This window comes from Crocuta crocuta, unplaced genomic scaffold (assembly GCF_008692635.1).
Source record: "Crocuta crocuta isolate KB4526 unplaced genomic scaffold, BGI_CrCroc_1.0 scaffold655, whole genome shotgun sequence".
In the NCBI taxonomy this organism is placed as follows: domain Eukaryota; kingdom Metazoa; phylum Chordata; class Mammalia; order Carnivora; family Hyaenidae; genus Crocuta; species Crocuta crocuta.
The window spans coordinates 653,459-725,075 of record NW_027528348.1 but is presented as its reverse complement, the minus strand read 5'-3'; the positions used below and the strand labels follow the sequence as shown (position 1 = coordinate 725,075).

Here is a 71,617-nt window from a genome sequence, read left to right as displayed (position 1 = left end):
TGCATGGGTACATGAACCAATCAGTACATGAAGAGGAAAATCTAAGTTTTAATAGACCCTTACGGTTCATTTCAGTTTACATACATATTTCTATTGCAGAGGAGTATGATAATGGTGATAGTAAAATGTTTTAAGGTATAGAAATCTATTACTATAAAATTCTTGAGGAAGTGAAGTAGATTTGAGGAAAGTTGAGTTGAAGAGGGGAAAAAAGCATGGCATAAAATTCCAAGTTGTTGAAACAAAGCTTATTTGTATAATTAGGTGATGTGTTAGACCATTACAGTATTTAGATTTCATTGGATATATTTAAGAGTGACTGATAGTTTAAAAACTCAGTATTATAATAATAATACAAATAAATAAAAACTCAGTATTTATAATATACTGGAAATAATATACTTTTGCAACTTATTATGAAAAAACTTACAGACTTGAATGAGTGAGGGAGTCCGTTAAAAAAAGAAAGGGTGCCCAGATGGCTCAGTTGGTTGAGCGTCCAGCTTCAGCTCAGGTCATGATCTGACTGTATGTGAGTTCGAGCCCCGGGTCAGTCTCTGTGCTGACAACTCAGAGCCTGGAGCCTGCTTCAGATTCTGTGTCTTCCTCTCTCTCTGCCTTTCTCCAGCTTGCACTCTATCTCTCTCTCTCAAAAATAAATAAATGTTAAAAACAAATTAAGGGGCGCCTGGGTCGCTTAGTCGGTTAAGCGTCTGACTTTCGCTTAGGTCATATCTCGCGGTTCGTGGGTTTGAGCCCCGCATCGGGCTCTGTGCTGACTGCCAGCTCAGGGCCTGGAGCCTGTTTCAGTCTGTGATGCCCTCTCTCTCTGACCCTCCCCTGCTCACGCTGTCTCTCTCTCTCTCTCTCTCCTAGAAATAAATAAAAACATTAAAAAAAATTTAAAAAAAATAAAATAAAATAAAATAAAGAAGAAGAAATTGTGAAGTATGTGAGCAAAGATAGGGAATCTCATTTGTTTGGATGCTGTGGCACAGAGGGCCCTACGTGGACTAGAACCCTCAAGGGGTCAAGGGTGGCCTCACAGACACAGTGACCTCTGGTCTGTCCGTAAAGCCTGTAATATGTTTGCCAAATGAGGTGAGAGATGCCGTCAAGTCAAAACGAAGACTCCAGAGGGGAGAAGTAACTGGGGGTTAGAGATGTGGGATTGAGAGTTAAAGTTAGGGTGCATATGTTGGGGTTGTTCAGGTGAATTAAAGAATTAGGAGTGCAGTTTGTTTTATAGTGAAATGAGGCCGAATGCATATTCTTGAGGGTGGAGGGGTTGGGTGTGAAGAGTCAAGAGATTGGAGCTGGAACAAAATATTAAAATCAAGAACAAACTGATAGGGGTGCCTGCATGGCTCAGTCAGTTAAACGTCTGACTCTTAATTTCAGCTCAGGTCATGATCTCACAGTTGTGAGATTGAGCATCAGGCTATGTGCTGATAGGGTGGAGCATGCTTAGAATTCTCTCTCCCTCTCTCTCCCTCTGCTCTGCCCTGGCTCTTGCTGTCTCCCAAAATAAATAAATAAACATTAAAAATTTTTAAAAAAAGAACAAACTGATGGTTACCAGAGGGGTAAACAGGTGATGGAGATTAAAGAGAGCACTTGTTGAAATGAGCACTGGGTGATGTATGGAACTATTGAATCACTGTATCATATAACTGAAACTAACATTACACTGTATGTTAGTGTAACTGGAAAACTTAAGTAAAAACTAAAAAAAAAGAACAATAAAATAAAAATCATGGAGATTGATGTTAGAGGTGGAAGGGACTTTCGCCATTACCTACATCAATTTTCTCTTTTTACAAAGCAGTTCTTTGGCCCCCATTTCTTTAAGGGTGAAGATTTCTTCTTAACAGAATTCTCAGAATGCTTGGTCATACGTTAGAGGAGTACAATGAGGAAGTGATTTAAGGAAGAGGAAGTAGGTAGCGGTGTCACGTTGCTGTGTCATTACAGTGTGACAATTAACTGGAAATTGTTTTTTAGGTAATTTAACCTGAAAGTATCTTCAAAATAGAATTTCTGTTTTGATGGTGATCACTTTGCCATTTTCACTCCCGACTCGCGTATTTTTCTTCTCTCACCTGTGGGTCAGTCTAACCATTGCTAATAATCCTGTGTTGTATATCATTTTATAAGATTTTGTTTTTCACCTGTTAACCTCAGTCTCACAGGTTGGCACCCCACCCATCCACATGAACACATAAGGCAGGGCCTTTCTGTTTTGTGAACTTCAGCGAGTCGCCATTACTCTAGAATTTTTTTGTAGCTTCTAGTTTTGTGATGACCTTAAAAGGCCTTTCATTACTGAGGTTGAGAATACTGTATCTCAGAGCTAAGTAGGAACTGTGAGATTATATTTCAAAATTCATCCTGTAACCTTTGCCCTTTCTTCTCCCCAGGTGTTTGGGTTTCTGGCAAGCTTTATGTTCCTGTCCGACTTTGCCAGTATGTTCTGGGAGAAACAGCAGGAGTCCCAGACGAGAAAACCTGAGGCTACCAGGAGGACAGAGGCCCTCACTGAACCACTTAATGCATAAGGACCTAGGGAATAGGTGTGACATAAGGTATCAAGTGCGTCATGCCTGAACCCTGGCAGAAGCTCTTGTAGAATTTGTGTAATTATTAAACCACTTCTTTGGGGAGCAAGGAGAAGGGTGGGAAGGCACTTTTATTAATAGTGGATTCTGTGTCAGTCGCCACAAATTAGGCCAGAGAATTTTTTCGTTCAAAAAAATTTTTTTTAAATAACGGTAAAAACTTCCGTCAAATGAAATGGTTTTGTTTTTGTTTTGGAGGACAGTTGTTTCTTTAAATCACATAGCTCAACTGATGATATTTTATTCTCTCATCATTACTAGGCCTAGCTTTCAAATTAGGCTGTAGAGCCAGCATGATTAAATTCATCCATTTAGAAATTGTTTTGTTTTCAAATGTATTTGCTTAGTAGGAGGGCTTTTTTTTTTTTTGATGACCAGATAAAATTAATGTATATTTAAGAGATCACTATTTAAAATATTGGTCTAGAATATAATACCCAAGCTTTACTGTATCTCACTCAGCCTTAAAATTATATTGTAACATTTTAGGATAATTGTTATTAACTCTTTCTGAGACCTTTTCCAGCCTAATAGTAACTATATGGGAGGCGTTGTTATTTTATACGTATAGAAGAAACATCACGAACGCTATGTTTATACTGCACTTTGTTGTCAATAAGCGAGAAAAAAGGATTTTTATATAACACAGAAAAATGGAAGAAACTCTCATGGCTAAGTAAGGACCAAAGATAAAAAAAGATACACTTCTTGCACAATACAGTGATTATTAAAAACGGGCTTCAACCGCTTACCACTGTCTGAAAAGTTTTACGTTCATACTAGGAGCTAGAAATTGGTCCGTTTCCCTCTTGGTATATTGCTGTTTCTACTGAAGTTAATTCAGCTCTGAAGGTCCTTTTCAGTGTTTTCTTTGAAGCCTACCCTCTTTTTAAAACCCCAGCCTTTGATTTTATTATTTATTTGAGCTTCTCCCTTTTCTCTTTATCCACATGATCCATCCACTGCTTCATAATCTGGCAGCACTGAGCCCCTGACTCCGACTCTCACGCGATAGCCCTTGTCTTTAGTCCCAGCTCTGGGGCCTTTGAACATAGAGTGTGTAGCAGGATCGTGGGGGTTCTTGTTCCCACATTGGCGATTACTCTGACTTCTCTTTGGGGGAGACCTTCTTAACAAAGAGAGTATCTAGCAAATCCTGCCCAGGTTAACACCAGGGATGGTGTGAGTGGGGCAGTGAAGCCATTCTCTATTCCAGGCATTCCACTTCAGACCAGTTCTGATAGTTTGGAAGAATGGTCTCTTGCTGGCAGGCTGTCTCCGAGCCAGCCAGCCAGGGCACTTGGGGTAGGTCCTTTCTGACCAAGTGGTTCGCAGAATAGACTTTTCTTGGCTTCCTCTTAGATTTTTGACCCAGGACTCTGGTGTTAAGTCAATGAGCCCATGCGTCAGGTACTTCAGGGCTTTGGTGGAAGTCTTCCAGGTGAGGTGGGCTGGGTTTTCTATCTGAAAGAGTGGAGTCATGTTTCCAGTGAGACCATCTAATGCCCCTATCCTTTTTTTCTCATTTGTGTGTGTGGATGTGGCAAATGTGGTTGTCAGAATTCATCATTAGGGCCTGACACAGCTCTCTTGCTCTCTTACTGACTCAGGACTGTATCCATTTGTACCCAAGTTTGGATGGTAGTGCCCATGGTGCTACCCACTTGGGGGATAACAAACCAGATCACAGATGCTGTGTTTACTGGGTGTACCATCCACGAGAGGAGAACTAGCCTGAGTCTTGGGTCTGAGAATAAAGAGTGGTTAGAAGATAACTAGCTTATGGTTGGCAAGTTCTGGAATTTCACATATAAGTGTACCACTGTCATTTTAAGTAACATCTGGACCCAGCTGGGTTTCACAGCAAACCTATTTGGGCTACCTCAGGGTCCCTGCGTGTACATGGGCTTAGTTGAGTCTGGTGGATGTGTCCCAGTGGCCTACTACATACAGCAAGCATGTTGGCATCGAGCCTCAGTGCTGCCTGGTCTGAGGCTGGGCTTCCTTCCATCTGGTTTATTGGTGCAGAAGTGGGCCTCTTAGCTGCTACTTAATCCTTCCCTTTGCAGAGAATGACCTTTGGGTCATTCTAGAACTTCTCTTCATACTGTTTTCTATGGGACTCATGACTGATTGGCCTCCGTCTTCTGTTGTCAAAGGAATTTGAGTAAAAAGACCATGTGGTGAATAAAAAGCTCAAGGAAAACTTGGGACCAAAACCCCTTTTATGTCCAAAAAAGGGCAAACTCAGTAAACTGAGATTTCTCATCATTTTTTATTAGTAGCGGTGTTAGATTTAATCTGTTATATTTTATACAAATAAACTGTTTAAAATGGTTCTTAAAGATTTTAAGGGAAAATGTACACAGTATAAGAATTTTATAACCGCTGTACTTAAATTATGTTCTGCTTGGGGATTGGGAAATGTATTTTTACATTGTTTATAGCCAATTGCTTTTGTATTTATCAATTTAAATCCTGTGGGGTCTTTTTTTTTTTTTTGTCTCTCTCAATGTCAAATTTTATAGTTTTCTTTTTAAATAAATCCACTTTATTGTCTACGCCTTCGTAGCTGTTTCATTATTACAGAAGCCTGATGTTGAAGATGAACATTTTCTCCAGAGTTGTATCAGTTGGGCTGGACAGGCTTGGTAAGTACATGGGACACTGGACTGTGGGTGCCCAGGCGGGAGGCCCGGGCAGAAGGTTGGGACACACAGTGGAACAGTACTTTGGGGGACCATGTCCGAAGAGTTACAGAGGAGTGTCACAGACGAAACACCTTTAAATACTTACATATGGACTCCCCGACACATTTCTCATTGTGGCTGAATAATGCTAAACACCACACAGGCACATTCTCTTCCAGACTGTTTGGTGGCTGAGAACGTGTGAAGCAAAACTGGGGTGGTGGTGGTGAAGTTGCAACTATTTGTGCTGTTTGCAGAATTCCTGCCTCCAGCCTGGATGAGAATAACAAGACCTTTCTAGTCATCGGGAACTCGCTGGAATTCGTACATTCCTCAGAGTTTTTTGTCTTGTTTTGATAAAGAGCATTGTGATGGGGCACCTGGCCAGCTCCTTCAGAAGAACGTACGAGTCTTGATCTCAGTGTTGTGAGTTCAAGCCCCATGTCGAGTGGAGAGATTACGTAAACAAATTAAAAAAGGGGGGAGGGTGTCTCAATGTGCAGTCAACTGCAAGGAGCAGAAAACCTAAGTAAATGGGTCTTAAACTGTAAGGAAAATTTACTTCATAAGAAGCCCAGGTCAGGCAGTTCTGTTGCTGGTCCAAGTTCAGTGGCTCAGCGGTATTATCCAGGACCAGACTCTTCTCCATGCTCTTCCGCCCACCCACCCACCTTCTGCTGTGAGGTTTTACCCTCAGGATTGACCCCTTCTGGGATAGCAAGACCGAGGCAACATCTCCAGCCGTCGTCCGCTCACGCAATGTCCTAGGCCCAAAGAGAAGAGAGTGCGTGGTGTTCCTTCCCGCAGAAGGTCCTCGGTGGATTTCACCTACTTGTCTTAATAGAGGACTTTAAGTGCCCATTTCTAGACTATTTACCGACATGGAGAATAGCATTACTGAAATTGGCCTAAAAGAATCCAGATGCCTCTCCGTAGGTGGTGAATCCCCTTTGAAGCAGATAGTCTTCCGTTACCTGAACAGATTGGTTCTGATAGCAAGAGTGGGGCCATGGGCTTGGGGTTCAGCAGTGTCTGTCATAAGCATGTTAAGCCCCAGCTAGGGCAAATAAAATGCCCAGGTTAAGAAATGTTTGTAGGCCCGAATACCCCAAAACGATGTAAAATAGAAAACTACCAGTTTTGATATTTAGACTAAATTATAATTGTACAAGTAATATGTGCCATAGAAAATTGGTTTACTAAAAGGTGGGAGATACTGTTTTTTTCCTGAGACCTTCATATCTGCTACTTTTAATTTTTGAGAACTGTCGAGTACTGGATGTACAGAAGATAATGCCCATTTTAGACACCACCCAGCTTTAATAGAGCATAATTTTTTTTCATAGTTCATTCAAAGGCCCTTGTTTAAAAACGAAAGTGAAGGGCGCCTGGGTGGCGACTGACTTCAGCTCAATCATGATCTCACAGTTCGTGGGTTTGAGCCCCGCGTCGGGCTCTGTGCTGACAGCTAGTTCAGAATCTGGAGCCTGTTTCGTATTCTGTGTCTCCCTCTCTCTCTGACCCTCCCCTGCTCACGCTGTCTCTCTCTTTCTCAGAAGTAAATAAAAAAACATAAAAAAAAAAAGCAAGTGAAATTTCATTTTTGAAGCACCACCACTTGGAACCTTACCCTATTTTATACTTTTCTAAAGGCAAACATGATCTTGAATGTGGTAAGGCAAACACGATCTTGAATGTGGTATCTTTCTTTCTTGTTTTTATTGTCTGTACTAAATCTAGAGATGTATCCATAGGCAATGTCTGACATGGTGTTTATGCTAGATTGATCCTTTCCTAGATTGCCTTTTTCAGTCAGTAGTATTTTGCAATTTATCTGATATATACAGTTCTAGTTCATTTATTTTAACTACTGTTTGGCATCCCATTGTACAGATATGCCACAATTTATCTTTGTTGACAGAAGAATTTTAAAGTGGTTTGTTTTTCACTGTTTGAACCAGTGTTACAGTGAACAGGACATATTTGAACATCTCACACACAGGTGCAAGAGCTCTGTGTAGGGTGTTTTACTTAGAGATTGTTACATTGCAGGGTGTGTGCAACTCAGGCATGGCTAAATTATTTCCGAACGGTTCTCCAAAGTAGAGACTTCCGGTCAGCAGTGTATAGGGGGTGCTTTGTTTCCTTATTCTTGTCTTACTCTCAGTATTAGTTTGGCTTAAGAGTTTTGCCAATCGGGGGCAGAAATGGTCTCTCATGTTATCTTACACTCCCCTTATTACTGGTGAGCCTGATCGTCTTCTCATTTGGTTGTTGACCTTGTAGCTTCCCCACATCAATGAATTGTTCCTTTACATCCTTTGGCTTTTCTCTCACCCTGAAGTGGTTTTTTTGTTTTGTTTTGTTTTGTTTTAACTCACTTGAGAGTTCTTGACATATTACGTATGGGTGTTAATCCTTTGTTAGTAATGTACCTTGGAAGTTATTTTCTCTGAAGAGTCTCTAATTTATATTTTATTTTTATTTTTATTTTTATTTTTTTTTTAAATTTTTTAAATGTTTTTTTATTTATTTCTAGGAGAGAGAGAGAGAGACAGCGTGAGCAGGGGAGGGTCAGAGAGAGAGGGAGTCACAGACTGAAAAAGGCTCCAGGCTCTGAGCTGGCAGTCAGCACAGAGCCCGACGTGGGGCTCGAACCCACGAACCGCGAGATCATGACCTAAGCGAAAGTCGGACGCTTAACCGACTAAGCCACCCAGGCGCCCCTCTAATTTATATTTTAACTTTGCTTCTTGATACTTTGTCTCTTGGCTTATCGATTCTTGTTCCCTGAAGGTCAGAGATGTTTCCCACTGCTTCCTAAAATGTTTAAAGATTTGCATTTCACATGTAGTACTTGAACGTACCCTGACTTCTGTATGTGGTGTGAGCATTCCATGCCATCTGGTTTATCATTTAGCATGTGACTCTTGGCTCCTCTGATAGACAACACTGCCTTTGTCATTTACCAAGTTGATGTGTATGCTTGGGTCTGGGGCTGGCTTCCTGAGGCTATTTTTCTATACCTATGCTAATACTAGTCTTGATAAAGTCTTAATATCTGAAGGCACGTTCAAAATTGTTGTATTCTTGACACCTTTTTATTTGAAAGGTTGTGTGTGTGTGCGTGTGTGCGTGTGCGTGCGCGCGCATGCATGTGCACGCATGCCAGGGAGAAGGTGAGAGGGAGAGAGAATCTTTTTTTTCTAATGTTCTATTTACTTTGGAGAGACAAAGAGTGTGAGCAGGGGAAGGGCAGAGAGAGAGACACAGAATCTGAAGCAGGCTACAGGCTCTGAGGGGTCACCACAGAACCCAGTGCAGGACTTGAACTCACAAACCACAAGATCACGACCTGAGCTGAAGTCTGACGCTTAACGAACTGAGCCACCCAGGCGCCCCTATTTTAAAGACTTTTTAAGAAAAGTTGTAGGTTTGCAGTAAAATAGATTACTTTACTTTTTACTATAAAGATTTTTACTATAAAATTTTAAGATTAATTTGGCAAGTTCCATAAAAAGCCTTCGTTCATTTTTTCTTGGAATTGCATTGACTATAGGATTAATATGGGGGAAAATGATTTATAATTGAACTTCACATTCATGAACCTCAAATCTCCATTGATCGGGGTCTTTTTTTTTTAATTCTTTTTTAATGTTTCATTTATTTCTGAGCATGCGAGAGAGCGTGAGCAGGGGAGCGTCAGAGAGAGAGGGAGACGCAGAATCTGAAACAGGCTTCAGGCTCTTGAACTAGCTGTCAGCACAGAGCCCGACGCGGGGCTCAAACCCATGAACCGTGAGATCATTATCTGAGCCGAAGTCAGACCGATTGAGCCACCTAGGTGCCCTGATTTGGGTCTTTCATTGTTTTTCAGTAAAGTTTGTGGCATGAACCGTGAGATCATTATCTGAGCCGAAGTCAGACCGATTGAGCCACCTAGGTGCCCTGATTTGGGTCTTTTATTGTTTTTCAGTAAAGTTTGTGGTTTTCTTCATAAAGGTCATGCAAATCTTTTGTCAGATTTGTCCTAGACACTGTTTTTGCATGTGTCCAGAATGAGATCTTTATTTTATTATTTTTAACGCTTTTTTTTCCCTTTTTTAAATTAGTTTATTTTTTATAATTTACATCCAGGTTAGCATAGAGTGCAACAAGATTTCGGGAGTAGATTCCTCAGTGCTCCTCACCCATTTAGCCCAACCCCCCTCCCACAACCCCTCCAGCAACCCTCTGTTCTCCATATTGAAGAGTCTCTTATGTTTTCTCCCCCTCCCTGTTTTTATATTACTTTTGCTCCCCTTCCCTTATGTCCATCTGTTTTGTATCTTAAAGTCCTCATATGAGTGAAGTCCCATGATACTGTCTTTCTCTGATTTCACTTAGCATAATACCCTCTAGTTCCACATTGTTGCAAATGGTGGGATCTTTATTTTTAAAGACGATGTTTTCTGATTAGAAAACTGAAAGATAGCTCTGAAAGCTTGCCTACATTGAGGTCAGTCTTTTCCCGTTTTTTCAAAGTTCTCCTGTGGGTGATGCCGCCGCGCACCTCACCAGGCAGTGCATACCTGCTAGCCCTCCCCCATGGACTGTGCCGACTGGTCCAGATGCCAGTACCTGACCCCCCACCGTAAAGGTTCCTGTCAGCCTTTTAGGTAAAAGTTTCCATCCCTTGCCCTTTCTCTACATCTGTTATCAGAGTTTACAAAATGGTGACTGTCATTCGTGCCACTTTCATCAGCTAAAATCCTTCAGTAATATGCTCACATTTTTAGCATGCATATTTGATTTTAGAAAAACGAGGGTCATCAGTACTCCTGCCCGGCTCCTGAATGACACTGAGACCTGAGGATTAATGGCCATCAGTTCTTCCCACCTACTGCATTGTTATTGCCTAGCAGTTTTTACTTGATCTTAACACCTCCCTCACCTTCCACACGTTTGTCTAAGTGCTTTTCTTTAGATGTGGTTGCTTCACATCACCATGCATGCAACATAAATATTGTGTCTGTAATTAATTAAATAGCTATGTATTTCTGGGGGGCGGGGTGCACCCAGTGTGTGGTAGGTCTTCACCTGTTCTGTTCTGGGTGGCCCAAACACCTGACCACATGGCTAGGCCATCAATGGCATCGCATGAGCTGCTGTACAGATATTGTTGACTAAATCTTGGGGTGGTGCACGTGGCCAGAAGTCTCACGTGTTCAGCCTACTGCATGGGGTATCCACTGCTGTGGGCCCTGACCCGTTGACCATCCCTGGATGGCTACAGCATCGTAGAAGACCTGGTTGCCTTGGAGGGGGTGGGGGCGGGGGGCTCTTTCATCATTGAGTCTTGTGATCCGCAAGTTCTTCATTAAACCAGCAGTTCATTAGGGAAAGCGCTGTTTCTGTTTAGTGGGCGGATGACCACCTGTTAAGATGGTTACAGGCTCAGGGGCTGGGTTTGGCCCTTAATCGGAAGATCTATTTTCTTCTCACAATAGGACTTTCTGGAACTTGTCCCACCTATGGAATCTAGTTCAGAATTGCAAGATGAGTATGTCAGATCGGAAACTTTCATTTGGAGCTCAGTAATGCTAGTGAGAGGAAGTTCTCAAGCCAAAAGGTCAGAGGTGGAGGAGTTTTCACTGTGAAAGGTGCCAGTCAACTGCCATCGGACACCTGTGGTTCCTTAAAGTCTGAAGGAGATGGAGGCTCCAGGGTGAGGCATCTCCTGCTGCCTGAATTGCTTCTAAGATGTCATTGTCAGTCTGATGACTTGGAGGCTGTGGGAGTACCCCCAAGTTTGGATGGACTGTCTCCAATAGCTAATATGCACATCAGCCCCTTCTGGCGTGGGGCCACTGCTTTGTAGTGGTGGCTACTGCAGAGTTTGTCCTAACTTAACCGTGAAATAGCTCCCTGAGCTGTGACACAGCCTTCCAAGATGGTTGTGTGGAAGGCAGGACACTTGGACCCCGTGCCCATTTAGGGTCCCACCTGTCTGTTGGCGGCTGTGCCTGGGTGGTATGTAATGCTGCAAAAGCAGCTTTCTTTGTAGCGCCATTATGGGAATGCTTACATAACTGCCCAGAGTTCACATCAGACCAGCTGTGTCCTCTCCACTGATGCACGATCACCGGAGAATCAGAGTGTACTTTCGGCTGTCAGGTGAAGGCAGATCCCCCCACTCCACACCTCTGCCCCCACCCCTAAACAGGAGATCTAAAACAGTGTTAGTACCCTGGGCTGCAAACCGAGAACCAGGACTGATGGCAGCACATTCATTCATTTCGATGGTGTCAGGCACGGGAAGTGGACATGACCACGTTCTTTAAGCCTCCATGGTCTACAATGAAGCCAGCTTCCGCTGGCCCGCAAGGGCGTTCAGCCTTGGAGTTTTGGAGCTCTGCGCGGCACCCCTGGCCATATGAAACCTCCTGTGAGAAGACAGTGTGTTTTTCTTCTCTCAGGAAAAGACATGGTTTCCATTGTTAGTGCTTGGCAAGCTTCATGGGTAAACACCATTTTCGGCTCGGCCTCTGACTGACCCTTCTATGAGCCACCCAAAGGTCCGTCGCAGTGAGTGCATCCCGCCAGCAGCATTCTTGCAAAAGAGCAGGGAGCAGAGTCCAGACCAAAAAACAAACCTAATGTCCGCAGAGCCACAGAACTGCAGCCAGCATCTTGTAAGTTTAGAAATACATGGGGCTGAATCTGGAGACCCAGTCTCATACCTGATTCTTCCCCTCCTTTTCCTCCCACTAATTAGTGCGGTCTGGGTGGTATCAGCTCTGACGCAAGTCTTTGCTCCACAGGAGCTGTGAGATCCACTCCAGGTTTTCGCTTCTGCTCTGTGTGCCTTCCTCCACCTGGCCCTTTAATTCTGTGGGTCCCTGAGCTTTTATTCATGAAATACATGCATGTGTGCAGGGGGTTTTCTCTGGGCTTTGTTCGTGGCATTCAGTGGCCTCATTACCCAGGAGGAAATCCACGGATTGTTCAGATGATTTGCATGATTGAGAATTTTAGTGCCTTTCTCCCCTCGGGGGCCTTCCTGGCCTTTCTCTTTCTAGGCCCCTGGCCATTCACCTGTCCCCAAGGCTGTGTATTTTCCCATTGGGCCACTTGCACCAAAGCAGATGATCAGATGCCTTGCACAGGGCTTTGGCCATTGGAGTTCTTCCACCTCTTCCCCCTCACTCCTGTCTTCCAAGGCCACCACTCAGTAAGGCTATTCCTGCAGCCACCACATACTTCCTGCCCCGGGCCCAGGAGGCATCTGACCCACCTGTGTCAGGTGAAGCTGAGGAGAGAGCCGATAGGAGGATGTGTTACCGAGTTGGCCACCACTGTGTGACTGGTGGTGACCTGGTCCCACGGAACTGTCCTTGGAAAAGTGGCGTAAAACTTGCCCTGGGACAGTCTGTCACTGGAGAGGACAGATGTAGCCACTGACTCCTGTGTCCCATTGGCCAGTATTACACCCCAGGGCAGGAGCTCCCCCGCCCTTGGAGGTCACACATGTGTGGGTGCTGCGTGGGTCCCTGGCAGTATCCACAGGAAAGCTCCCCCAGAAGTCGAGAGGCGCCTGTGGAGGCGTGGAGCACAGCTGTGTGGTCACCGTGGCATGCAGTTGGTCATAGCCTTCGCAGGACTGGCACTGCAGTGGTGGCTGGATGAAGAGAGAGGTGAGACCAAGAGGATGTACCGCGCCGCATGAAGGGGGGTGGGTGTCTGTTACAGCGACATAACCGTAAGTGAATGAAGTCCCAAAAGATTATATGCAGTGTGGTGGCCGTTTCGTTTAATTACAGGTACCTACCGGAATTATATCCACTTTCTAGGCAATCCATGTAATTGCAGTCGAGTTACATATTAAGAAAAGCAAAGATGCGGTTGGTGGAAGGGTCCGGAGGTTATGCGGGGAGAGGAGAACCCGGAGGGGTGAGGTAACGGGAAGCAGTCACTGTTCACGGTCGGTTAAAGGCCGCGCTGCTCCCCGCTGTCACAAGAGGGCGCACACTGCTAGGAGAGGGCGCGCAGGGCGGCCACCACCAGGGTTTCGTTTTCGCAAAAGTAAAGTTGAGGCCAGCTGCGACGGGTGGCAGGGCGCCAGCAGGCGACACTGCTGTCAGGGGACCCCGGGGAGGGCCCCCGCCCCGCGGACTGGCCTGGGGTTTCGGGAGGAAGCAGGTGCCGGCCTGAGAAGCCTCTGCGCGCTCCGGCCTCAGCCCTGACTTCCTGCTGCCCGACACCCTCCTTCCTGTCCCGGAACCGCCAGGCCAGGCAGGGTCGCAGACTGAAGGCCCGCGGGCTGTACAAAGCCTCCGCACGCGTTTGGTTTGAAAGAGATGTATCTCTTTCAAAAGTTTATTTGGCAACCTTTAAAACTCTGGAAATGTTTAGCCTAAAAATTCTCTCCGACACTTGGGGCATCAGGCAGCCCTGGGCTGCTGCGCCCTCCACATGCGCCCCTGGCCGCGCAACGAGGGTTTTTAATAGTTATGGTCAGATCGGTATTCAGCATGACCATTATTCTGGCTGTTACCGCTCTACAGAACTGGGCCAAAGGGCTCGGTCACACCGCGACGTTACCTTTTCTGCACACCTCTGCATGGAGTTGTGGTCTTTTTCATTTGCATAATTTTCATATACACAGAAATTGACATTAAAACCCCAGCAAGCCACCAGTTGCCTCATTGATCTTACAAGGTCCACGGGCTCCAGTTACTCGGCCGGTGGTCTTCGTGAGGAAGCCACTCAGTGTCTGGCTGCCTCCAACCTGGTCGCATTGCTCCGTCTAGCCGCCCAGGGTACCCGCCCGGCAGCTGCCTTCCTTTCAGGGGCTTCTGAACGTGTTTTTATTTTTTAAAGCAGAGAAATCCCCTTTTTTCAATGTAGATCATATGAAACTCCATTATATAAAACAGGAAGTATGATGTTAACATAAACGATCAACTTACATTTATAACATTTGCTTATTATAACGTCAGTCCGTAATGGGGTGCCTGGGTGGCTCAGTCAGTTAAGCCACCGACTTCAGCTCAGGTCATGATCTCACAGTTCAACGGTTTGAGCCCTGTGTCAGGCTCTGTGCAGCCTGGAGCCTGCTTCAGATTCTGTGTGTGTCTCTCTCTCAGCCCCTCCCCTAATCGTGCTCTCTCTCAAAAATAAACATTTAAAAAAAATTTTTTTTAATGGCAACATAAAACTTAACCACATTTGCAACTTTTAGGTGCAGCTCACTGGCATTAATTTCATTTACGGCTGTGCAGTCGCCACCATAATCCATCTCCAGAATATTTCCATCTTCCCGCAGCAGGCTGTGAACCACCCCCTCCCATCCCTCAACCCCTCCCCCCCCAGGCTCCACCAACCATCCTTCTACTTTCAGTCTCTGAATTTTAAGAACTCTAGGAACCTCCTGGAAATGGCATCATGCAGTATTTGTCCTTCTGTATCTGGCTTATTTCACTCAGCATGACGTCCTGGAGGCTCATCTGTGCTGTAGTTGGTACCAGAATGTCCTTCCTTCTTCTCTAAGGCCACCTGTGCTGCTCCTGACTGCTGCTCTATTAGGTCTTGTGTGAACAGCACTGGCTTCCAGCCTTAACATCCATTTACTCTGAAAATATGCAAATCTTGAGGGGCCAATGTCTTCATCCTTTACTGCACTCATCTCTGGGGAGGCAGGGGGTGGTGCACACAAACTGGGGGGGTCGGCGCCCTGGGTGCATCAAGTGCTTTCCCATGAGCTTTGTGGCCCTGTCACTCGACTCCTGGTTTACAGCTTTCTCATCTAATAAATCCTCGCTCAATTGGCCAATATTTTTCTTACAAAACACACACATGCCCCCTGCCACACGCCCACACACACACTCACAATGGTCATTACATCAGGGGCCTGAGAGGAGGCATGCCTCACTTAAGAAAGAGGGTCTAGTCTCCTCAAGAGGGGCTTTTTCCCAAGCTGGATAAATTAAGAGATGGCTTTGTATTTTTGTTTCATATTTATTTATTTTTGAGAAAGAGACAGAGCGGGAGCAGGGGAGGAGCAGAGAGAGGGGGAGACACAGAACCTAAGTAGGCTCCAGGCTCTCACCAGAGAGCCCGACGCAGGACTTGAACTTACGAACTGTGAGATCAATGACCTGAGTCGAAGTCAGGCGCTTAATGGACTGAGCCACCCAGGCGCCCCAGAGATGGCTTTGTTTTTGTAAGGGGACTTAAGGCAGCTTCACCCCCTGAGGAATGTGGAGTAGAAGCAGATTTCGGCAGGAGGATTCAGAAAGCCCTCCCCTGTGGTAGGTAAGTGGGGTCATCAGTCCCTGAGGCCACTGGTTCTAAAAGCAGGAGGGAGACACCCGGCTGCCCTGGAGGCAGACACCCGGCTGCCCTGGAGGCGGCTCTTCGTTCCCAGGCGGGGAGGACCAAGGAAGACGGGGAAGGGAGGCTGGGAGCGGCTTGGAGGCTGCCAAGGTCCCTCTCGTGCCTGGCAATGGGGGTGGGGCTCTGGCGCAGAGCAGAGGGTCCGAAGGCCGTCCAGGGGCCGCCCGATGCTCCATCTCAGCGCCTCAGGCCGGATGTAGGGTGTCCTCACACAGCGGCATCTTGGGAAGGCAATGGCCAAGTTAGAGGACTGCGGGTGGGAAGGGCCCCCCAGAAGCCACACACCAGGAGGCTGCCCCCGGACCCCAGCTCTGCTTGGCGCACTCCTTCCTCCACCCAGCACCAACTGCCCTTGGAATTCATGTTCTCTTTCTAAATACATTTCTAAAAGAAAAAAAATCATCAGTACGCGGTGGGGGGAGATTTCTATCCCTGGTCTTCCCCACCCGGGCCTATCCTTGGAGGGACTTCCACTGTGTTAGTGGGGTCTGTTGGCTCTTCCTTTATCATTGTAAGTCATCACCTTGAGATACTACCAATAATTTTTACATTCTCTACTTTTCTTCATTTTTACTTTTTTTTAAAAATTTTTTTAATGTTTTATTTATTTCTAGGAGAGAGAGAGACAGCATGAGCAAGGGAGGGTCAGAGAGAGAGGGAGTCACAGACTCTGAAACAGGCTCCAGGCTCTGAGCCCGCAGTCAGCACAGAGCCCGACGCGGGGCTCGAACCCACGAACCGCGAGATCATGACCTAAGTGAAAGTCGGACGCTTAACCGACTAAGCTACCCAGGCGCCCCTCATTTTTACTTTTTTAATTAAAAATTTTTTTAATGTTTATTTTAAAAAAATTTTTTAACATTTATTTATTTTTGAGAGACAGAGAGAGACAGATCATGAGCAGGGGAGGGGCAAAGAGAGGGACACAAAGAATCAGAAGCAGGCTCCAGGCTCTGAGCTGTCAGCACAGAGCCCAACGCGGGGCTCGAGCCCACGAACTGGGAGATCATGACCTGAACCAAAGTCGGATGCTCAACCGACTGAGCCACCCAGGTGCCCCTTATGTTTATTTTTGAGAAACAGAATGTGAGTGGGGGAGGGGCAGAAAAGGAGGGAGACACAGAATCAGAAGCAGGTTCCAGGCTCAGAGCTGTCAGCACAGAGCCCAACACAGGGCTTGAACCCACGAACTGCAAGATCATGACCTGAGCTGAAGTTGGATGCTTAACCGACTGAGCCACCCAGGTGCCCCTCATTGATTTTTTTGCTTAAACAGTTTTAGCGAGATAAAATCCACCCACCGTACCATTCACCCACCTAAAGCGCAGGTTTCCAGTTTTCATGTACTCACAGGACTGGCAAGCACCGACTGCCACACTTGTAGAATATTTCATCCCTCCCAAAAGAAACCCCATACCCATCTGCAGTCACCTCCCCAGCTCCTGGCAATCTCTGACCTACTTCCTGCCTCTTTGGACCTGCCTCTTCTGCCCGGTTCACGTAAACAGAATCCTACAGCCTGGGGTGGCTTGGGACTCCTTCCCATCAACGTCCTGTTCCCTTCTGGTCAGTGACTTCTAGAGGGAAACGGAAGCTGATGAAAACAACCTTTCTTCAGGTCAATTCAGACCATGCGCTGTACATGCTCTGATACTCTTGTAGTTGTTTTTCTAAGAGAAAGAAAAAGAACCAAGAAGGAAAGGGCTGGAGTACAGAAAGAGGTGGATTAATCAAAATAACTGGGTCAAGCTCTCAGCACTGTTACTTCTAGGAAAGCATTCTAGAGATAAAACATTAGGGATGAGTATGGGGATATATTTACAAGGGTGTTTACAACACTGTTTAGCAGCAAAGAATTAAGAAACACACACACACACACACACACACACACACACACACAATGACCCCAAATAGGAAACAAGTAAACTATGACACAGACATGCACTGGAGTCAGCGCAACAGCACAGAGCCATTAAAAGTGATAGGAGGGACATCTGGGTGGCTCGGTCAGTTAAGTGTTTGACTTCGGTGCCGGTCATGATCTCGCAGTTCATGAGTTCTGGCTCCGCATTGGGCTCTGCTGTCAGCACCATGCCAGCTTCAGATCCTCTGCCTCCCTCTCTCTCTGCCCCTCCCCCGGCTCATGCTCACTCTCAAAAATAAATAAACACTTAAAAAAAGGCGATGGGAGAAAAGGGGTGCCTGGCTGGCTCAGTCCTTAGAGCATGCAACTCTTGATCTTGGGGTTAAGTTCGAGCCCCAGGTTGGGCAAAGAAATTACTTAAAAATAAAGTCTTGTACATAAAGTCTTTAAAAAAAAAAAAAAAAAAAAACATGATGGAGAAGAATGCCCAGACATGTGGGGGAAATGCCTGATAGGTGGTTAAGTAAGAGAATGAGAGCAGGTTACAAATAATACCTAAAGTTTGATCCTTTAATAAAAGCAACATATGTATCTATATATCTGTCCATCCATCCATCCATCCATCCATCCATCCATCCATCCAAGAGGAAATGCTGGAAGGACAGACACCCAACAGGTGCTATTTCTGGGTAGTGGTAGGACAGATGGTTTTCATTAAAAATATTTTGTTTTCCTTACTTGTATTTTCTAGATTCTCTACACTTTAGTCCTGTTATTAGGGAACCTATTTAAAGAAAATGCTTCCCCAGGGCGCCTGGGAAGACTCTTGATCTCAGCTCAGGTTATGATCTCATGGTTTGTGAGATCGAGCCCCGAAGTGGGCTCTGTGCCGACAGTGCGGAGCCTGCTTGAGATTCTCTCTCCCCCTCTTTCTGCCCCTACCCCATTCGCGCTCACTCGCTCTCTCAAAGTAAGTAAATAAACTGTAAAGAATTGAAAAAAAAAAAAGGAAATGCTTCACCACTAGAGGCTGACAGGTGAGGGTGTCCTGGGCTGTCTAAACAGGACTAGAGCAGGGCCTCGGGCTACACCTTTGCACCTGCGCCCCCGCCCCCGCCTCACAGTGGGGGCCCTTCCCTGTTGCTGAACTCCAGAACAGGCCATCCTCCTGTGCCCCAGCAGAGGGAACTCTCAGACACCGTCTGTGTTGGGGCAGCCGGAACTCACCTGTTGACTGGGTGACACACGAGATCTTGTAGGACAGCCATATGCTCGCCAGGCAGAGGAAGGTGGCCAGGAAACCGAAGATCTACACAGGGGAGAGAGCAAAGGAAGTTCCCAGGCCAAGGGCCGACCACTCAGGCTCCGCCCTTTATGTTTCTCATCCCAGTGCCCGATTCTGGAGCAGCTGTAGCCAGGAGGCAGCCTGACCACCTGGTCCTCGTTCAGGTGAGGAACGAGGCCCTGTGTCCACGCGTTCCCCAGTAGGGACCCTGGCCTTGGCCACACGGCTCTCCTCTCTTCAGGGGCCCATGTTGGGGTTTGTGTTTACAACTCAGCTGGGCCCCAAACACTGGACTTTAATTATCCTGGGCTCATGAAAGAGAAAAAGGTGGAATTATAAATTTTAATTTAGGTTTTTACATCTCTAATGTTCCAAGGGATCTTACTGATGTGGTAGCAATGCATTTCCCTCATTGACGGCTTTCTGTTCTGTCCCACTTTGTAGCTGTGTGAGAGCCAGAAGCTGAAGCCCCGATTTACAGTTTTATGTTTGCACATATGTAAACAACATTAGCCTGAAATAAACAGGGCAGTGCACCTTTCTTTTCTGAGGCTCCACTCAGTGCTCAAGGGGCTGACCTAGCTTGCCTAGGAATGCTGACCTAGCCCAGTCCAACGTCATTCAAAGATGAGGGACAGGGCGCCAGAGAGGAAAAGGGCCTCCTGTGAGGCTCCTGATGGTGGAGAGAGAGGCGGATGCACGCTCTGCTGTCTTTGTCTGAGACTCTGAAGCCATTTCCTTACCACCTGTGAAAGCCAGCAGCTGCGGCAACTGTAATTTATTGACCACTTTCTACGTGCCCGCCCATGTTCTAAGCCCATTAGGTGTTCTGGTCCCTTAAACTCCCACCCCACTGCCAGCTGGGTGATGCTGTTATCCTCTCGTCCCCCCATCTGGCAGTTGAAGACACGGAAGGATAGCAAGTGAACCAGTTTGCTCAGGGCCACAGAGCCAGCGAGGCCAACGTGGGACTGGAGCCCCGGGAATCAGCAGAGCCCTGCTCTGTTTTCTTGCCCACATGTTCCCAGACTTGCAAACAGCCTCAGATCTGCTACATGCAATCGAAGAGCCAGGAGCAGCTGGACCGTGGGCAGGATTTCCAGGGTTTGCTTTTCTTTTCAAGCCTGGCCGTTCGTTTACATAAGCGGCTGCCCTTGTGGGCCCACATCCGCTCCCCTCCCCCAGGTCCCTTTCCTTGGCTCCCTTTGTACCGATTGTCTACACTACATAATTAGCCTATTGGAGCCTGTCCTGGCCCCTCATTGTCTGTTCTGCACAATTAGCACATTATATACTGTCCTGGTTCCCAACTGTCTGCACTGCATAATTGAACGGTTTATTATATTGCTGCGTAATGCTGTTCTGGACAACAATGCCTTGTTTGCTAATTGTTTCAGGCGCCTTGGTCTTGACTCCTAAACTAGATTACTATTTTCTCATAAGCCAGGATCGTATCTCTTTATTTCTTCGGACTCCCCCATGGCCCAGGCTTTGTCCTAGGCACAAAGACGGTGTATGGTAAGTGAGGCTTGTTGGAATTCTAGGGCTAACAAACATGAACCCTAAAACCCAGTGGGAACCTTCCTACGTGGCTCGGAAACACAGTGGGCACCAGCCTGCCACCAGCCAGTGGGGCAGCTGGGAGACTGCAGGTGCATCCACTCCTGCCCTTGGGGGAGGGGTGGCTGCGGGAGGCACTGAAAGACCTGAGGGTCGAGAGGCTTGGCTGCCCCCCTTTGCAGCAATATGCTGCCCCATGTCCACCTGTGGAGGGCAGGTGCTCCAGGCACCCAAAGTCTGGAGAACTTAGACACCGTGGACATGAAAGAGTGACTGTCCCATGGAGCTTTTCTTAAAACTCAAAAACCTCCTCAGTGAAAAAATCAGTACTGGCCCACAAGCCACCAAGCTGTATCCAGTTAGCGAAATCAGAAATCAGATGGCAGGAATCTATGAATCTTTAAGGAATAATAAATACAGGGGAGCCTGGGTGGCTCAGTTAAGTGTCTGACTTCAGCTCAGGTCATGATCTCACCGTTCGTGAGTTCAAGTCCTGTGCTGGTCTCTGTGCTGACAGCTAAGAGCCTGGAGCCTGCTTCGGATTCTGTGTCTTCCTCTCTCTCTGCCCCTCCCCTGCTTGTGCTCTGTCTCTCTCTCAAAAATAAGAAACATTAAAAAGTTTTTTAAAATAATACATATCATGTATACACACATATTTACATATGTGTGGTAAACACAGACAGCCCCCACCCTGCGCTCTATTTTTATTCATTTCCATGGTTCTACTCAGGCTATCAGATCGATCAATTTTCACCTGTGAAAGGTCTGGAAGTGGTGTTTCCTGACCTGAATGCTGTTATAGATCGGGACCAGCAAAGCCAGGACTCCTGCCTGGTATCACTGACTGGTCCTGTGCTCTTCCCCTGGGCCCTAAGGAGGCCTCAGGATCTTTGCCTGCACAACACTGAGGTGGTCACGAGCAAATGATTCAAATGGACATGTGCAATAGCACCAACTGGTCCACAGATTTAAGCAGTGGCTTTATGAGAGGGAGGGCTGGGCCGCTGGGTGTACCAGAAGCCCTGACCATCCGCCTGCTGAGGCCCTCTGCTGTGGGCCCAAGCTTAAGGCTCTTTGGAGACTGTTGCTGGATGGATCAAGGTGGGTACTGACAGGTGCTTTTCTAGGAAAGAAAGGCCCCAGGAAACACTCCCTTCACTGCCCATCAGGAAGAAAATGCACTAGACGTGAATTATTCGTGAAGTTTCCCCAAGACCGTCCTCACCGCTCCAGCTACCAGTCCGCTCTGGTTGTAACTCTTGGAGGCTGCCACAATGGAGGCGATTAGGAGGAGCAGGGTACCGATTAAATAGTGCAGAAGTTCCTGGGGACAAAAACAAAGCAAGGCAGTGGGTCAGGAGGGCCATTCCTGGTTCTCAGAGGCAACTGGGCACAGAAGAGAGGAACTCTGACAGGAGCAGTTAGCTCACAGGCCGCAGAGGAGGCAGGCTGGCCAGGACGAGGCCCCGCAAGGCAGAAAAGGAGCCGGCAGGCAGCTAGAGAGTCGATAGAGAGGAAGGACACTTGTTGTGTGAGGAAAGATACCACCAAGGACGCCTCTACTCCTGAGAAGGATCTGTAGACAGTACCCTGACGTCTGGCCAAAGCCTAGAGCTTCTCACGGCTTCCAGGCTGGAGAGTTTAAAGGCAGCTCCAGCTCTGAGAAGCAAAGCCCCTTAAAGAGATGTGTGTCTGACGCTTCTGCTTCCGAGAAAGTTCTGGTCTAACGATGTGCTGGCTTTGGTGGCTGCCTGGGGTGCCCAGCTGCTCTGTGAACAGTTTGACAGTGTTGGACTTGAGATGCTCGGCCCCGTAGACTTGGAGTCAGAACTTCCAGTGAGGTCAGGGCCCTTCTGTGACGTGCTTGTGGGGGTGGGGCAGCCAGCTTTCTGGCACATGAGCCTTCTGGTTTTGTCCTCATTTTATCCCACTCTGCTGAGGATATTGCCAGCAGGGCAGACTCCGCCTGTGCTTCTGTCCACCTCCACCCCGCTCACCCTCCATGCTTAAAATGGCATCTCTGCAGACGCTGAGTAACGGTGAACCTTGGTCATTCAGCAGCATGGGGACTTCCACCTGATCCTTCTTTCTCCCCATTAAACACCAGATCAGAGGGGGAACTGGGGCGTAGGGCTGTGAGAGCACTCCCATGGGATCCAGAGTGTGTTCCTTTTTAGTCATCATCAGTGAGGATTTAGAAATTAGTCCTTCCATCAGTGAGGATTTAGAAATTAGTCCTTCATGAAGTTCTGCCCATTAGGGCAGTCACCTATTAAATTCTAGAAAAGCATTCCACTTTTAAGCAGCAGCTCCTCTGAAAGCTGTGCAAAATCAAATACCCTCATTTCCCCTTTGCAGACTAGAAAGGGATATCAGAAGGTAGACCACAGAGATTTTGACTCAAGAGCAGATTATAAGTGAAGTTCCCTCCCTCCGGGATTCGCACCTGCAAAAAAAGAGGACTATGATGTGGGGAAGGAAAAACTGACTGTAGAGAGTTCTAAATGGAGGATGCCCCAACAGTGCCCTATCGAAAATTCCATCATTCTCTCTCCCCTCTCAGCCCACCCCCATTCTTGTCCTCAGCTTTTATTCTCTCCTCTGCTTGCAGAAAGGTGCCATAACTTTGAAAGGGGCCTTATAGGGGCACCTGGGTGGCTCAGTCGGTTGGGTGTCCAACTTCGGCTCAGGTCATGATCTCGCGGTTCGTCTGTTCGAGCCCCGTGTTGGGCTCTATGTTGGCGGCTAGCTTGAAAGGGGCCTTACAACTCAGGAACACAAAGGAAAGGTCTCTCGAAATAGCATAGCGGGTAATAACATTAAATGTGAATAATTAAACAATCCAATCAAGAAGCAGAGGTTGTCAGACTGGATTAAAAAAAAAGGAGAGAGATCCAACTAGTCTACTGGAAAAAACCTTATACTCAAAAATGTAAATAGACTGAAAGAAGGAAGGAAAAGATGTGCCATTCAAACAGCAACCAAAAGAAAACCAGAGGGGTTATACTAGTGTCAGAGAAAATAGATTTTAAAACAAAAAGTGTTACCAGAGATAAAAAGGGACATTTTATAATGATGAAACGTCAATCCATCAGGAAGACAGAACAATTATAAACACATATGCACCTAATAACAAATCAACATATAAAGCAAAAACTCAAAAAGGTGAAGGGAGAAACAGGTAATTAAAAAATAATAGTTGGAGGCTTCAATACCCTACTTTCAATAATGTGGAGAACAATTACGGAGAAGATCAACAAGGAAATAGAAGACTCAATACTGTAAGGAAACTAGACCTAATAGACCTCTATGAACACTCTTCCCAACAACAAAATATACATTCTTCTCCAATGCACAGAAAATCCTCCAGGAAGCACTATATGCTAAACCATAAAATAAAACTCAATAAATATGAAAGGACTGAAATAACATTAAGTATATTCTTCAGCTACAAGAGTGAAATAAGAAAGCAATAGCAAGAAGAAATTTGGGAAACCCACAAATATGTAGAAAATAACACATTCCTAAGTAATGAGCCAATCAAAGACAAAATCACAAGGGAAATTGGACCATACTTGCAGATGAATAAAAATGAAGACATAATATACTAAAATTATGGGATGCAAGTAAGGCAGTGCTCAGAAAGAAATATATAGCTGTACATGTCTATCTTAAAAAAGAAGAAAGATTTCAAAGTAGTGACTTAATCTTTACCTTAAGACAGTGGAAAAGAGCAAACTAAACCTAAAACAAGGAGACTGAAGGAAAAAAAAAGACTGGAGCAGAAATTAATGATCTAGAGGACAAAAGAACAATAGAGAAAATTAGTGAAACCAACACAGGTTCTTTGAAAAGATAAACAAAACAGCCAAACCTTTAGCTAGACTGATCAAAAAAAAAAAAAAAAAAAAAAGCGAGAGAGAAAAAAACGGCCAGATTCAAATGACCGGAATTAGAAACAAAAGAGGGGACATCACTATGGATCTTACAGAGGTAAAACAGATTTTAAAGGAATACTATGAACAATTGCATGCCAGTTAATTAGAAAACTTACATGAAATAGACATGTTCCTATAAAGACATACCACTGAAAATGACTCAAGCAAAAAAAAACAATCTGAAAAAAATCTAAAACAAGTCTAGTTTGAATTAATAAGAATAAATTACCCACAAGAAAAACCCAAGCTCAGAGGTCTTCATTGCAGAATTCTACCAAACGTTTAAATAAGAATGCCAAGTTTTTACAAGCTCTTCTAAAAAATAGAAGACATGGTAACACTTCCCAAATTATTCTATCAGACCAGTATTACCGCGATAACAAAACCAGACAAAGGTATCACAAGAGAACTACAGACCAATATCTCCTATGAATACAAATATAAAAATCCTCAATAATACGCTAGCAAACCAAATCCAGCTATACACATAAGCTGAATTATATATCATGACCAAACAAAATTTATCACAGGGATGCAAATGTTAGTTCCACATATGAAAGTCAATGTAATACACCATATTAATAGAATATTAAGGGCAAAACCCACGTGGTTATCTTAATCGACAAAGAAAAAGCATTTGACAAAATCTAAGACCCTTTCAGGATAAAAACATTCTACAAAGCAGAACTGGAAGTTAACTTTTTCAACCTGATAAATTGCATCTGTAAAAACCCATGGCTAACATATTTCCTCCTAAGCTCAGGAATAAGAGAGGGATGTGTGGTCTTGCCACTTCAATATTCAACTAATTTCTTACAATAAGACAAGAAAATGAAACAAAAGGCATCCAGATTGGAAAGGAATATAAAACTATCTCTATTCATAGATGGCATAGTCTTGTATCTAGAAAATCCTAAGGAATCCACTAACAGTCTATTAGATCGAAAATGAGTTCAGCAAGGTTAAGGAGACAAGATCAATATACAGAAACCTCTTGTATTTCTATCCACTTGGAATGAACAATCCAAAAATTAAATTGAGAAAATAACTGCATTTGAAATATCATCAAAAAAATAAGATACTTAGGAACAAATTTAAGCTCCCCTGTCCAAAATGCACAAAATGTATACTCTGCAAACTACAAAACATTATTAAAATTACAGAAGATTTAAATAAATGGGAAAACCTTCTATGTTCCTAGGTCACAAAGCTTAATGTTGTTAAGATGGCAATACTCAAATTGATCTACAGATTCAGTGCAGTTTGTATTAGAATCCCAGCTGACATCTTTGTAGAAACTAAAAAGCTGATTTTTTTTTTTTATCGTTTTCATTTTTGAGAGACAGAGTGTGAACAGGGGAGGGGCAGAGAGAGAGGGAGACACAGAATCCGAAGCAGGCTCTAGGCTCCAAGCTGTCTGCACAGAGCCTGATGCGGGGCTCGAACCCACGAACTGTGAGATCATGACCTGAGCCAAAGTCAGACACTTAACCGACTGAGCCACCTAGGTGCCCTAAAACCTGATTCTAAAATTCATACGGAAGCAAAAATCCAAAACAATCCTGAAAAAGAACAAACAGGAAGATTCAGAATTCCTATTTTCATAACCAGCTACAAATCTACACCAACCCAAAGACAGTATGCTAAGATCAGTGCAACCGAGAGTCCAGATATAAATCCATGTGTTTATGGTTATTTTCAGCCAGGATGCCAACACCCTTCACTGAGGAAAGAACAGTTTTTCCTCCCAGATGGTGCCCGGACAACTGGATATTTACATTTCAATGTGGTCTTTCCTTCAAAGTATGAAGCTGAATCCTTACCTCACATCAGACACAAACATTAATTCAAAATAGACCAAATACTTAAATGTAAGAGCTGAAACTATGGAACTCCTTAGAAGAAAACATGGAAGTAAATCTCAATGATGTTGGGTTTGGCAAGGGCTTTTTAGATTTTATACCAAAAACACCATCAACAAGAAAGAAGTAGTTAAATTAGATTTCATCAAATCTAAAAACCTGTGCTTTGATAAACACTATCAAGAAAGTGGTAACTAGGGATGCCTGGGTGGCTCAGGCAGGTTGATCATCCAACTCTTGGTTTTGGCTCAGGTCATGATCTCACAGCTCGTGGGTCCAAGCCCCTCTGTGCTGGCAGTGCAGAGCCTGCTTGGGATTTCTCTCTCTCTCTCCCCCTCTCTCTGTCCCTGTCTCTCCAGGCTTGTGTGTGTGCATGCACGCACTCTCTCTCTCTCACGAAATAAATGGATAAATATTAAAAAAAAATTAAGAAGCGAAAAATAATCAGCAGAATGGGAGAAAGTATCTGCCAATCATTTATCTGATAATGGACTTCTAACTAAAATATACAAAGGACTCTGAGAATTCGGTGATAAAATGACAACCTAATCAAGTAATGGGCAAAGGATCTGAGTAGACATTTCTCTAAAGAAAATTCACAAATGGCCAAAAGGCTCATGAAAAGATGACTGACCTCAACAGTCATCAGAGAAATGCAAATCAAAACCATGAGATACCAGTTCACACTCACTAGAGTGACTAAAATCAGAAAGCCAGAAAATAACGAGTATTGATAAGGATATGGGGAAACCCGACCCCTCCTACAACACTGCTGATGGGAATGTAAAATGGTGCAGCCACTTTGGAAAAAAGTCTGGCACTTCCTCAAACAATTAAACACAGTTACCATGGGACCCAGCAATTCTGCTCTCGTGTATATTCCCTAGCGAAATGAAAACACGTCCACACAAAAAGCTTGTACATGAATGTTCACAGCAGCATTATTTGAAATAACCACAAGGTGGAAACAACTCAAATGTCCACCAGAATACACAGAATGTGGTATATCCTTTCAATGGAATATTCCTTGGCTGTTAAAAAAAAAAAAAATGGAAGTACTGACCTCTGCTATACCACAGAAAAAACACGAAAACCCTCTGCTAAATGAAAGATGCCGGTCACAGAAGATCACACATGTGCTTCCATTCACAGGAAATGTCAGGAAGAGGAAAATTCAGAAAGACAGGAAGTAGATTAGTGGTTGCTTAAGGTTGAAGGGGATGAAAGGCAGGCGGTGACAGCTCAAGGGTATGGGGTTTCTTTTTGAAGCGAAGAAAACATTCTAAAATCAACTGTGACGATGGTTCACAACTCTGGGAATATAGAAATCTGGAGAACCGGACACTTTTAATAGGCAGTTGAATGGCATGAGAAGTGTACGCCAATCAAGCTTATAAGAAAATAATAGAGGGGCGCCTGTGGGGGTCAGTCAGTTAAGCGTCTGACTTCAGCTCAGGTCATGATCTCTTGGTTCATGGGTTCAAGCCCCACATCGGGCTCTGTGCTGACAGCTCGGAGCCTGGAGCCTGCTTCAGATTCTGTGTCTCCCTCTCTCTCTGCCCCTAACCCACTCATGATCTGTCTCTGTCTCTCTCAGATTCTGTGTCTCCCTCTCTCTCTACCCCTACCCCACTCATACTCTCTCTCTCAAAAATAAACATTAAAACATTTTTTTAAAATAATAGAGTGGGAAGAAAAAACTCTGGAAACTTCTGAAATCTTCCCTGAGATTCTGCAGGCCCCTTTTGACTACTGAATCTTACCATTCAGTACTCACAACAGTGAGGCAATGGCCTTTATGAGCTTCTTCCTCCCACATTCCTCCTCCCAACTCATACACACATGGCCCATTTTCCGTCACTCAAGAAAATAAACGCTGAGGCAGGCGGACAGCTTTCCTGTAGCTGGGAAGTGAGTTTTAGAAACCAGTGGGACTCAGGCCGGAAGCCCAGCAGGCGGTGGGAAGTGCAGGGCTATGGCAGGAAGAGATGAGAGAGGAGGGGGACACTGTGGGGTGCAGACGGGACGGATTCCGTTGGGTCTCAGTGCCCCAGCTAATACACTGACTTCTGGGGCCAGGCCACTCCCTTACCGACAGGGGCCAGCTGATGCAGGTGAGCACGCGGTAGAGACGGAAGAGGTGCACCAGGTAAAAGACGAGGATCATTATCAGGTTGCAGATGGTGACCACTTCAAAGTAGGTGTAGGCACTGTACCTGTTCCACGCAGAGCTCCGCACGCAGATGAAGGCGATGAGCAGAGTGACCTGGGACAGAAGTACAGATACATCAGAGAAATGCCCACCCACGACAGCCATCCAGGGGTTGAACAACAACAGAACACTAAACAACTGCTGTGATCCAGGTTATCTCCTCAGATTGGCTGCACGGTTGGGAGAGTGCACTTTCCTAGACTGCAGGCCTCTGAAACATACCAGTTGCAGGGCACCTGGGTGGCTCAGCTGGTTGAGCAGCCGACTTCGGCTCAGGTCACGATCTCTAGGTTTGTGAGTTCAAGCCCCGCGTCGGGCTCTGTGCTGACAGCTTGGAGCCTAGACCCTGCTTTGGATTCTGTGTCTCCCTCTCTGTCTGCCCCGCCTCCCTCATGTTATGTCTGTCTCTCTCAAAAATAAACATTAAAAAAAAAAATTGGGGCAGGTGGGTGCCGGGGTGGCTCAGTCAGTTAAGCGTCCGACTTCGGCTCAGGTCACGATCTCTAGGTTTGTGAGTTCAAGCCCCGCGTCGGGCTCTGTGCTGACAGCTCAGAGCCTGGAGCCTGTTTCAGATTCTGTGTCTCCCTCTCTCTCTCTGACCCTCCCCCGCTCACACTCTGTCTCTCTCTCTCACAAATAAAATAAACATTAAAAATTTTTTTTTTAATTTAAAAAATGCTGGTATAAACTACAAGGACTATAGCGAGTAGCTCTGTCCTCTGAAGTGTGTTATGTTGTTCCGGCAGGATGCCTCCTCAGAGACAGGGCAGGAATGCGGGGAAATAACCAAGCAGAGTCATTCTGTTTAATCACACTGTAGGAAGTTGCCAGTATTTGACTGTTTTTCACCCACAAAGATGGTGACTCGGATGTACGACTTAGCAGCTGGCAGACAAGAAGTTACTGTTTAAGAATGCCTGATGTACACAATCTCATTAAAGCCTCACAGGAATCTGCCACGGAGAGGAAACCACCCCCCAGGTTCACACGGGGAAACTGAGGTACACAGGTTCAAGAAGTAGTGCAAGGCTACCCAGTGCCGATACGCAGTGGAGGTGGGATTTGAACCCAAGTCTGTTGGACTCATTCCTCCACGGCAGATGCAGTCCCACCTTCCTCAACACAGACTAGCTGAGGGAGGTGGATGCACTGTGAGGCACTATGGGTGTCCTGGCCGTACGAGGTGGCGCTTGCTCGTCACCGGGCACGTGGCACGTGGCGAGAGCTGGCTGAGCACGCTGGTGCGTGAACGGACGCATGAGCAGAGGAAAGAAAATAATGGCCTTGTAATGAATTCACAGGCCAGGTAAGTTATTAGCAACATATGAACAGCATGGGGACAGCAGATGGGAAGGGGAGAGAGCAGAGTCTCGGGTTTTGTGAAGGCCACTCGACGAGAATAAAGTCTTACTCCACGTAGGGAATGAACCAAATGTCTGTAAAACCTTACGATCTATTTTAAAAGTACAACTAGTTTAGGACAAAGATGATTTTCTACTGCTTCTTTCCTACAGAACAGTGAACAAAGGTGTGTGTGTGTGTGTGATTTTGGCAAGGTCTGCTTTGGTTGTGACTACAATGGGAGGCGCTACGGGGATGTCTTGGGTAGAGGCCAGGGGCGCCGCTGAACACCCCACAATAAAGAACTTTCTGGTCTCAAATGTGGTCTAGACTACTGTGCTGTCATGGAGAAACCTGCTGTAGAAAATGGGAGTCGGGGTGCCTGGGTGGCTCAGTCGAGCGTCTGACTGTTGATTTCGGCTCGGGTCATGATCTCACCGTTTGTGAGTTCAAGCCCCACATTGGGCTCTGTGCTGACAGCACAGAGCCTGCTTGGGATTCTCTCTCTTTGTCCCTGTCCTGGTCTGTCTCTGTCTCTCTCTCAAAATAAATAAACTTTAGAAAAAGAAAAAAAAAAAAAGAAAATGTGAGTCTATAATGAGCATCAAATCACAAAAATGGATCTAACACTGATTAACGTGGTTAGTGTGAAAAACACTCTACTTTTCTCAAGTCCCTCATTTCCAGCCTCCGTCAAACTGCTCAGAACAGGGACGAAGGCTAGAAAAGAGTTGGCATGAAGAGTGCTCTGCTTGTCAAATCCAAACAGCGGTGTGGCTCTGAGACACAGGTACCCTCGCCATTTGCGTATTCCCCTTTGCTAATGAGCAAAAGGAGTCATTTTCATTTTTTCGGTTCCTCTCGAGCCAGCCAGCCTTGGCAATATAATGATTCATGCCTTGAGGCTGTTTTAAAGCTCTGAGGCGAGCTCTGCTTCAGTGGGGACTATGCGCAGTCATCACCAGGGCTCTCCTGATGATAGGTACCCATTTGCAGGCCTCCGGTCTATGGGTGTCCCCACCTGGCGCTGAGCCCTCCCTTCAAGGCCTGCCTTAACATGCAGGGAATTCAGGATTATACAGCGCGATTCCTAGGCAGAGAGGCAATTTTGTGCCTAATTGAATGCAAAGATTAGAATAATTTGTAACTCTTCATCTGTGGCAGTCCCCTCTTTCTCATGGTGACACAGAGATGTGGGAGTTTCCCAATGAACAAAAGGGGTCCCAGCAGGTCTTCCCCTGTGAGCTCCCGGGGCTGAAGACCTTGCAGCAGGAAGTACATGACCATTCTACCGCAAACCATCTTGAACCTCTCTGGGGAACACGCTTGTGAAAGAAGACTTCCCGAATCCTGTTCAACTGGCCTACCCTGTGCTCTTCTTCCGGGAATCCCAACTTGGGAAAATCTCATTTAGACCGCAGATGGTGTGTACTAATGCATGCAACTGAAAGCTTCCTTGTTGTGCAATAATTCATTCATTCCTACTTTAAATGGCCAGCATCGTGGCTAATGTGCTTAAAAAAAAAAAAAGAGATCTGACTAACACCAAACTTTCCAGAACTTTTCTAAGGCTAGTAGGTAACCTTTGCAAATGCCGGAGACCCCTGAATCCTCTAGATCGGTACTCTGGGGGCAGCCAGAAAGGTGAAGCATGAAGAATGAGAACAAGACCATGGTGGAGAAAAGGCTCTGGGGTGCTGATTCTCCCCCACCCCAACCACAGCCCCCTCAAATTTCTTCTTGTTTCCAGCCAGAGAAACAAATCAAAAAACACAGCAGAATTCAGACAAACTGAAGTGGGAGTTCTGATTGCAGGGCTGAGTGAGGAAGACTGGGAGGCTTCTGGAAGGCAGACGTGGTTCCATGTTGAATAACTTAAATGGGATACCGTCAAAAGGACTAATTTGTGTGCTCTCTAGCTCCTCTGATAAAGGTCTGTTTTTTTATATCAAACTGCCATGACAGGTGAAAATAAAATATCTAACACAAATGTCCGGGGGTTTCAAAGCACTGCTGCAAGCACCCTCAACTCAAAACCGAGGTCTCACAGACCAGCTGGGGCACTGTTCAGAATCCCTCGGATCAACTCAGATTAGAAACCCCCAGACACCCCAACCCCCAAAAGGTGTTGTTTCTGACTCATTCTATCAAAATGCTTACTAGAAAAAAGAGATGATTTTTGTGAAAGCCATGGAGGGTTTAAATTTCACACTCGAAGCAGGCTGACATCACTTGAGAGAAATGAAGGTCCTCCCCCACCACCCCTCCCCGCCTCCCCCCTGCCCCCCAACTCTGGAACTAAAACATCCTATCTAAACTCTGTAGTAGGCGCCGCACAGCTTCCTCAGGGTCTCAGCCTGGGTGGGTGTCCCTCAAGGAAGAAATAGAATTTTGAAGTCTAAGATGGAACATTTCTGGGGACGATTTGAGAGGTAGTCTTCAGGATAAGCCTTCTTCTGAGCTGGGCAGCAGAGGCCTCTGGTGGGCTCAGGGGGCCCTGTCGCCTGCACTCTGTACCCCAGAACACTCCCTCGGCGGGCTGGATCTTCCTGTGCCTCTGCCGGGTCTGGTCTGCTGAGCGTGGCTGCATGTGGCTGAAGACGGCGCCAGACACCTTACGTTTGGAGAACCCCGTGCCGGACGCAGGCAGGTCACCCGGCCCCACCTTCTCGCAGGGGTTTTCACCCTGACCTTGGAATCACTTTTCAGCAAGGAAGATGGTCAGGGGAATGTAGCTGATGAAAGCCAACATCAAAAGGTCTCAGACCCGATTCTAAGAGGCTTTTCTGGAAAAGCCCAGGAGATGAAAGCTAGGCTTGTTCAAAAAGTCAGAGACGGGGCGAGTCTGTGACTGCAAAATGCACCTGGATCTGCAAGGAGGCCCGTTAATGACTTTGCTTGGCCATGGGCCGGGAGAAGAGGAATTTGATAGGTTTCTAACTTTGGCTGAATTCTGCCCTGGGGTGGAGGGGAATTTACCCCCGCCTTCCTGTTATAGACCCTCCCCCCTCCCCAGCCCATCATCACCCCCAAACAGCCCTGTGGAACCTCCCTGACACCCACATGTGAGAACCCTCGCCTGGCTGGCTTATTTCCTCTGGGCCCTCCTTTCACACCAGCATCAGCCCTTTGGTTACAGGCTCCTTCCCACCCTGCCAGCCCCCAGTACACAGTTTTGTTCTGTATCCAAATATAAAAAATGCCCTTGAAAACACAAGAAGTGGAGCGGGGTGGGGGTGTGGGGGGAATAACCTAAAAGACGTTATATCAGGGGTCCCCAGGTGCAGGCCGCTAGCAGCCGGCTAATTAATGCACTGGTTTCAGAATCTAACCACGCAGCAAAATACCTACAGCTTATTAAAAACCAAATACGCTTGACTGTGCGGGGACTATTTCTGGAAGGACACCTAAGAAACCTTAACAGTGGTCGCCTCTGGAGAGAACTGATCATTTAGTGTTTTTTAAAATTTGCTATTTTCTTTTCTTATATGATAAAAATCACATACTAAGCTGTGAAAAAGCTAATGACACATTTTAGAGGCCTTTAATGGCTCATATATAGATTTACGCTTTTCTTTGAACTGGCTGTGGCTTTATCTGACCCAGCGTTTCTCAACCTCAGCACTGCTGACATTGGGGGCTAGATAATTTTTTGGCGGGGGCGGTCCTGCAGCATGGTTAGCAGCAGCCTGTCCCCCACCCACAAGACGCCAGGTGCTACTAAGCCCCATCCCAGGTACATTAACCAAAAATGCCTCCAGATGTTGGCAAAGATGGGGGGGGCACATTGCCTGTGGTCAGGAAGCACTAGCTTACACAATCTTTTACTGGTGGGCATCTGTCACAGCCCCAGTTTTTTACTAATACACACAATCCTGCAAACGAATATTCTTGGACATGCCTCTTTCTGCATGTATGAACAGCTCTGAAAGGTTCCCAGAAGTGAAATTATGAAGTGAAAGCATACTCCCATTGAAGATTTTGATGTTTGCTGCCAAAATGCTATCCAAAAAAAAAAAGATTAATTTCCCTGCACAGGGAATCTTGCTCACACCAATTATCATCAGTATTTACAAAGAAAGGAAAGGATATCTTTTGTTTAACCTTCATTTCCCTGACAACTAGTGTATTCAACTAGGGTTGAATATCTTTTCATAAGTTTATTATGAATTTGATACTTATATTCTGAATATTCCCTGTTCCAGATATTGCAAATATCCGGCCGCCTTTATTTTTAGTCATTTGTTGTCCTGAAATTAAAGTTTTTTATGCAGTCAACTCTACACATTATTTTTTACAGCTTCTGGGTTTTGTGTCTTTTTTTCTTAAATGTTTATTTATTTATTTTGAGAGAGAGTGAGCGAGTGGAAGACGGGCAGAGAGAGACAGACGGATACAGAATCCCAAACAGGCTCTGCGCCGTCAAGCACAGCACCTGACTTGGGGCTCCAACTCATGAACTGTGAGATCATGATCTGAGCTGAAATCAAGAGTGGGATGCTCAACAAACTGAGCCAACCGGGCACCCTGGGGTTGTGTCTTAAGCTCTACATGCAGGTGCTGGTCCCAGTTACTGCTGCCTCTCTGGGCACAGTGGGCTCCCAGAGTGCCTCAAGAGCTGCCCCCCAGGCGGGTCCCCAGTATTTTCTCTGATGGAACCTTTGTGACTGGTACTATATCCACTTGGTTTTCGGTTAAATGTATATTTGCCCGTTGGTCACTGTGTTTACTACCCTTCTCCCAGCTACTCTGGGGCCTCTGTTAAGTTTCAGTCTCACTCTCTCCTCTGCAGAGCACCCTGCACATAACAGGCACTGGATTCGACACCGGGTGAATGGATGGTTTCTGGGTCCTCCATGCCAGTTCCATGACATTCTACTGCATTAACCAGAAACAAAAAACCACACGTCTCCCTCCCCTACTGGGCTCAAGTGCTTTGAGAAGAGACTCGTGCTTTTTCCTTAAACTTCACTTAGGGACCTAGCACAAAGCCTGGCATGTGGGGGAAAATGAGGGAGTTTTGGGGGCTGCTCTCTAACACCTTTCAAAGTTGGCCGAGTGGATGGTAACTGCCCCGGGCGGTCTGTCATCCAGGCTCTCCCAGGGCGTCCGTGAGTATGGGTTCTCAGACTCCTAGTTGGGTGACAGAGCCAGAAGATTCTTGGCCTGTTACTGAGGCCAGGCCATGCTCCCCTGTCCCTCATCAATTTGCCACCACAGAGCCCGGATGGCAAGCCGTGCAACACCATGTCACCCCCGTCACCACTGCCCGTTGCTGGCAAAGGTCATCAGGTCACACTCAGACTACGGGGACAGAACGTTCCACTGATCAAAAACATCAGCATACCAGAAAGGGTCAGAAGCACCATGGACATTTATTATGCAGCAAACCTGGTGGTTGGTCCTCATATTGAACCAAAATGAAACCGCACATTGTTTTGTTTGCAAGTAATAGTTTCTCTAGTGTGTTTCTCTTTCAGTATCTGACTTCATTTCCTGGTCTCTGTAGCTGCTAATTGAATTTCAAGAACGAAAGCAACATTCCCTGCGCTGACCAGGGAGGACATGCTGCATGGGCAGTGGGCGGTCACCTGCCCCGAGAAGCAGGTCCTCACAGAGGACCAAGGGCAGCTGAAACAATGTGGAGATGCCGCAGGGAATGGAGGGCTCAACCACAGGGCAGAGCCTACTGACACGGCTCTCGTGACAAGAAGAGCAGAGGCTGAAGCCAACACGGAGCACTCACCGTGCACCGAGCTCTCAGTGCTTTAGGAGCACCTGCCCCTACGGCCTCACTGGGACCCACGATGTAGGTTCGCAGAGAGGAGGCTGAGCTGCAGACAGGCCCTGCACCAATCGCCCAGTGAGCGAGTCCGGGCTGAGCAAGGACACAGGCCAGCCTGCGGCAGTGCACACTCCCCGCGCCGAAAGTGATGGCTGGAGCCCTGGGGCCCCAAAGCCGAGTCTCCCAAGGACATTCCAGCCTCAACACTGGCTACTGAACAAATGTGTGTCAGAAGAATGGGCGGGGCGAATTTTTTTTGTTCCAATTCACTCTCCTTTCTCCTGATGACAACTCAGAACCCTTTCCTGCCTCCTCTGTGCTGGGCACTTCCGACAGTCATCAGCGGAGCAGACACAGTCCTTGCGCTCCTGGAGCTCCCGATCTAAAGGAAGAGGTAACCATCCACGTCCACATGATCACACATTCTTCATTATAATCTGAGATAAGCTAAGAAGGAAAGGACGGGTTTTCCAAAGATCACAAGAAGTTCAGAAGAATGGGATACAGCTTGAAGGGTCTGGAGGTCACTGCCGGAAACCCAGGGAGTGAACCGGGAGCCCTTCGGGGTGCGGAGGTGAGAGGAGGCAGGAACCGCCACCTGCGAAGCACGTCCCAGGTGCCACGCGGTGTGATGCTGACCCGTCAGCCAGGCAGCACTGTGCCCCACTCACAGGTGAGAGGAAGGGAGGACTAGGGTGGGTCACCTGCACAGATGGTCGATGGCGGAGCCCAACACAAGCAAGGCCTGCCTGACTCCCAGGACTCTGGGAAGCGGGAGTGTGGTTCCAGAGGGATGGGCTGCCATGCCTCAGTGGCTTGAGCTTGTACCCAATACCCCCTCCCCGCCAGCGTCATCACGTCTGAGACGTGTGAGAAGGTGGTGACCGGGAAGCAGGGCTACATGAACCAGACCTGCCCACCCTTCTTCCTCTGAGGTTTCTTTAAGGAACTTCCTCAACACCTGCCCCAGAGAAATCTGCACTGCATTCCTGCTCAGCAGCTGGCCCTCAGTGAGGTCAGTTCAAGCAGTGGCACCAAAGCAGGAGGGACAAACCCCTGAAAGCCTCTGGGGCAGCGGAGAGGGATAAAGGGCATGGTTCCCAAAGAAAGGACACGGGGCTTGGCCGGCAGCTTGGATCCAGTGCCCACAGCTACCTCCTGTCTGTTTCACATGTGGTCTCCTCAGTGCCATGTTTTCTCAGTCACCGTCGCTGATCTCACTCTGCCCTCCTTGACTTGCTCCACAAACGACGGGTACTACCCCTTCTGAGTGCTTACTCTTCCTCTATCCGGGCACTGAGCTAAATGCTCTTCAATATTTAAACAAGTTCACCCTCACAACAGTCCCCGTCCTGCTATTGTTGTCCTTGCACAAGGAAACTCAAAGCACAGAGAGGTTAAGCATCTTGCTCAAAGTCACACAGCCAAGTAGAGGAGCCAGCAGGGCCCCTGGCATGCTGCTTCAGGGCCCTGAGTCTAACCACTGCACCGCTCTGCCTACAGGACCTGATTCTCTTCACAGGCCCTCCTCCCAGCTTTTGGCCTCTGTTTTTAGCAAGGACTTGAATCCTTTGTCCTGATCCTGCTGGGAGCAAGCATGGAATGGAACATTGTCTGGGACTCTGCATGATGGAAGGGAAGTCCTGCTCTTTCCTCAGCTTCCCTCATTCTGGAAACAAGGCTCTGGGACTCCAACTCTGAAAGGGTCTGTTAGGAATGGTAATTATGTCAAGTCTGTTTAAACCAAATATACTCAAAGATACCATCAATACTTGTTCATTACAGAAAATCAATTCATGCAAGTATCTACTTAAGAAAATAAAAATCGGGGCGCCTGGGTGGCTCAGTTGGGTGAATGTCTGACTTCGGCTCAGGTCATGATCTCACGTCTGGTGGGTTCAAGCCCTGCGTCGGGCTCTGCTGACAGCTCAGAGCCTGAAGCCTGCTTCAGATTCTATGTCTCCCTCTCTCTCTCTTCCCCTCCCTGCTTGCGCTCTCTCTCAAAAGTGAATAAACATTAAACATTTTTTTTTAAAGAAAGAAAAATCACCTATTATCCCGTTTCTCAGAGAAATACCACCCCTGGCATTTGGGAGGATTTCTTTCCACATATGTATGTTTAAAGCTTATATGTATTATTTTTCCTTTCCAAAGACTGGCTCATACTGCATGTATAGTTTTATACGCTGCTTTTAAAAAGGTAGTTTATCATTTGTAGATGCTACTTATTCAGTCGTTCTGCTTCAGAGCCCTTATCATCGCCCAGCAAAGCTGTTTATTTTACCTGTTTATTATTATTATTTTTGTCTCTCATCCCTGAATGTAAACCCCTCGATGATAGGGGTTTTAATCCGTTTTGTTCACTCCCCAGTGCCAGGAACCTTTAATGGTATCCGTGTTATCTGTCCGTGGATATTGGGTAAATACATGAATGAATCCATGACTGAATGCAATTTGACGTCCATTTCCTGAGATCTCTGATCCAGGCTGGGCCACATTCCCCACTCGCTCATGCCCGGGAGGGGAGTGNGGTGGAAGCATCACTCTGGAGAGGCCCACCTTTTACATGTGGGATGAGACTAAGACATTCACTTTTATCCTGTGCACCCTAAAACAAGCAGGGGCTTTAACCCCAGAAGCAAGAGCTCCTCAGGAAACCATGTAAATCACAACCTGCATGCAGGTATCCAGATACAGATCATGCCACAGCGAAGCTTTAGTTTGAGACGAACTGACTGTTTAGCTCATAGCCCAGCCCAGCCAGCCTCTGCCCACTGCATCCCTACTTGTGGGCACAGCTGACCCCTGGGCACACAGGCAGGGACCCAGACTCATTGCCTGATGTACCCCCAGTGGCCAGCCCCAGTGCACTGGCTTTCAGTGGTAAGCGTGGACCTGAGCTTGGGGTGAGGCTGGACTCTCAGCAGCACTCTTGGGGTAAGAAGGGCTGGCAGGGTGGGTGGGTGCAGCTGCTTTTCTGTAATCATTTCCCCTCAGGCTCTCCAGGGTTTATAGAAGGGCAGCATGAATGTAGGGCTTTGCTCTTAGGAAGAAGCAGAGGAGAGGCTGTCTGAGTAGATGCCAACATGGTGAGCAAAGAGGATGCCCAGCAATTTAGTCACACACTAAAATATTTAGGGAAGAGATGAAAACACAAGAAGGTCTGCTCTATAGTAATATGAGACAATTGGGCATAAGGGATCTTTCGGGGGCGATGGAAATAGCCTAAAATTGGATTATGGTAACTTTGTCAATTTACTAAAAATCACTGAATCACACACGTAAAAACTAGAAGCCTTTACGGTCCATAACTTACACCTCAGTGAAGCTGTTAAAAACAATACGAGGGAATGAGTGGGGAGGGGTACAGTTCAGCAACTGTACTAGGCAGCTGGCTGAGGGGTGGGTGGGCACTCACTGCACTCTTCTCTCTACTTCTGTATGTGTTTGAGAATTTCCATAATAAATAGCCAAAAATATGATGTCAAATAAGCTCAGGGAAATAACTAATAACTAAGAGGGAGGAGGGAGGGAAAAAGGAATTGAGATTTGCTGTTATCACCGTTACCATAAAGGCACATGTGGGAGTTAGGAAATGGTTATTTTAATTTTTTAAAAATTTATTTATTTTGAGAGACAGAGCGTTAGCAGGGAAGAGCCAGAGAAAGGGAGAATTCCAAGCAGGCTCCATGCTACCAGTGCAGAGCCCGACATGGGGCTCTATCTCATGACCTAAGCCAAAATCAAGAGTTGGAAGCTTCACTGACTGAGCCACCCAGTCGCCTCGGGTTATTTTTATTTTTTAAACTGTAAAGCAGTAATCCCACAGCACAAGCAAAACCCCAGCAGTGCGGTGCCATGGGGCTTCCTCCAAGAGTAAACAGTTTTTGGTTTCTTCAGACAAATCGAATGAAAGTGTAACAGTTCACATTCCAACCACACCAAGCGATGGGGTACTGGGCTCCCAGGAGTCATGAAGCCCAAGCACCGAGGTAGAGAGCGCACGTGAGGCAAGCACATGGGTATCTGAATGGGGCCCCAGGTGGGGAGCAGGTGGGCCCTGGGCGGACAGCTGTTGCCTGCAGCTTCCCACAGCTCTTGGTTCCTGGAGGGCTGAACAAAATATCCAACCCTCTGCCGAGAATAGAAGGAACATTCTGGGGCAATGTTTTTCCGGGATTGGAAAAAACAACCAAGTTGATTTAACCAACTTGGCAGCGGGCTGTGGAAAGCATATCCAAGCCCCTGAGATGTCTGGAAACGCGGTGTGGTTTTACAAGCCAAAGATCCTCTGTGAGTAGAAAAAGGAACAAAAAGTCCTTCAGGAAGATAAGACTCATTCCTTCCTTAACAAGTTCATTAACAGTTCAGCTTAATTCCTTTTCAAACCTTTCCTCTGCCAGCATCTGCCTGAGTCTCACAAACACCTTTGACTTCTAGCTTTTAAGAGCCAAGCAGCCTCTTAAACCCATTCCTCACTGACAGTTCCCTGAAATCCTGTTGGTTTCTTTTTGCCTCTTCTCTTAGGAGGTACCTTTACCTGGTCAGTGTTGAGATGTGGAAATAAAGGGAAAACTCAAGGGGAGCCTGGCTGGCTCAGTCAGTCTCACGCTGTGATCTCACGGTTTATGAGTTTGAGTTCCACATGGAGCTCTGTGCTGACAGCTCGGAGCCTGGATCCTGCTTCAGATCCTATGTCTCCCTCTCTCTCTGCCCCTCCCCCACTGGTGCTCTGTCTCTCTCTCTCTCAAAAAAAAGGGGGCGGGACTCGAGGCAAAGGCAGGTGCTTTAGGTGCTCAAAGACTTGAGGCTACAGGAAGTAAGCCACCCACTCAGGTTACCTCCTCGAACACTTCACTCCCATCCCTTTTCTGGCATCTGCCTCACCCCCTTCCGGGTCTCATGTGCCTGAGAAGATGAAACTTCCCTGTAGATCCAGGCAGGGTCTGGGCCTCCCTGGATCTCACAAAGCAACCACTCAGTGAAAGAACTCACTCACCAAGTGCTTATCCTATTCAGCTGGACCAGGCCTTTGTCCCTCCTTGGGTTAGGTATCAGGCTTCTAGGAATGGCTGTTCCTACAGTCCAAAGAGGCTGGTGACCTTCCACAGACACTGGAAGAGACCGGACGCTCCAGCCATCAGATTGATTCTATATAAATCCAGTTTGATTTCTGAAAGCAGCTTGACTTTGGTGCAACTGCCTCAGCTCAGTGGCCGGTGCCACTATCTAGCTGCGTGGCCTCACTTTTCTACGCCATCCAGATAGTACAGCTTATAAGGATGCCGTGAGAACAAAATCCGTTAACGCACATACAGCTCTGTGCTTGACCCAAAAGAGGGATACAATAAACAGTGAAATAATATTAATAGCAAACTAACAGGTACGGTTGATGGTTGAACTTGGGTCTGAAAAGGCATCTCTGGGCTTAACACCAAACTATCAAATATCTAAAAAAGTATATATCCTTTGAGTCACTAACATCATCTCTAGTAAACTATCCTATTAAAACATTCACAGATATAAGCCAAGATTTATTTACAAGAGTAACATTTACAGAGTTATAGAAGTGGGAAAATTTTAAAAGACTAAACATTCAATAGTACATGTTGATTAAAATATGGCTTATACTCATGATGCAATACTACGTACCCATGAATAAAAATGTCCAACTAGCTAAGAAAAAAAAATCAGGTGCAAAGCTGTAATTCCTCCTACCACCCACCACCCAAATAAAACTATAGACAATATAAAGGAAACTACCAGAGACAAAATGTTACCTGAGAATATTTCTGGCATGATGGAGTTATGGGTGATTCCCCCGCTGCCGTGTGCTTTCTTCCTCTTTTTTAAATGTCCATGTTGAAATGTGTTACTCTAGTAACTGTGACAAATGTAGCTTTAAACAATCTTGCTTTAATAACACGGGAAGATATTCCCAACATAGTAATCAATAGAAAAAAGGTGCCAGGGCAAAGAAGGTCACAATGTGAAAATATACTTACATGGGTGCCTAGAGAGAAATGGAAGCCAAGGCCCTAGGAGGTGGTCAGTGTTCACAGTAACTCGGGTTTTAGGTGAGGGGAGCGGGTGTTCTAGTTAGTTCAGGATATATTTTTTTTTTTTTTAAAGTGTTTGTAGTTTATTTATTTTTGAGACAGAGAGAGACAGAGCATGAGTGGGGGAGGGTCAGAGAAAGAAGGTGACACAGAATCTGAAGACAGGCTCCAGGCTCCGAGCTGTCAGCACAGAGCCCGACGCGGGGCTTGAATCCACGAACCATGAGATCATGACCTGAGCTGAAGTCGGACGCTCAACCGACTGAGCCACCCAGGCGCCCCTAGTTCAGGATAATTTGAGTCCATGCTCCAGACCAGCTGGCCAGATGGTATACCCCTACTCTCAAACTACACACTCAACCTAATCATGAGGTTCTAATTTTCCCATTTGTGTTTTCCCATTATTTCTACATTCTAACGAACACTTTGTGTTCCCTAATTCTAATTTCGTAAGCCCCGTCCCCAATACCCCTCAGGCATACAGGCCTTGCCGCTAGAGATTAGAATGTAATTTACATAAGATTAGTGCTCTTTACCTACCACCCCTCAACCCCTGCCCTACATTCCCAAATCAGCAGTGAGTCTTACAGTCAATAAAGTGTTAGAATCAAGGCAAGCCAACGTATTAATTCAGAAATGGGAAAGCACAGAAAATCTATTAAATGCTCCTTTTTTTTTTTTAAAGATTGTAAACCCTAGAAAACGGGATAAAATCAGATGGGTAAAACCTCTGTGAGTAGCCATGTCTTACAGGCAGAAGAAGCCAGTGTTTCTTTCTCAGAGGTTCCCTGATGAGGTGATTAACAAAATAAAAGAGTACGATTGCCAAAGAATCTTCTCCAGGACCAGAGGAAGCAGCAGCTCGGCTTACAGCTCATGCTGGGACAGAAGTGTTTTTTTAGAAGTTACTGAAATAATACTGATATGATCATTATTTCCGCAAATGGCTAATTTCATCAGGCGCGGAGGTGAGTTCTATTATTACCCGCGTTCTACAGAGGAGGAAACTGAGGCACAGGAGAGGAACCTGCCCCAGGCCCGCAGAACTATAAGCACAGAGGTGGGATCCACGTTTTTCCATCTGGCTCCAGAACTCCAGAATGTGTGTGTGTGTGTGTGTGTGTGTGTGTGTGTGTGTTCATTTTTGATAGAGCCAGAGCCAGAGGTAGGATTCATGTTTTTCCATCTAGCTCCAGAATATATGTGTGTGTGAGTGTGTGTGTGTGTGTGTGTTCATTTTTGAGAGAGCCAGAGCCAGAGCACGAGGAGAGAAGAGAGACAGAGAGACAAAGGGGGAGAGGGGCAGAGAGAGAGAGGCATAGAATCTGAAGCAGGATCCAGGCTCTGAGCCTGTACTGAGCTGTCAGCACAGAGCCCGATGTGGGACTTGAACCCATGAACTGTGAGATCATGACCTGAGCCAAAGTCTGACGCTCAACCAACTGAGTCACACAGGTCACCCTGGTGCCCCCAGGATGTGTTTCTTAATCACACGATACTGCTTCCTTTTTTGTTTTTCCCAAGCTGCGAGTCTGAGCAAATGAATTCATCAGCAAAGCCCTAACGTGTAAAGATTTCCCCAGGACTCCATGGTCTGGGGGTTGGGAGGAATGGCACAAAAGTCTTAATTAACCCACTTTTCTGCCGCGAGGTATTCGGATTTCCTTGGCCTCACCAATGAGGTGTAAAAAGAGCCCCTAACACTACATCTGTGCACTGTCACTGATTGTGTTCCCCCAAATGGCCACAGCAACATTTCCAGTCTCACATTTCCGGAACCTTGCTGTTCCTCATCAAGAAGCAGAATCTATCTCCCCTCCCCTGGACTCGGCAGCCCCGCTGGCCACCTAGAATGTGGTGGGAAAGACACCGTGTGCTTCCCGAGGCTGTGTCATGCATGGGCCTCAGTACGACCTCCTTCCGGCCATCTCAGACCACTCAGCCCTGGAGTCCTGCTACCATGTTTTGAGGAAGCTCAGACCACGTGGAGAGGCCACATGTAGGTGTCTGCCCAAGAGCCCCCACCTAAGGCCCCCGTCCCCAGCCAGCATCCACTGTCGCCTGTGAGAGGGTGAGACATCAGCCTATTCCAGCCTGGCTTCCCAGGCTTCCCAGCAGAGGCCCTGGCATTCAGGTGCAAAGACAAGCCCTCTTCGCTGTGCCCGGCCCAAATCCCCGACTCCTAGAATTCGAGAGGATAAGGGGTTGGTTTTATACCACCAAATTCTGGGGTAACTTGCTAAGCAACCACAGCAGCTGGGGCCGGCATTAAACCAAAGAGGCCCCCTGCCTGGTCTGTTTTGAAAGGAGCATATGAATTGTTCGGGGTTTCGAGTTTTCATTCTTTGCACAGGGAAACAGATCTGTCCAGAGGGTGGTGACGGGCCCCGGGTGAGAGACAGACAACATCTGTGCCCGCACCTGGTACTCAAGCTTCAAAATAACCCCTACGAAGAGATGCTCTCGAGGCAGCCTCAGCTGAGACACAGCTGTCACCTTGGGGCATATCGCCACTAAATACACCACACAATCGCCATGGTGGGGAGGCCCAAGAATGGCTCCAAAATGCCCACCTCCGTCCTGCATCACTGAGCACGGGCTCTTCCTGAGGCTCTGACAGAGCTAAAGCTGCCGCACTGGAAGCTGCAGCCTGCTCTATGTCAATGAAACATGACATTGACAGTCAGAGGCAACTTTTGGGAGCCCTCAGTTTGGGCTTCCCCATGGCCGTGAATCCACGTGGGGGAAGCCAGAGGACCCCCGCGGCCCCCACAAAACTCAGCCTGTAGGAATCACTTATTTATGCTTCTCGGTAAGATTTCATTGGAAAACAAGAGCCTACTACCAATTACGTCCACACATACCCCACATGCCGCAGCCAAGGGTAGGTTGGTGAGGTTGAGGAGTGCATCCTGCCTAATGGGTGCTTTGTGACAACACAATCTTCATTTACTTTACTCCAGTTACTGGCCCGAGGGTCCTGGAGGATGGGAGACATGTGGTCAGAGTTTAAGACTGTTTGTCACACAGCACAAGCTGACTCATACATCTGTTGGTAGAGCTGCCTTGCTTTCCCACAGAAGCCTAGTTGTTTTTTTTTTTTAATTTTTAATGTTTATTTATTTAAACATTAATAAATGTTTAATGAGAGAGAGAGACAGAGTACATGATCGGGGGAGGGGCAGAAAGAGAGAGGGAGACACAGAATCCGAAGCAGGCTCCAGCTTCCAAACTGTCAGCACAGAGCCCGACACGGGGCTCAAACTCATGGACTGTGAGATCATGACTTGAGCTGAAGTCAGACGCTTAACCGACTGAGCCCCCCAGGCATCCCAAGCCTAGTTTTTAAAGTGGAAAGAAGAATCAAGTTATTTATTCAGTGATTATTTATTAGGGACCTGCCATGTGGCCAGCCTCATGCTCAGCAAAAGGGACACAAGGCTTCATTGCTTTCCACTTTGTCAAAGACAATCTTGAGGACACCCTGACGCAGGAGGACTGTTATGCTGCTCCATACTCTGGAGGCTCTCCTGGGGAAGTAAATATTTGGAGAAGCCATGGGGCCAGTCCCAGCAGGAGGCCTGGCATCTGGCCCTGGGCTTGGGCCAGAAGTGAGCGCCGGCTGGATTTGAGAATATGGGTGTGGGAGGCCCTGATTAAAAATGGGGGCAGCGTGATGCCAAGAAAGTGCCAGCCTGGGGAAGAAGAAATTAGTCTGGGATAAAATATGACAAAGCAAGAATACAAGAACCATTAAGGGATTGGAAGCATGTGTCACTGATGGAAAACCACACTTGCTAAGGATGCGTGGCCATCGTATGGCACCCAGGGAGGCGTGGAGAAGGCAGGCTTGAGCGCTGGCCAAAGGCTGGTGCCCACTTCGAGTAACTACAGCTGAGTGGGAGGCACAGTGAGTAACCTCTCACTCAGCAAACACAATGACAAGTGGGCCAGTCAACCACTCTGTGCCTCAGTTTCCTCATCTTTACAAGGGGGGTAATTAATCCTACCACACAGAGGTGATACGAGGATTAACTGAGCCAATTGGGGCAAAACACTGAGAACAGCCTGGAATGTCTCTAGCAAACATTCAACAAACATTAGGCATTAAAAAGTTTGTTCAGGGGTTTTCGGGGAAGAATAACATTCGAGGTGTTCTTGGCACACAGTGACTGCCGTAAGTGCAGTGTGCCACCACCAGGTGGTGAGAACAATATAAGGACAGCTTAGACACAGGCCCTGTCCTCAAGGAGAAGCAGCCTCAGACTTGCCTGAGTACTGTAAAAGAAAATGAGATAAATGCCACCGGGGAGGTGCGATTTGTAAGGAAGGGCCTTGGAAAAGGGAGAAGGTCAGGCATGCCCTCTGTAGGGACAATCGTGGCCTTCATGAGGACTCTGTGAGAGACAGGATTTGAACACACAGAGAAGAGAAAATGGGGGCTTCCAACAGAGGGAGCACAAAGGAAAGCCTACCGGGTGCAAAAGCCCAGGGCGTATTTGGACCCAGGTGACCTGTCCATTTTGGGCAAACTCCTCATGTGTGTAAAGGAGTGTGGCGGGAACAAAGCTGGCAGGGAGGAGCGGGCATCAGATTCCAGGCCAGGAGAGTAGTTGTGATGGATGGGCAATGGGGAGCCAGCGAGGGTTACTGGGCAGAAAACAGCCACAGGCAGAACTGGATTTCTGGAAAACTATTCCAATCACAGATGTGCTGGAGAAGGGGCAGAAGGGACTCGGGACTAGACTCAGCACCAGCCAGAGGGGACAGGTAGGCGAGGAGGTAGCCCACCTGTGTCCCCGCAGCTGGTGAGTTCCAACAGGAAACTCCTCAGTAGCGAGGTAGCTGCCTCACACTCCTCAGTCTGCTGACAAAGTGCTCCAAATGGCAATTCTGTCTGTCCAAACACTTCCACATACGAAACCACAGATTAAAGGAAAGTATGCCGAGGAGCCTGGGTGGCTCAGTCGGTTAAGTGTCCTTCTTTGGCTCAGGTCATGATCCCGCGGTTCATGGGTTCAAGCCCCGCGTCGGGCTCTGTGCTGATGGCTAGCTCAGAGCCTGGAGCCTGCTTCAGATCCTGTGTCTCCCTCTCCCTCTGACCCTCCCCTGCTCACGCTGTCTCTCTCTCTCAGAAATACATAAAACATTAAAAAAAAATTTTTTTAAATAAAAAAAAATAAAGGAAAGTATGCCAGTCCTCCCCCTTCTGCAGGCGACTAGCTGTCCTCTCTCCTGCTCTGTGACCCAGTTCTGGAGAACAGCCCCCTCCAGAGGGGCCCTCTCCTGCCTGCCGTCTGGCGGTCTGTGCTTCTAGAGAACAGAAAGCCGGCCCATGGTGAACCTCCCGCTTCAAACAGGCAAGAGTAGGGGGGTGTGGACACCTCACCTTTTCTTCCTCCCTCCTCTGGCTACCCTGTCCCCAGTTCAAAGGCTTGGTTATCGTGACCTGCATCCGTAGGTTCAGCGAAGTCATTTCAGAAGGCAGGTTCTAGGCAGGCCCTCCTCTGGGTCTGCATTCTCCTTTGCTCTCTCTCTTCGGAGTCCTCTCAGTGCCGGGTGAAAACAAAAGACCTCTCTTCAGAACTTTCTCCGCCCCCTTGGCCTTCACTTATTGACAGTAACCTAGGAAGGCTGGAACCCAGCCACTCCCTGCGTTTCCCTAACTGACCTGTAGGGTCACGCTGAGCCCTCTTCGCTGCCGCCAAAGCCGCCTGGTGGTAAGACAAAGAGGGCCTTTGAGTCTCCACCAAGCAGCCCCACTTCTGTCAGAGTCTGGAGGTCTCTGGAGGAAGCAGAGAGGGCATGTCCTAAACAAAGCCTCCCCTCCTGCACCCGCTAATGGGGAACTGGACCACTCAGGTAAATCCAACTCAAGTACACTGCCCTCCAAGGGCAGTAATGGTGGCAGGGCATTCAGGATCTCAGTGAGGCGAGGCAAACCCACTTGAATCTAGCACCTGGGCTCAAAGGCTTCTTCCTCAATCCTCTTTCTGAGGTGGGTTTCTAGTTTCATGTTTGTTTGTTTTAACATGTGGGCAGAAGTGAGAAACAGGTAAAGCCAACAAGAACAGCAATCACAAGAAGAAAGAGAGATAAGGATTCTGAGAAACCCACATCAGACTATCAGTGTGTGAATATCTCGAAGGGATGGACTGAAAGTGCGGTTGGGTCATTAGTAAGCTTATGGGAAAATTCTTTCTGGGCTATCAAAACCCTCAACAAAATATTAATATCTCAAATCCAACAATATATAAAAATATATAGATGCACAAGTAACTAAAGTTTATTCCAGAAGGCATGGCTGGTTCAACATTTGAAAATCAGTGTATGGGGCGCCTAGGTGGCTCAGTCAGTTAAGTGTCCGACTTCAGCTCAGGTCATGATCTCGCAGTTTGTGGGTTTGAGCCCTGCGTCGTGCTCTGTGCTGACAGTGTAGAGCCTGGAGCCTGTTTTGGATTCTGTGTCTCCCTCTCTCTCTCTGCCCCTCCCCTGCTCAAGCTCTGTCTGTGAGTCTCTCCCTCTCAAAGATAAATAAACAAACATTTTTTTAAAATCAATGTATATATCGTATTAACAGACCAATAGAAGAAAAACCAGGTATGTGTATCAGTTGATGCTGAAAAAGCACTTGACAAAATTCAATAGCCATTCATGATAAAAACTTCCAGCAAACTAGGATAGCAGGGAAATGCCTTAACCCAATAAAAGGCATGTGCCCAAAAATCTACAGCTAACATCAGGCTCAGCAGGGAGAAAGTGAATGCTCTCCCCTAAGGAACAAGGAAAGGTCGTCATCTCCCACCAATCCTATTCAGCATATTTCTGGAAGCTGCAATAAGGTAAGAAAAAGAAATGAAAGAATGAAAAGAAAGAAATAAAACTTGTTTTTAAAAAATGTTTATTTTGAAAGACAGAGCGTGCAACTGTGAGCATGAGCAGGGAAGGGGAAGAGATACAGACAAAGAGAGAATCCCAAGCAGCTCTGTGCTAAGAGCCCCATGTGGGCCTCGAACCCACGAACCATGAGATCATGACCTAGGCCTAAATCAAGAGTTGGGCGCTTAGTCAACTGAGCCACCCAGGTCCCCCAAAACTTCTTTATTTTAAACAATAGGGCTACCTATGTAGAAAAAAAAATCTCCATAAGAAGATCCAAGAATCTATCAATCAGTTTAGCATTGTCACAGGTTGTAAGATCAATATACAAAAATCAATATATTAGCAACAAACCATTGAAATTAAACATTAAAAACACATAGGACTATTTATAGTAGCATCAAAAAAAGAAAAAAGGAAATATTCATTAGGTAAAAATCTAACTTTGGAATATACTAAAAACTACAAAACATTAATAAAAGAGGGGTGCCTGGCTGGTCCAGTCAATGCAGCGTGCAACCCTTGATCAAGCCCCACATGAGATCAACCCCACATTGGGCTTGGAGCCCACTTTTAAAAAAATAAATAATTTTTAAAAAAAATACTGATTGGGATGGCTGGGGGCTCAGTCAGTTAAGGGTCTGACTTTGGCTCAGGTCATGATCCCATGGTTCATGAGTTGGAGCCCTGTGTCGGGCTCCAGAGCCTGGAGCCTGCTTCAGATTCTGTGTCTCTCTCCCCCTCCCTCTGCCTCTCCCCCTCTCGCAATCTCTCTCTCTTTCTCTCAAAAGTTAATCAACATTAAAAATTTAAAAAAACCCACTGATGAAAACAGAGAAGACCTAAATAAATGGGGAGGTATAATCCATGTTTCTGGATTGGAAGATGCAACATTATTAATATGCCAATTCCCCCCTATGTTGATATACAGACTCAATAAAATCCCCACTAAATCCCAGTAGGATTCACAGGTATGTACTGACAAGCTGATTCTAAAACATACATGGAAAGGCAAAGGGGTTACAAGGTGGGGAGAGGGACTGACTACAAAGGAACAGCACAGGGGCATTTTGGAGGGGTGATGGGGCTGTTCTCTATCATGCTGTGGTGATAGCGACATGACTATGCATCTGTCAAAACACAGAACTCTTCTAAAATTTCTGATATTGGTTGTGGTGGTGGCGGGCACATATTCTCTGAATATACTAAAAACCACTGCACTTTTTAAATGGATGGAAATGGTGTGACCATACTGCCAAACCACGCAGTGGGAGGCTGCTGGGGAGGAGAAAAAAGTCAGAGGCCCCAGCCCTCATCATGCTTTGTAAAGACCTCACGGCGGCATTTCCACAGTCGTTTCTCAGAACTCTGACCTTTTCTCTGCCCTGGAATTTTATTGATAACATACAAACCGTCCAGAAACGCCCCTGCTATGGGAATGACACAGCCCCCAACACCCACAGCTCACCCACGCCAGCGCCCAGGCGTTTTTGAACTTGCTCAGTGATTCACATTCTGACCCAGCACACACTTCGGTATACATAACAGCTAGAACAATGGGGATCTTGAACATTTTCCTTCTACTGCACAGGAGAGAAATCTGAGACCAAGAAAAGAAACATAATTTACCCAGGGTTACTGGGTTGATGAGTGGTAAAGGCAAAGGCCAAGCCTATGCTCTTCCTTCATGACTTTGACACCTCTCTGTTGGGTAAAAAGTATGAGCCTGGCACAGGTCACATGCTCTATACTGGATGGCTACATGCAAAATTAAACTTCTGCGTACTCTGAGTGAGTTCCTTCCACATGCTGACATTGACCTGTGCCAATCTAACTTTCCTATCAATAGGACCAGAACAGGCTCCTAGAAATAAGATGGGGACATGCACGGCGGGAAAGAGGATGAAGACCTTGTAGGAAATAGGACTATTATAAATATGAAGAGATCCCACTGATTTCTGGGGAAAGGCTTAACGATCTCACTAGGACACCAAGAAGAAGTAACAGAATAATAACTAACATTTCCTCGGAGCTCCAATACTTCATACAGGACCTGCACAGTAACCTGGGGACCAGGTAATACCAGCATCCCCATTTCACAGATGAGGGAACTGAGGAACAAAGAGGTAAGGTGACTTACCCGAGATCTCTGTCCAACAGTGGGAATTTTACTAGCTCTGTGACTTGGGACAGCTACATAGCCTTCCAGAACCTCAGGTTTCCCATCTGGAAAGTGGGGATGACAAACAGTCCCCCATTTAGAGGGTTATCTCATCTGAAGTAATACCAAATAAAGCACCGAGCACAGCATCGGGCACAAATTACATGCTCCACGTGTACTGAATGCAAAATAAAACCCTCATGTGGTCCAGGGAACAATTCTATTACGGTAAACAATCTGCAGGTCTTATATCACTATATTCTTGGCTTATCATTGCCCCTCCCCCCCTTTCACTCAATTTTCTGCAAAAAGTCTCTTTTTGCATGTGAATTAGAAACTCAGTAGAAACCACTGCTTCACCAGCCTCTCTTTTCCTCCCAGGGGAGAGGGCTCTTCCGGCACTGCTTGGCCTGTATTTTTCTTCACCTCTCCCTGGCCCCAAGGAACAGGGATTGACATTGACTTAAAGTGGACATCTGTTCCAGGGCAGATGGTCTGTGTGATTTGAATATTTATTGCTTCAGCGATTTGTGCTTGCCGTCTTCCTAAAGTAAGAAGGCAGCCTTAGTAGGAACTGTCAAATGCTCAGGGAAGAGCAGAGATTTGCACCAAACAGGAACTAGGAATGCAGGGCTGAAGTTCCAGTATGAAGAATGACAAGCAGGTACACACTTTCAAGGTCAATGCAGAGTTAAGCATAAAAACTGAACCAAGAAAGCTTGGGTTGGCCATTAGGATTGAGGGGGTGGAGAGAGTTCCCGGGAAATAAACTCTGAAATGTGTCCCCTGCCCAAACTGGCGATTGTGGGGCAAACATTGAGGAAATAAGCAAATAAATCATTACGTTTTACAGAACCCTGGGCTATGACTTCTATACCTACTGTTACATTGCAACAGCAAAGTGAAAAGAGTCAAAATAACAAGGTGCCCACGTTATTATAGTGGAAGGATCAGGCTGATATCAGCTAAGCCCACTCATCAATCTTAATACCACAAAAATAGAGATAACCAGACATCATGTATCTGCTGATGGAAATACACATCACCACCCATAAGGTGGCCCTGCAACAAACAAACAAATCTAAATCTGATGAAGCTCTAGGTCCAACTGCCAATTTGCAGGAAATCCGGAGGACTGGAGAACTTGGTAATGACACCATAGGGATGCACTCAGACACATCTACTGGGCAGGAATGAAGGACTAGGTTTATTCAAGTAATAAAGTATAAGGAAAAAGAAGGAGGGGGAGGGATGCACAGATTCAAAGAAACTTGAGGGGCACCTGGGTGGTTCAGTCGGTTAAGCATTAAAAAACATTTAAAAGAAAAAAAAGGAACTTGAGAGACATATAAATAAAATACAATACATGTGTGGTTTTCATTTGGATCCAGATTTGAACAAACCAGTTGTTTTAAACACACACACACACACACACACACACACACACACACACACACACTCACTCTTGAGGAATCCTGAACAGACTGGATATTTGATGATGTTAAGGAATCATTGTTAGTTTTTTAAGGTGTGGATGTATATCATATCATATAGCATAACATAGTAAAAAGCGTCTGTTATTATAAAAGAACGCATATTGGGGCACCAGGGTGGCTCAGTCCATTAAGCATCCAACTCTGGATGTCAGCTCAGCTCATGATCTCAGGGTTTGCTGGCTCCAGCCCTAAGGCACAGAGCCCGCTTGGGGTTCTCTCCCTACCTTTCTCACTCTGCCCCTTCTCCCACTGGCATGCAATGTCTCCCAAAATAAATAAATAAACATTAAAAAAAACCCCCACAGAATGCATACTGAACTATGGAATCTAGGATTTGCTCCAAAGTAATCCATGGGGTAGACTGGAGACAAAGATGAAACAAGACTGGCCATGTACTGGTTAACTGTTTTAGCTGCGGGATGGGTAGGGTAGCTGTGGGGTCATTATAATATTCTCGGCATGCTTATGCTAAAAATCTCCCATAATAAAAACTTTAAAAGGCAAGGTAGGAGCAGTGAGTACAAGCCGGGAAGGGTGGCCAACAGAGCAGAGGGGTAGAGAAATGTTTCCTAGGGACGTTGTGAATTCTGAACTGAACTATGTGAGTATACGTTATTATATAGGATATACATTACATATGAGGTATATAATATGTATATGTATATCAGATATTTTTGAATAATTAAAAAAAGTTTTAACAGCAATCGTAGCAGAGATGCTTAAGCGATATCAAAATCTGTACTCCTTCCAAAGTACAGAGCTGTAGGTGAGAAGTGGCACTTAGCCAGGGAACAAGGAAGAGGAAGGGCTACTATGTGAAAGCACTGAAATTGAGGGTCTTTTTATTACAGCAGCAAGTCTAACTATATTAACTAATACAGTTAAGAACTGGGATGGGGCGCCTGGGTGGCTCAGTCAGTTAAGTGTCCAACTTCAGCTCAGGTCATGCTTTTACAGTTTGTGAGTTCGAGCCCCGCATCCGGCTCTGTGGTGACAGCTCAGAACCTGGAGTCTGCTTTGGATTCTGTGTTTCTCTCTCTCTCTCTCCTAGAAATAAATAAAACATTAAAAAAAAAAAAAGAACTGGGAGAAATTCAGGGCGCCTGGGTGGCTCAGTCAGTTAAGTGTCCAACTTCAGCTCAGGTCATGATTTTACAGTTTGTGAGTTCGAGCCCCGCATCAGGCTCTGTGGTGACAGCTCAGAACCTGGAGTCTGCTTTGGATTCTGTGTTTCTCTCTCTCTCTGTCCCTTTCCAACTCACCTCTCTCCCTCCCTCCCTCTCTCTCTCTCTCTCAAAACTACATTAACATTAGGGGCACCTGGGTGGCTCAGTCCGTTAAGCATCTGACTTCGGCTCAGGTCATGATCTCACAGTTCCTGAGTTCAAGCCTCACATCGGGCTCTGTGCTGAGAGCTCAGAGTCTGGAGCCTGCTTCAGATTCTGTGTCTGTCTCTCTGCCCCTCCCCTGCTCATGCTCCCTCTCTCTCTTTCAAAAATAAACATTATATATCCTCTGAGTGAATAATCCTCTCTCTTGGAATTTATCTTAAGGAGATGAATGCTAACTAGAAGAAAGCTCTTGTACACATTGTAAAACAGAGGTTAGCAATTTTTTTTTGTAAAGAACTAGTAAGTCAAAATTTTAGGTTCCGAGGGCCATACAATCTCTACAGCTATCAACACCACCACTGTAGCACAAAAGCAGCCATATGCAATCCGTAAGTGAGGGAGCTTGGCTGTGTTCAGTAAAACTTTATTTATAAGAACAGCTGGCAGACCAGATTTGGTTGGGCTATGGTTTACTAACCCCTGCAAATGTTCAATGTAGTATCATGTATAGTAGCTAAAAGCTCAAACACAACCTACATGTTCAAAAGTGAATGGTTACATAAATTAAGGAATATCTTACTTGGATGACTGTCATATTATGCCCAATTATGAAGACTTCATAGCAACAGAGACATGTTACTAAATACTGAATTTTGTAATTTCAAGAAGAGAGAGAGAGAAAGCAGAATCTGTGATTATAATCAGTTTGATTTCAGTTGCAAACTCCACGTATACATTCAAGCAAGGACTGAACAGATTATCTGTGGAACTTGAGGAATGGTGGGGCCGCGGGTGAATGCTGTTTTTTCATAGTTTTGGATCTAACTATATTAATGTTGCTCTCATCACATATAGGTAATAACATAAAGCTTCAAAAATAAAAACAAAATGCTAGATCTACACAATATCTTCAATGCAAGATTCAGGAAAACATGTAAATTAACATGCTCACTGCACCACTGATTCCTCCGGCGGTTTCCACGAGACAGCTGACAATGAGCAATTAGCTGTCAAAGGCCAACAGAACCACAACGAACTCATCTCTGTGGCGAGCACAGAGCCCTCCACTACCGAAAAGCCCATTTTGTGAACTGACCAAGAAGCTTTCAAACCCTCTACTCTCTGTCTCAACTCTGGTCCTTTGCAATGGCTGTCCCCTCCTCCACGGCTCTCCCCTCTTTTCCCCTGGCCTTTCCTATTCGCATGCTCTGGTCTCGGCCCAGAGGTTCCTTCCCTGGGGACCTCTGCCTACACATAAGGGAGGACCCTGCCTGCTCTCTGTGCTCACAGCATTTCAGACTTCCTCTCTGTGCTGCTCAGAATCCTTACACTAACCAGACTTCACGGGTTCACAGGTGCTCGTTCTTGCACATTCTGCTTCCCTCCAGTCGGGGGCGTAACTTGCGAACGCTGTCGGCCAGACTAAGCAGTCGCTGTGGGGTAGTTCCCAGGCGCCAATGTGCCAGCGTCAAAACTCACGGAAGGGTGTCAGCGGTGTGGAAGGACACCCTGGGGACGAGGAGTGGAGCCCTCCTTGAAGCCCCAGGAACCAGAGGTTTGTGGGGCCCAGAGAGCAGGACGGGGCGCTTAGCATCATTACCAAAGTGGGAGCCAAAAGCCAGCGTCTGAGCCCAGCCCCAGTAGCTTTTAGTTCCTTTATGGACTTTTCTAAGGAATGCTGCATTGCTCACACTCTTGGTGGCACAAAGGATGACAGGGTGTGTAAAAATACTTAAAAAAAAAAAATTCAGAAGAGAAGGGCTCTGACTGTAAAGAAGTTGTAGGAATATCTTTGGTGATTTATTTTCCTTCATCAATTTTTCTTTTTAGATGTTCACAAGAGTATATAAAATCTCAGTGAAGTTTAAAAGAACTCTTCCAATGAGCATAAAATAAAAATTCGATGTAAGAGATTTGTGTCATCATTTGATTAACATTTTCTTTCTTTCTTAGTAGTGCCTAAAACAGCAGTGCCTTAGAGGGGATGAGGCAGGACTCTTGTCCAAGGTCCAGATTTTCTGCTGATGGGGGAGGGGCTGGATCTGCCTGGTTCATTGCCGTATCCTCAGCCACGGGCCAAGGGCTGGGACAGAGCAGGCGCTAAACCTCTGAGGAGGTGACTTGAAGCAGTGCTCCTGCCAGGCGAGGGCCATGACCAGAACCACACCAAGGGTTGGCACACCCCACAGGTCGGCACACCCCACGGGTCAGCACCTGAGCCATAAACAGAAATCCATAAGTGAGCTTGTCCTATCTGGCATTTGATCCTTCTTGCCTTTAAATCCAAAACAGGAACCCCTCTATTCAGTGTTTCCTGGTGTTCAATTAGGAGCCTTGTCCTGACAGCGTGACCAACTGACAGACACCCTGGTGGCCAGGACAGCAACTGTAAAGTTATTGGAAACTCCAGGTGGGCATCCCAGCCTCCCCTTGCTAGGTCCCACCCGCCTCTTCCTCAGCCTCCCTCCCTCCAGAGAGAGACCCTCCAGCCCTCAACTGGCACCCCTCCCACGCAGCATTACCACATCTTCTGCAGAAGATCCACGTCTCAAGCATTTCATCCAGTCTTCAAATGTTTATTTATTTTTGAGAGAGAGAGAGAGAGAGTGAGCACAAGTGGGAGAGGGACGGGAGGGCAGGGGGGACAGAAGATCTGAAGCGGACTATCCACTGATAGCAGAGAGCCTGATGTGGGGGAGCCTTGAGTTCGTTACCTGAACTGAAATCAGAAGCTTCTGACTGAGCCACCCGGGGGTCCTAGAAGGCTGACTTTTTAATTCTTTTTTATTAAAAAAATTTTTTAAATGTTTATTTTTGAGAGAGAGAGAGACAGAGTGTGAGTGGGGAGGGGCAGAGAGAGAAGGAGACACAGAATCTGAAGCAGGCTCCAGGCTCTGAGCCCGACGTGGGGCTGGAACTCACGAACTGTGAGATCATGACCTGAGCTGAAGTCAGACCCTCAACAAACTGAGCCACCCAGGGTCCTGGCTGAGTTTTCTAAAAAAAGGAGTGTTATTACTAGGGGGTTTGTCAAGAAAATATGTTTTCATTCATTAAAAAACCAAAAACCAAAAACCACCTTGTGAGTGCTTCCTATGCTCCAGGCACCGCTGGAGGAGCAAGGCACCCTGTGGTGACCCAGACAGAAAGGTCACTGTCCTGCGGCTGGGATCCTGATGAGAAGACCCACCACAGATGCGTAATGAAGTGAAATGAAGTGAACGAGGCAGTTTCAGCTAGAGAAGTGCTGTGAGAGAAGTCAGAGCTGGGCAAAGGACAGCGTGCTGGGGAAGCATGGCCTGAGGGGAATGCCTTCGGATGGGGCCTTCGGAGAAGATCCCTCAGAGGCGGGACAGGCAGAGGTCTCTACACACAGGTTTGTTTCTTTATCTATAAAATATGAAGAATAAGGCCTTGGAGCCTCCACAGAGAGCTGACAGGAAAGGCAAGAGTGGAGACTCCTGCCTCTTAAAAGCCTCAGACAGGAAGAGACCAATACCTCTTCTACTCTTGGTCCTTTGGTGAGAACTCGGGCTCAGCCACACTGAAACAGAGACTGCGGGGAACGTCTGGGCTGCACAGCTGTCCACCAGGAACAGCCCCACGATGTGAAAGAGGGAGCAGGAGTTTTGGGTGAATGCTGGGAGCTGCACCAGCCTCTCTGGATGGCAGTCACAGCAAGGAAATGGCAGTGTTTGCACAGCTCCTGCCATGAGACACGAAAACTGGTATCTCTTTCTGCTACTACTGGCTCATGTTGGAAGTGAGGCACTGGTATTGACCGGGTCTCATAATATTCCATATCAGACCAATATTCCGAACACAGATACCTCATAAGGAAAAGCATATTCCTGCCTTTACAAAAGAGATTTTAGATGAAAACTCTGTGGATGATTGTCAAAAGGCTCTTCCTTTGGGCCTTGCAGATCCAAGACTTAGATAATAAAGGGGGTTAAGAACACAAGAGTTACAGTTGAGCCTGGCCCCGAGACAAAGAGCCTAATTTAGAGTTAAGGAATAGATAAAACACTTACACCTTCTTCTAACTGGTGATGTATGGCAGTCCCTTCCCCAAGGCCTACTTTCTGCAAACACCCTCCCTTACAGGGGTGGCTGGGATGAGGGTAGATAAGAGTAGCTAAAACATAACCCAAAAACAAAGGCCGACACATTTAGGGCCTCCATAGTGTTTACACATTCAGCATCAAGTCAAAAAGCTTTCCACAAACAACTTATTAACCAGTTTAAAAACATTCGTCCTCTTTTGAGCCAGATGGAATGGCTCCCAGCCCATCTATACACTTAACCTATGTCCTAATCCTAGCGTTATTAACTTAGAACAAATATGCACGTCGTCCTGTTTTTCACTAAGAACATCCTATTATTTCCTTAGTTGTAAGATTTACTCAGCCTCACTATGATTGGGGTAATTCTGCAAGAATATTTCCAAAAAACTTGTTCTTGCACACTTTTCAAAGTATCTTATCACAAAGAGCTTCCCATTGTAAAAATTCCTTTTTCTGATCTCATGTTGTTGTTGAACCTTTAAATAAAGACACCAAAACCGACAGGATGGAGATGCCTGCCTGGTGATCAGAAAGAATCTCGGGGCTCTCTCACTCTCTCTCGCCGACACTGTCCAACCTTTAGGGACCTCTGGACCTGCCGGAGCCGGCCTCTGGCAGGTGAACTAAATACCAGTCACCGAGTTCAACCCTGTATGCGATGTCTAACCACATAATTACTATGAAGTCAGACACCTGGCATGAAATAGGAAAAACAGTAGTACCTGAATGATATGACTGTCAGGAAGACTAAATGAGGTAATTCATGTCAAGTTCATACAAGACTTGGAAGGTGATGGGTCTTTAAAAATTTTAGCCATTGCCCCAAGGATGTAACATTTGAGCTAAGTCTCTTTCTTTCTTTTCCTTCCTTCCTTCCTTCCTTCCTTCCTTCCTTCCTTCCTTCCTTCCTTCCGTCCTTCCTTCTTCTCTCATTCTCTCTTTCTCTCTCTCTTCCATCCTTCCTTCCTTTTTTCTTTTCTTTCTTTCACTAGGACATGCAGTCAAGTTCAACATGAACTACTATTAACTTCAGATAGGAAGTTTGTAGAAGAGTCTTTTGTGAAAACAAAAGCACTAAAATCAAGATAAGGTGTGCCACAGGGTGCCTGGGTGGTTCAGTTGGTTAAGCGTCTGACTTCGGCTCAGGTCATGATCTCACAGTTTGTGGGTTCGAGCCCCACGTCTGGCTCTGTGCTGACAGCCAGCTCAGAGCCTGGAGCCTGTTTCAGATCTGTGTTTCCCTCTCTCTCTGACCCTCCCCTGTTAATGCTCTCTCTCTCTCTCAAAAATAAATAAAAACATTAAAAAAATAAAAAAAGATAAGGTGTGCCACGGTCCAAATGTGTCAACTGTAACTACAAATACTGCCTTCCCTACCAACTTTAATGTCTCAGGATGGGGTTGCTTGGTTCTGGACCCTTCAGAAATATCAAGGTCATGAAAGACAGGATGGTATGTTCCAGACTGAAGGAGATTAAAGAGACAGGACAAATGAATATAACTCATGATGCAGGATGGGATCCTAGACCAGAAAAGGGACGTTAGTGGGTCAACTGGCGAAATCTGAATGAGGCTGGTAGGTTAGATAATAGTGCTGGTGTCGTTCATTTCCTGATTACTGATAACTGTCCTGAAGTAATGTCCTTCTTAAGAAATGCACACTGAAGAACTGCTGGACGAAAAAAGCATTATGTCTGCACCTTACTCTTAACTGATTCAAAATAAAAATAGTATGGACATAAATGGAAAACGATTAAACAAATATATTAAGAGGTTGACAGTTGAGAAGCTGGGGGAAGGGTGTATGGGGAGTTCTCTGTACTGTTCCTGTGAAGTTTCTGTAAATCTGGAATTATCTATAAATAAAAAGTTACAAAAGTATATATACAGAAAGAGACTTAAATCATTAGGCACTTCTACATTTTTTAAAAATACCAACTATTTCACAGGCAGTAGATTAAGCAGGGCTAAGCAGCCACCTTAATACATATGTGGGGGAGCTGCAATATCTTAGGTTTAAAGATTCTACTAGAATGTTGTGAAATTTGTTTGGCAATCTAATGGTTCGAGGGAACTGGGGACACGTCATTCAATGCCCACAGGAAGCCAGAAGCAGCTCTTCTTTGGAAGGTACCGTTCATCTTTTGTCTCTCCTCTGCCATCTGAGAATGCCTCTCCGATGTTCTCTTCATGTTTGTTTGCTCTGTCTCTAGGGTTCTGCTTTTCTCAGCCGTTATTCAAGGACTGCTTCTCTTTTCTACATAAGCTATTAGGGAAAAAGATGTACCCAAATAAAGAAGACTGAGCTATAACTGCCATCCAGAATGGCAGACAATGGCCATCCCTTTCTGAAACACTCTTCCTGCAAATGAGCTGCTACTCCTCAAGGGAGAAAATATTTAATGTCTATGGTCCACGATGCAGAGGATTTTTAGGATCTGACCAAATCGGAAAGTCTTGAACTGCCCATCAGTTTCCTGTGGCTGTTGTAAAAAACTACTATAAAGGTGGTGGCTCAGAATACCAGGAATTTCTTCTTTCACAAGTCTGTAAGACGGAGGTCAAAATCAGTACCACTGGGCTTAAATTAAAGTGTTGGGCAGATCGCACTCTCTCTGGTGACTCTAGGGAGAATCCATTCCTTGCTCCTTCCAGCCCCTGGTGGCCACCCTGGCGTTCCTGGGCTCATGGCCACGTCACTGCAGTCTCTGCTATCTCTTCACATCACTGCTGGAGAAGGTCATTATACATAAGTGACCAGCAGGTAATCTGTGAGCTGGACCTGGGTACTCGGAGGTCCTCACCACCTCCCCCTTACTGTCCTTGGAACTTGGGTTCTGCTTGCCTTTCCCGCTCCCAGAGGCTGCTCCGAGGACAGTCTCAAGACAGCGATGCGACGCGGAGAACATCTGCACAGTATATGAGACTGAATGCGGTTAACGCCTCTAGGTAAACTTTTAAGATGTGGTGGGCACGTGCAGGAATCCATTCATCTACTGCTGCCCAAGGAAAGCTTTGTATGTAAGTTCCCTTTGCTCATTAATTCCCTTTGCTCACTAAATGCGCAGCCTTGTTGGTCTCTCCCTGCCTTCCCACTATGGGAGGCCGGTTTCAGATTACATCTGGGAAGCACCAAGAAGGCTGCAAACCAACACTCCCCATCACCCTCTCCTTTGCGTGTCTCTTTCAAAAACACCGGTCATTGGACTTAGGGACCTCATATCATCATTTCAAGACCCTTAATTACATCTGATAAAACCCTTTTTCCAAATAAGGCAACGTTCACAGGCTCCTGGGATTAGGATGTGGACGTATCTTGAGGGTCATCATCCAACCCACTATAACTGGAAAGCAATTTTTCATCCCTAAACCACACGAAGACAATGGTATGTTGAAGTAGTGACCGCATCCCTAACTATGGGATTGATGCCACCATAAATGGTGAGAGTAGGCTTAGAGTCAGCAAGGGGACCCCTATGGGATGTATGGGGTGCATGTTATGCTGCAGAGTTTCTTCCTCTGCCTGAAGTGGAAGTCACTAAACAGGACACACTGCTCAGTGACACTTGACAAACCCTTGTAAAACCAACATCACATTATCAATACAAACGTTAGTGATGCCTCTTTTACCTTTTCTAAGTGAAACTCACACCAGTCTGTGTCAATAAGGCCCCATCTCAGAAGCCCAATTTCTTTTCTCCGGGAACCTTCCTTGTGGGTATGTTCTTAAGTCTTTCCCAGGAGTTAAAACAGATATGGTCAGGGGCACCTGGGTGGCTCAGTCGGTTAAGCGTCCGACTTCAGCTCAGGTTATGATCTCACAGTTTGCGAGTTCAAACCCCGTGTCAGGCTCTGTGCTGACAGCTCAGAACCTGGAACCTGCTTCGGATTCTGTGTCTCCCTCTCTCTCACTCCCCCTCACACTCTCACACTCAAAAATAAATAAAACATTTTAAAAAAGCCAGATATGGTCAGGTTATTCATACTACCATGACATTGCTCGTAATTCCCTTCTAAAAGGTTACAGAAATAATTTTGCTCTGTTATTGATTTTATTTTCCATTCAGTACATGCTGATTTGCTTTCCTCTCTCCTTTTTTCAAATAGGAGTTAAAAAATAATGACATGACTGTTTAAGTGGACAGCAAAAAGCAACATCAAAAGTCCTGGGTGGTCTGAAAGGCTGAGCAGCCTGGCATAGATCCAACGGGGGACCGGACAAGAATACTGTTAAACCAGTTTTGCAGGTAGAAAAAGTCTGCAGCCAGGTTTGTTTAGTCCCCAGACTGCATCAGCTTCACGCCTTACCAGAGATCACAAAGATGGGGAGCAATTCCAATGGTCCTAAAGAGCACAAGCAGGCACTCCATCGGTGCACTGCTCGACTGCACTACCATTAACCAGGTCAGTGCACCACTGCCCAGGTACTTGCAGGGGGTGCTGCTGCTGACTCCTCACATCTGCAATCCTGTGCCAGTGATTTTCTCCTCGACAGCTATAGCTGTTGGGCTCAGAGGTCCCTAGGGGTTTATCTACTCCCTTCCCTCCTCTGTAGCCAATGAAGGGTACAAATAAGCCCAGCTCCACTGCCTCAAAACAGGAGAATCTCGGTGGTGCCCCTCACTGTCCAGAGGTCCCTGCAAGATCAGGCTGCAGCTTAAGACTTCTAAAACCCATCTTTGTCTAGCTCCTTCTCCAGTCCGTGCCTGCCTCCCTCGCTCAGAAAACCATATGCACAAGAACCCCATGTCTAGCTCTACTTCTAGGAAAGCTGACTTCAATACCCACTGTGATGGATACTGGGAAATTCTAAGAAAAATGCTGGTCACACAAGTTTTTTTGTTCTCTAGACTAGGTTCTTAGTATCTTAAAGTTAAGTGAAACTCTGAATACTGAACACTAAGTGGAGTCTTCCTCCATGAAACTTTGTGGGAAAAGATCACAAGGTGAGGTCTGCAAATCGAGTCTCAGGACAGATGAAAAATTCCTGAGATCAGGCACCGCTTGGTCCAGGAATTGTAGTGTTAGGTATTTCTCCTTCTGATTCCTTGTACACATACAAAACTATGTTATGCACAAGGGTATCCGCCATAGCCCTGAGAGAACAACCATGGAAGATAACCTAAATGCTGTCAATGGGAGGCTAGTTTAATAAATTATCGTAAATCCATTTCCTGGAAGGCAATGCAGCTGTTAAGGAGAATGCGAACACTTTCTGAATGGATATGGAATTATATCCAAGATGGGAAGTTCAGTAATGAAAGTACAGACAGACAATTGTGTATTAGTATGTTTCCATCTGGGGTGAGAGGGGACATCCACAAACAGAAGCACAAAATAACTCCCGAAAGACATAAGAAACTGGTATCACTGGTAGCCTCCAGGGAGGGAAAGTGGGAATTGGAGGACTTTTTGTACTTTTAAAATCTTTTTCTTTAATATAATTTATTGTCAAGTTGGCTAACATACAGTGTGTATACAGTGCACTTTTAAAATCTTAATCATGTTACCTATTTTTTAAAAAGGAAACATAATCTGATGGCTCAGCTAAATTGAACATCCAACTTCAGCTCAGGTCATGATCTCACAGTTTGTAGGTTTGAGCTCCGCATCCGGCTCTATGCTGACAGCTCGGAGCCTGGAGCCTGCTTCAGATTCTGTGTTTTCCTCTCTCTCTGACCCTCCCTGCTGGTGCTCTGTCTCTGTCTCTGTCTCTCAAAAATAAACATTAAAAAAATTTTTTTTAACTAAACATAATTTTAGCAGTTACACAGCCATACTTTCTGTTTGATCGAGATTTTTATTTTTTAGAATGGCCCTGTGGGGAGGGGGTACCTGGGTGACTCAGTCAGTTAAGTGTCTGGCTTTTGATCTTGGCTCAGGTCATGATCTCAGGTTTTGTGGGTTCGAACCCCACATCTGGTTCTGCACTGATGGCCCGGATCCTGCTTGGGATGCTGTCTCTCTTCTCTCTGCCCCTCACCTGCTTGTGCTCTCTCTCAAAATAAATCTAAAAAAGGCTTTAGGAAGGGACTGTGGAGGGGAGCAGGATGGCCGGGAGACGGAGGCAATTCTTATGAGTCTACAGGCTCCAGAGAAGGCCCTGCATGTTTCCCCATCTGTAAAATGCGAAAACTGACACCTTCTAGAAACGCTGTATGCTAGGTGAGTTCTTGCATACCGAGCATGCGGCGCAAACCCAGAGCAAGAGCTCAACGGGTTTCCTCCACAGGAACGGAACGACATAGGACCACGGCCCATGTACGAATGACATGGTTATTGTTACTGAAAGAACGGCCTGGCATCTTCTGCCTCCCTCCCTGCCGCTGTCCCATCCTTCCTTGCCAACGAGCGGCCCACGAGCGCCAGGTCTGAGGCAGGGTACGCGGGCTTCTGTTGGTGTGAGAGTTATCTGCCGCTGTACAACCAATGACCACAAACTAAGCAGCTTAAAACCACATTTAGGCTGCCACTGCTCAGGGCCCAGGCGGGAGTCCTCTGCTCTAGGTCTCAAAACGATGCAGTCACGATGTTGGCCAGGCTGGGGTTTTATCTGGGGCCTGGGGTCCTCTTCCAAGGTCATATGGTTGCTGGCAGATTTTCATTCCTTGCAGAAACTGAGGGGTGTTTTTGCTTTTTGTTTTTCTGGCCGTCTGCTGAGGGCTGCTCTCAGATTCTGGACACAGCCCATAGGTGCTGGGCACGTGGCCCTCTGACAGGCTCTTGCCCAACTCCCACGGCACGGTTTACTTCTCAGGGCCAGCAGGAACAATCTCCCCTTTTGGTACCTCATTAAGTACCTGATTAAGTCAGGCCCACCTGCAGATGATCTCCTTGTGATGAACTCGGAATCAGCTGATGTAGGGCATTAACTACAGCCGCAACATCCATTCACCTTGGCACGTGCCACAACGTAACCGTGGGAATGACACCCATGCCTTTGCTGTACTATCTGGGTCAGCAGCAAGTCGAGGGCCGACCCACACTCAAGAGGATGGAATTACCCAAGGTTGTGAGTCACCAAGGGCCACCCTACGGTACGTCTGCCACAGTGGGCTGGCCCAGGGGTCTGCTCACCCCACACGGAGAGATGGCACAGCACAGTGCAAAAGGCTAGACCTTGGCCATACCTGGGTTCAAATGCTGGCTCCAGAACTTAGTGAATATTCTGAAACTTGGGCAAGTTACAAACACTTCACAGCCTCCATTCAACCAAAAGAAGGGAAGAGAAATAATACAGAGTCACCAACAGGGTTAAAAGCAAAGAGATACTGCATGTAAAATTGCCTGACACGGAAGAGCAGAGACTCATACCTTAGTTTCCCTCTCTGTTCCCGATCCTTCCAGGAGGGACTTGTGACTTACAAACGAGAGTGATAATGATGGTTTCCTCTTAAGCCCTCCAGCCTGTGGGTAACATGTGAATATGCTTTCTATACTATACGCGCACTAACAGGCCAGTGAGGGGTTTTCCCTAGTCTGGCCAATTTCATCTCAGGCAAAGGGTGAAACTGTCTCTTAGCACCTGCTCTTGCTTCGCATGGCACCCCCTTCAGATCTGCCACAGCCTGGCCACCACCGAGAGGCCAAATGGATAAATCGTGATGCCACCAAACAAAAGGACTCGTATGCAGGTATCACAGCATTCTCCAACAGGCCTAATGACAAAGGAAAATACTCATGGTGTACTGACAATGAAAAAGAAAGGACCCCAAATTGTCCTTTGTTGAGCTCAAGATCTGGACTCAAACTGTCTGGTTCCAAAACCGGCTTCACTCTTTGTGGCTGTGACTTTGGGCAAGTTGCAGAACCTCCCTGTGCCTCAGTTTCCTCGCTGTAGGCTGCAGATAATGTCAGGACCTACTTATCATGGGGATGAAATGAGGTAACACATGTAGAACATCAAGCCCAGTGGCTGACCCCTAACAGGAAGCCAATGAGTGATAAATGCTATTATTATTATTAAGGTACCACTTTTATCACTTGAGAGGAAAAGTTAAAAAAAGACTTTCTCAGGAGCGCCTGGGTAGCTCGGTCGGTTGAACTCAGGTCATGATCTGATGGTTCATGAGTCTGAGCCCCACATCAGGCTCTGCACTGACAGTGTGGCGCCTGCTTCACATTCTCTCTTTCTGCCCCTCCCGTACTCGTGTTCTCCCTCCCCCCCACCCCGTACACTCCCTTCAAAATAAATAAACCTTAAAAAAAAGGCTTCTTGGGGCACCTGAGTGGCTCAGTTGGTTAAGCATTCGACTTCAGCTCAGGTCATGATCTCACAGTTTGTGAGTTCGAGTCCCACATCAAGCTCTGTGCTGGCAGCTTAGAGTCTGGAGCCTGCTTCAGAGTCTGTGTCCACCTCTCTCTCTGTTCCTCCACTGCTCACACTTTTTCTCAAAAATAAATTAAAAAAAATTTTTTTTAACACTTAAATTTTTTTTAAAAAAGACTTCTTCATAAACAATCACTAGCATTGTTGCTGAATAAAGACAACCTATGAGGGAAAAGGAGTAAAAATACATCGAGGTCACACAATTTTGTACCTGAAAGCATTTAATTAATTACTCTTCCCCTCCCACCCCCGCCGGCCCACCCCCTTCTGACAGAACTGCATTTTCTCCATCTTTAAAAATTAGGATAATACCGCTTTAAGTTTCACAGCAACCCTTTCTGTGGGTACTACGTGGAAACCACTTTACACGAAATTTCTCATTCTCTATCAGTCCACCTATCTTTCTAGCTATGTAAAGAAGGAAAATTTTTAAAAAGGGTGTGGCAGCCCCAGGAAAAGGACCATGTCATCATCACCGCGGGTTAAAACACAAACCATGTGACTGCTTTTTTGGCAGGAGGCTGAGCCTCTCTCTTCCTGATCTCCACTAGGGACCTGGGCTGGAGGAGGGGGAGGGGAGAGTGCTTCCCGTCCTCCTTTCCTGCAGGAAGGCCCTGGGCTGCTGAGGAACCAACAGCCGGTACCGGGCCCGGAGCCAGGCCACGGATGCCAGGAGTTGCCAAGGCCCCAGTGAGGAATGCTAGAGAGTGAGCAGCGGGCGAGGGAAACACTGAGCCAAACTGGTGACAAGGACGGCCAGCATGTGGCAGGCAGCGGGTCGGAGGGAGGCTTCCCTGGGCAGCACGCCTGGGCCAGCATGGGGAGGCAGATGGCAGGGGGGGCCAGGGATGCACATCCATTGGCGCTGAGGAGGAAGCACGGAGACCATGCTGGAGGATGCAGGGCTGGGAGGAAGGGGGCAGAAGGAGCCCTCTCCTGACACGATTTAACTAAATACACCGGCCCACGCAGGGAGGTGCAGTGTGCGGCCCAGGATTGCCCCGGAGGGTCTATGATACCCCGTGTCGGCCGCAAACCTCTGGGACTCCCTTCTGACTCTCGCGGGACCATAGGCACACACCCACTGATGCGGCCCCCGCAGCCGGGTGGACCCTTTCTCACCTGCGTCTTCATCAGCACCATCGCCTCTGGCCCCCGGTTCCTGATCTGGGCGCAGGTGGTTTTTAGGGGGCTCTGGAGGGGAATTCTTGCCAGTAGTTAAGAAATCTACATAGTCTGCAGCCTGAATAAAGAGGTGTGGTGCCATCATCCTTCAAATTTATGCACATGCTGTTGCTGTGACTTAAATACAAGTGCATTTAAAAGCACTACAGAATCTTCTAGCCCATCGATGTCATTGTTCCTTTTCCAAACCATCAAACACCAAAAATACTCTTACAACTTAAAATATTATTACCATCACATGGGCTCCTTGAAATTTCTGGATGTTAAAGGGTGGCCCATTAATCTCTAGATATTAAAACCCGTGCAGATAATTGTTTAATGTCACTATGCTCTGAAGGGCAAGAAGCACCTCATTTCCTCTCTGTAAAAGGTCACTGCCATTTATCCCGAGGGAGAATTTACAGATTTGTACACCAGGATGTCTCTGCAAGGAAGTTCACCCCACACTTTTCATACATCGAAGAATCGGGAATCTCTGAGCAACAAAAAGGGGGAGGGGACTTGTCACATAGATGGTGGTACATCTATGACAGCAATGATGCTGTTAAAAGTCAAATCAATCCCACGGGGCATCTGGATGGCTCAGTCGGCTAACTTCACTGTAGGTTGTGATCTCATGGTTCATGAGTTTGAGCCCCGTGTCAGGCTCTGTGCTGACAGCTCAAAGCCTGGAACCTGCTTCGGATTCTGTGTCTGTGTGTGTGTCTCCCTCTGCTCCTCCCCCACTCACGCTCTGTCTCTCATAAATAAATAAACTTAAAAAAAAATTGCAAACATTAAGTGACACGAGAAAACATTCATCACATTTCTGTCAAAAAAAAAAGCATTTTACAAAATGGGTATATATCATCCCAATTTTCTAAACATAACAAAACAGAACACAACAACCTCAAATTGTAGAGGTCTACTATGAAACGGCATAAAATTTTACTTAAAACATTAATCTCAGAAAACAGAGTCTTCTTTTTGTGTTTCCCCAAATTCCTTCAATGAACAAGCATTACTTCCGTCATCGGGAATAAAGACCTATGTTTTATTATTTTTATTTGTGTTATGCTTGGCTACTGATGGAAAGCAGTTTCCTGTTCTTGGATCAGGACTGGGTTGGGAGTGAAGGAATCTTGGCAGTGAGGTCCTTTGCTGCCTTTAACTGTCCGGCTTCCAGGAAACAGGACACGGGTGTGTGGACTGCATTTGGGGCCCAAACTGGTGCTCTCCCCTGCTACACAGACCTAAAGCAGAACAAAGAGAGGCGGACCGTTCTGGGCTATGCTGGGTCATTCTCCACGCGTAAGTCTATTCAGGGCTAAAGCAGAGGCTGAGCTCCCCCGCAGTCCAATTCTCTTTGGGAACTGGGCTGTGAATTTCCAGAGTGAAGTCCGTAATTGCCCGGCCCGCTGGAGGGTATTTAGAATGCTCTCTCATGCCTGAAAACTTAGTGTACTCTCCCCAGATTCACACACCCACTCTGCCTCCACGCAGCCTGCATAGTAGGCTCTTTTAATCTTATTTCAGATAAAACATCTCTTTAGGATAGTAAGTATTCACAACGCCCTCATTACTATCCTGAAATGAATAAAATGTATGCATCAAACGATCCTAATCCCTCTGACAACCAAAAAGGAGTTTCCATAAAGTTCAAAAATAACCTCTAGGGGGCAGTACAGCCCTGGCTTGAAAACCACTTCAATGGTGCGTTGATAACGACATGATAGCCTCCCTGATATTCTTAGATTCAGGACCCCAGGCTGGTCTGGTGGGCCTTGCGTATTTCCCCAGTCTCCCCCAAACCACTTCCATCTTGGTTCCCTCCCCTCCAACCACAGCAGTACTCCTTTCTCTAGACTCAGAGTCATGGTCTGTGCTTTTCCTTCTTCTGGTAATGCTGTTCCCTCATCCTTCATATATCCTTTCCTTAGAGAAGCCCTTCCTTATCTCCCAGACAGGTCAGACTCCTAGTTAATTCTCTTTGATACTGAGTATTTTCAGAGCTTCTGTCCCAGTTTATAGTTATATATTTATAATCATTTTATTAATGTTTATTTTCCCTGTTTGAGTATCAGAAGGATGACAGGGGCTGATCTGCCTTATTTACTCCTCTTTCTGCAGTATTCTAGCATACGATAGGTGCTCAAATATTTGCTGAGTGAAGAAACGAAACTTCTGAAAGACATTTAAGTTTCCATCTTTGCTGCTTGTGAAGCAACATTTTGATCCTCTTTCCATCTGGTTCTGCAAATGTCACAGTCCTGGACTGTCTGCACGGGCAGAAAGTGTCCCGTTAACTGCTATCTTCTGCCTGCCTCACGTAAGAGCACAGCAGATTCCCAATAAAAAGGATGACGCCTCTTTCTAGAGGTCAGGGGCAGGGAGGTTAACAACTGCCCAAGGAGTGACTCGTGTCCTGCTTTATTTTCTTCCATTCCACCACTGCCAACATATCCCCGGTCTCCAGCGTAAACCTACTGAATGGAGGCAGCAGAGAGGTAACAGGGCACTCCTGACCTCACAAACCCACACTCCTCTCTCAAGACTCAACTCGAATGTAACCTTCACCTTCAAACCTCCTCCCTTCCTTCCTAAGTGTAGGCAACCATCAGAGCTTTTATCTCCCTGACCAGTCAGTTCCGGGACTCATCTGTCTCCTCAACGAAACCACAGACTTCATGAGGGCAAGGGCTGGGTCACAGCCTCCTGCCTCTGCAGAAATGAGTATGAATGTGGCTCTCGTAAATATCTGCTGAACAAGTGAACTGATGGGGACCACTGGCAAGGTCACACACAGGGGCATCTGGACCCCTTCCAGATGTCAGGGCATCCCTTCAGCTTAGGCCCCCTGCTTGCCCCCCCCCCCCACCCAAGGCTCCCCAGCCCTAAGCAACCACGAATCTACTTTCTGTCTCAATAAATTTGCCCTTTCAGGACACCCCGTGTTAAGTGGAATCATAGAATGTGCGGTCTTTTGTGTCTGGCTTCATCCACTTGACAGATTTTCAAGGATCATCATGTCGCAGCAAGTGTCAGGACTTCATTCCTGTTTCTGCTAATATTCCACCATGCGAATAGACCACGTTTGTTTTACCCATTCATCAGCTCATGGACATATGGGTTGTTTTCACTTTGGGGCTATTATCAACTATGCTGCTACGAACCTCTCCGTACAAGTTTTCGTGTGGAATTGTGTTTTCACTTCTCTTGAGTACATACCCAGGAGTAGAACCGTTGGATCATATGGCAACTCCAAGGTTTAACAGTCTGAGGAACTGCTGGACTATTTGCCAAAGTGTCTGCACCCGTTTACATTCCCACCAGCCAACCGGCACCGTATGAAGGTTCTGATTTCTTCACATCCTCCACATCAAGGTGGCTTGTTAGGGTGTCTTCTTTATTGTTGCTATCATACCGGGTGTGAAGTGGTATCTCGCTGTGGCACTGATTTCCCCAGATCTATTAACAAGCAGTAACTCTGCAGGGTCTTTGGGGACATGAGGCCAGTCAGGCCTGGCTTTGCCCCACCTCTGCTGCTGACAGCTGTGTGACTTGACTAGTTCGACCTTTCAGTCGGTTTCCTCTTTGTCAAAATATGTTACCTCACTGGATTCTTAAAAACAATTAACGCCACATACGTGGCATATGGTATAGGATCCCTAGTGCATTATTAAGAACAAATAATAGGACCCAAAAAATATAGCTGTTTACAACAAAGAAACACAGTTCTTTAGGCTGGTGACGGTCCTCAGGAGAGATTTAAAGCAAAGCAAGGAAGTTGTTCTCACAGAGAACAGCCTTTTCAATGGTTTCTTAAGGTAATATGTTGACAGGTCTGTTGATCAGACCACGAAGAAAACACTTTGCAGGAAGCCTAGGACATAAAGGTCAGTCTACTCAGGATGCAGGTGAGACACCGAGAGTCAAAATCAGAGACCACGGATGGAGCGTCCAATTGTGGCACCACTTTCAGCTGCACCTGCCCTTCCCCCACTGTTGTTAACTCCTGACCCTGAACATGTGTTCCAGCAAAGAAGAGAACATCAAACGTCTACGCAGGCACCTCAGAAGAGAGGAAAAGGAGGGGAATGGGGAAGAGTTAGGCAAGAGGCCGAGGCAGACAATCCTCAATAGTCTATTGTAACAGGACCACCCTGCAAGGGCAAGGTTACTTTCAAGGGGTCTGTTCAAACCTGCCATCATCAGGGACGTCCAAGGGAGGAGGAAGGCGTAAGCATCCCACAAATATGGTTTTAAGAGGGGCAGAGAAGCATCTCTCCAAGTCTTTACTCTCTTCTATGGAACAGGAGGCCCTGTGACTGTCACCTGCAACCTGGCATAAGGGCCACACGCAAGAGTCCAGTTGAGGAGCTTACAATGAAACGGAGCTTTCTCTTCTCCACAGACATTATGCCCCAAACTCGTGGACCAACATGGAGCCTTCTTAACCCCATTGCCTTTGTCCATCAAACTCGTGAACCAGAGGAAGGGTTCTGATCCCAACTTTTGTCCACTGAACTCATTATTCGATTCATGGTTATGTCTTCCAGTGATGCTTTAGGGTCTGTCTCACCCCCACTCATCTTTTAC

At 46.4% G+C, this 71,617-nt stretch overlaps 2 protein-coding genes across 2 annotated transcripts in view; one reads left to right on the top strand and one right to left on the bottom strand.

The window, feature by feature from the left end:
- CMTM6 (CKLF like MARVEL transmembrane domain containing 6) overlaps nucleotides 1–5,179 on the top strand; it is a 21,976-nt gene extending 16,797 nt beyond the window's left edge. Inside the window, 1 exon segment of the mRNA XM_077753697.1 lies at nucleotides 2,421–5,179. Coding sequence (XP_077609823.1) covers nucleotides 2,421–2,558 — 138 coding nt within the window. The 3' untranslated portion in view covers nucleotides 2,559–5,179.
- An 11,963-nt stretch (nucleotides 5,180–17,142) lies between these two features.
- CMTM7 (CKLF like MARVEL transmembrane domain containing 7) lies at nucleotides 17,143–66,997 on the bottom strand. Its single transcript, XM_077753693.1, has 5 exons — nucleotides 66,977–66,997; nucleotides 28,287–28,460; nucleotides 21,620–21,718; nucleotides 18,777–18,858; nucleotides 17,143–17,355 (listed from the first exon to the last, which is right to left on the bottom strand). Exons 1-5 carry the CDS (start codon nucleotides 66,995–66,997, stop codon nucleotides 17,300–17,302), a joined length of 432 nt encoding a protein of 143 aa, XP_077609819.1. The 3' UTR covers nucleotides 17,143–17,299.
- Nucleotides 66,998–71,617: the final 4,620 nt, after the last annotated feature.

Coding starts and splice junctions, on each gene's coding strand:
- CMTM7 (XM_077753693.1), bottom strand. CDS start 66,997: ATGGTGCTGATGAAGACGCAG. Junction 18,859..21,619: donor GCGGACTGGTAGCTGGAGCG/GTGAGGACGGTC, acceptor TCCCCTGTGTAG/ATCTTCGGTTTCCTGGCCAC. Junction 17,356..18,776: donor GTGTGTCACCCAGTCAACAG/GTGAGTTCCGGC, acceptor TCTTTCTCTTAG/AAAAACAACTACAAGAGTAT.